Source organism: Vicugna pacos, chromosome 7, assembly GCF_048564905.1.
Source record: "Vicugna pacos chromosome 7, VicPac4, whole genome shotgun sequence".
Lineage (NCBI taxonomy): Eukaryota > Metazoa > Chordata > Mammalia > Artiodactyla > Camelidae > Vicugna > Vicugna pacos.
The window spans coordinates 82676163-82747641 of NC_132993.1; the positions used below are offsets into that span (position 1 = coordinate 82676163).

Consider the following 71479-nt stretch of genomic DNA (forward strand, 5'->3'; position numbering starts at 1 on the left):
AGGGAAGTGTGAGGTTGAGGGGAGGTGGGGACCTATGGACTGGCCATTCCAGACTCTTCTCCAGACTCTACGTCCATTCCAGACTCTTCTACGAGCCTTCCTTCACTGCAGAGGTGAAAAACTAACCATCACATTTCCTGAGCATCCTTGCAAGGAGGGTTGGGCCAGTGATGTGGGTTCCACCGATGAGACACAGCCATACACAGTTTGGAAGGTGGCAGCCAGGCCCCACGAGGGCGGAGTCCCTTTTTTTGCAGAAGCTGAAGCAGGGATCCCAGTGCCACATCCCAGATGCTGGCACCGCTCACATTCGACAATCAGCAGTGTTGGTTTCTTCCTTGCTCCACTCAAAAATGTCTTCTGTTTGCTCCCCAGGCCATGCAGTCCAGGGCGGTGGTTCTCAACCAGGGCGATTCCCCACTCCCCAGGGGACGTTTTCAGGAACAGCCTCCAGCAGGAAGAAGGGGGGGCACCTGGAATGTCACTGCTGTCTAGTGGGTCGAGGCCAGGGATCCTCTGAAACATCCTACAGGGTGGCCCTCCACAGCAAAGAATTATCCTGGTCCAAAATGTTGAGAAACTCCAGAACCGCGCAATGTGCTCAACATCTGCTCGGGGAGGGGCTCTTCCTCTCTGTGAGTTGCATGTGTTGAACCCACGAGGTGAAGAGAGAAAAAGCATGAAATTGGGATTTGGAGAAAAGCATGAGAGCATTATAAGGAGCAGAGAAACATCCTGGGCATCTGTATTTGCTTACTTTTATTGGTCAGTTAGTTGGCCAGTGCTATCTGTTTAATTCAAGGGAGTGATTCTCATTTTTGAATGCTGTTATCTGTATTGGGGGCGGGAGCGGGGAAGTGGTCCTAATTTGTTCTAAGAGAGGAATGACCCAGGAAATTTTGACTCTTTGACTAAGCTGTTGAAAGTTTCCCTAGACTCTCATCATTCAAAGTGTGGTCTACAAATCAACACCACTGGTGCCAGCTGGGAGTCTGCAGAAATGAAGATGCCCCACACTGCACCAACCTGCATTCCCACCAGCAGTGTAGGAGGGTACCCCTTTCTCCACAGCCTCTCCAGCATTTGTCATTTGTGGACTTTTGAATGATGGCCATTCAGACTGGTGTGAGGTGATACCTCACTGTAGTTTTGATTTGCATTTCTCTGATAATTAGCACTACTGAGCATTTTTTCAGGTGCCTGTTGGCCATTTGTATGTCTCCATTGGAGAATTGCTTGGAAAACAGTACGGAGATTCCTCAAAAAAGTCTAAAAATGGACTTACCATATGATCCAGCAATCCCACTTCTGGGCATATATCCAGAGAGAACTCTAATTCGAAAAGACACATGCACCCCAGTGTTCACAGCAGCACTGTATACAATAGCCAAGACGTGGAAGCAACCTAAATGGCCATCGACAGGTGACTGGATAAAGAAGTTGTGGTACATTTACACAATAGAATACTACTCAGCAATAAAAAAGAATAAAATAATGCCACTTGCAGCAACATGGATGGACTTGGAGATCGTCATTCTAAGTGAAGTAAGCCAGAAAGAGAAAGAAAAATACCATATAATATCACATATGTGGACTCAAACAAAAAAATAGGACACCAATGAACTCACCTACAAAACAGAAGCAGACTCACAGATGTGGTGAACAATCTTATGGTTACCAGCGGAAAGGGGGTGGGAAGGGATAAATTTGGGAGTTTGATATTTGCAGATGTTATATATAAAAATAGATTAAAAAATAAACAAATTTCTTCTCTATAGCACAGAGAACTATATTCAATATCTTGTGGTAACCTTTAATGGAATGGAATGTGAAAACAAATACATGTTTATATATGCATGACTGGGACATTGTGCTGTACACCGGATGCATTGTAACTGACTATACTTCACTTTAAAAAAGGATTTGAGACTCAATTAGTGTAAAAAAATTAAAAATAAAAATAAAAGATGCCCCATTCCGTCCCCCGAGCTTTTGAATCAGAATGTGCATTTCAAGGAGATCCCCAGGAGACGGGTGTGAACATTGAAACGCACAGCAGGTGTGTATGGATGGAAGAGACAACTTTGAATTGGCACGTACCTGGAAATTAAGTTGCATGGTTCTATTCTGTATCACCCTGGCCAGGAAAAGGCAAAATTGCAAAATCAGGCACACAAATCAGTGTAACCAGCTCTGCTTTGTTTTTTTATCTGATTGCCACTTAAGCACCAGTGGCCCAGAACACATCAATTAGTTCTTTCTCCCTCTATTAAGTATTTAATGGTCTGCAAATGAGCTCCTAAGAGGATGCCACTTAAAGAGACCCTGTGGTCTTTTTGTGATGTGAGTCATTCTGCCCTTTATTGTTTCAACTTTGCAAGACAGATGTTTATTTAGATACGAATGTTGGGTGTACTGTGTAGTCATGTAAAAGGCAATCCTATAAGAGAAAGGGTATGTCCCCTTCAGCAAAATATTCTGAGCACTATCACCTCCCCACCCCATCCACACATCCACGCATCCACACACACGTGCGTGCACACACACATCCATACACATCCACAGCACTGCTCCTTGCCTACCTGCCTTACAGGGTGTTGTCCGTGGCAGCTGTCAGAGCACTTGGCTCCCTCTGCAGGGATTCAGTGGGGGCATCTCAAGGGGGTAAGACCATGTTGTAGGCAAATGAATAACTTGTAAACTCTTTCACAGAGGACTAGGGTGGCGTGGGAAGTCTCATGGGTTAAAGGAAAGTTAAGGAGTAAATGCATACTATTTACTGCTCCTAAAACAAATTCGAAGGACACTGGAGCAGATAATTGCTAAGATCCAGTCAAGATCCATCACTCTGTAACCTAAAGAAACATAACTAGTTGTTAATTTTTATGGCTGAGTAGTATTCCATTGTATAAATATACCACTTCTTCTTTATCCAGCCATCCATTGATGAACATTTAGGCTGTTTCCATGTCTTGGCTATTGTAAATAGTGCTGCTATGAACATTGGGGTGCAGGTGTCTTTTTGAAGTAGGGTTCCTTCTGGATATATGCCCAGGAGCGGGATTCCTGGGTCATACAGTAAGTCTATTCCTAGTCTTTTGAGGAATCTCCAAACTGTTTTCCACAGTGGCTGCACCAACCTGCATTCCCACCAGCAGTGTAGGAGGGTTCCCTTTTCTCCACAGCCTCTCCAGCATTTGTCATTTGTGGACTTTTGAATGATGGCCATTCAGACTGGTATGAGGCAATACCTCATCGTAGTTTTGATTTGCATTTCTCAGATAATTAGTGATACTGAGCATTTTTTCATGTGCCTTTTGATCATTTGTATTTCTTCCTTGGAAAATTGCTTGTTTAGGTCTTCTGCTCATTTTTGGATTGGGTTGTTTGATTTGTTCTTATTAAGTCATATGAGCTGTTTATATATTCTGGAGATCAAGCCTTTACCTGTTTCATTTGCAAAAATGTTCTCCCATTCCATAGGTTGTTGTTTTGTTTTACTTCTGGTTTCCTTTGCTGTGCAGAAGCTTGTAAGTTTCATTAGGTCCCATTTGTTTATTCTTGCTTTTATTGCTATTGCTTGGGGAGACTGCCCTAGGAGAGCATTTTTGAGATGTAACGCCATTTGCAGCAACATGAATGTTCCTGGAGAATGTCACTCTAAGTGAAGTAAGCCAGAAAGAGAAAGAAAAATACCATATGAGATCATTCATATGTGGGAATCTAAAACAAACAAACAAACAAAGCATAAATACAAAACAGAAACAGACTCATAAACATAGAATACAAACTTGTGGTTGCCGAGGGGGCGGGGGGTGGGAAGGGACAGACTGGAATTTCAAAATGTAGAATAGATAAACAAGTTTATACCGTACAGCACAGGGAAATATATACAATTTCTCGTGGTAGCTCACAGCGAAAAAAAATGTGACAATGACTGTATGTATGTTCATGTATAACTGAGAAATTGTGCTCTACACTGGAATTTAACACAACATTGTAAAATGATTATAACTCAATAAAAAAATGCTGGAAAAAAAGAAAAGAAAAAAAAAAGAAACATAACTAGTAACAAAACGTGACAAAAGACTTACCCTCAACCATAATCTTACACAATCCCATTTTCCCCAAGATATCAGTGTAAAAAGAATTTTTTAAAGATAACACACATCTCACTAAGGTGTGATGAAACAGATATTCGTACATATATGTGTGATGGGGTCACAATATAATATAAAATTTTTATGAGTAATTGGACATTATGTGTCACCATCTGTAACAATATTTGTACCCTTTAATATAGAAATTCCACATCTTTAGCTTTTTCATACAGAAATAATTCCAAATTCATTTAAAAATCATATACACTAACCTATTTATTATGGTGTTATTTATTAATCAGAAAAAATTAACGACCTAAGTTTTCAAAACAGTGCATTTAAATATGATTATAATAACTATGTAACAACATAATGTTTATGACATCACGTCAGGTTAAGGAAAGCACGATATTGAAAACGGTACTTTGTGAGATTTCATTACGTGTAGAAAGAAAGCAAAATGCTCACAGTAGTCATATGGGTGATGAGACGATCATTTATTTTTTGTCATTATTTTCTAAAAGTACTATGCAATTTGAATATGCTATTTTAAGACAAAAGCAAGTCTTTTTGAAGGAATCTTAAACAGATTTCAGTGACCATTAAAGAAATTTCTTCTGCCTTAGGAGCTTAACATTAAGAAAAACAAAGTCCTTGCCCTTAGTCGACTAAACCAAGAATACAGTGTAACATATGTGTACTTACCTCTGTAGTAGTACAGAGGTAAGTACATATATATGTGTGTACATAGCTCTGTAGGGATCCAGTAGAGGAAGCTAATTTTGACTGTTAACAGTGAGCCTCAAAATATATTATCTGCTCATCGATGATGTTACACACAAGAATGCTTCCAACTGCGTTCATTTCATCCTTTGTGATCTTTTTTTTTTCTCAAAACGCATAAGAGTGCTGGTCACAAGCCTGATTTCATACACAGATGGTTACATAAGCAATCGTCTTAGTTCTTCCTCTGGGGATTTCTGTCAATGTGAGGAAAAGGGTCCAAGAACAGGAGCCTGGAAAGTAAGGAATCGCTGCATGGGACTGGTGGAGACTAGAAAGATAAAACAGTTGCGGAAGAGGGTGCCTTCCCAGAGGGGAATAAACATGACCAAACAGGATCAAAGATGGCGCCATGTTGGAGACGCTCAGAAACCCATCGTGTTCTCCGGGGCTTTTTCATCTGGACGTCGCCTTTCCAGCCAAATGCTTATGAAATGGACTCTTGCCTGGTTTCATAAATTGAAGGCTTATTATATGCTTTGCCCCTAATTTGTCAGGAGATGAGAAGTGGAAAGGCATTTACCTTAACCAATTTAAAGACAGAAATTATTTTAGACCTTGATCTAATGGCTAAAACCGGACCAGTGAACAGCTCATCTGTTCCTTGTTTTAACTTCTTCCTCATTATGTGTTTTCACAGCAGCATGACGCTTGATTTAATCCAAAGTCTGGTATCTAATTACTATCAACGGTTAAAACAATCATCCCCCATTTACTGTTTTAGGGTGTGGGGTAATAGTCTATCCAGTTCTGCGCTAGGCTCTTTACAAGTTATCACTAGGTTAGAAAAGATCATCTAGTTTCACCTCCATAAAAATGCATTTGATGAATATCATTGATTCCATTTTACAGATTCAGAGACCGAGGCTCAGTGAGTTTAAATACCTGAACTTGGCTCAGGGCTAGGAAGCGGCTGACTTTTCTGTATGATCTGATCCTAAGCTATTCACATACTTGAGGAAGGGGACACTGTCGCTGTTTTACAGAAGTATTCCAGAGAATGAACAGCAAAAGGATTGGAGTATCCCCATTTTGCAGCTGCTCACTATTAATGAATCTAGGCAATGAATGATCAGACAGATAATTTGCATCTAACCAAGCCTGTAACTCTATAAACTCTCAACAGGCATTGCAGGCGATAGGAAAGCATGTGAAACAATACCACCGGAAGCCAGTAGCAAAATCAAAACTGTGGGAAATCTGGGACGAAAAACCCAGTTTATTCAACAACGACACAACGTGTAAGAGACATGAAAGAAATATCAGTGCATCACAATGTATGGACTATATCTCGATTGTGATTAAAACAAACTACTAAAAAATTTACAAGACAATCAGGAAACCGTGAACACTCACTGTGTATTTGACACCCAGGAATATTAAGGGCTCGATGTTAATTGCTTGGGTGGGATGTTAGTAGCACGATTCTGTGATCTTATAGAGGTACCTAATGAAATAGATCAAATGAGGTTTGGTCTGGATTTTGGTTCACAGTAACACTAAAGAAAGTTTAGTGGAAACAAGGTAATTGCAGGTGCCTATGAAATTCATGTACAAATAAGGATCTGCTTCACTCTAATTTCTCTATATATGTTGGAAATGTTTAATAATATAAAAAAGTTTTAAGAGAGCTCGAGAACGGCTACAAAATAGCGCCTTCTCCCCCTCCCAAACCTGCCGACAAATGACGTTTCCGGATCCTGTAAAACAGAACACATAACGCAGTCTGGAACTTCGGGGCAACTTTAACTTCCTTCACCTTCAAAGAGGACCTGTGACACGCAGGCCACTCTGGCAATGTCTGCATTGTCTTCCTACGTATCTTTAAATTGACACTAACTTTCCCTGTGACGCGGGCCAGGTCTTGTCAGAAGAGGGGTCACCCATTTGGTTAATACCTGGTTCTGGTCCCGGCGCCGCGGCCGCGATTGTGAGAAGGGAGAATAGATACGCAGAAAAGGCCTAAAGCGCCCCCATGTGGCCAGTGTGGGTTAAAACAAGCCGCGCCTTTCTTAATGCCCAAAAGTGGCCGGGGATATGTATGGTCTTAGGCCGTCATCTTCTGCAAATGCCTTAGGTGATTTCCGCTAAACTCTTGGGCATAGAAAAGGGTGTCGACACCTTGTTGTGCTTTGTAGTAACTTATTCCTGCGTCCAAATAGAAAGGGAAAAACCCTTAAAAAATTAAAATGTGAAGAACTGGCTTTCTCTGAGATGGCACCCCAGCCTCAAAGTTAAACGGAGCAGGCTCAGGCGGCAGAGAGAGCGCGGCTTGGGACTAAGAAAGGGCAAGAGGGATGGACGGCTCTTGACTCGATCCCCAGGGCAGCTCCAGGGGGCCAGCGTTTCCATCTTTGTGTAGAGAGGCGGTGACTGGCCCGGGGACACGTGGCCAGCCCGGATTGATCTACCACAGCCATCTCCTTTCTGTTGCTACTGGCTGGTGAGCGGGTTATGACCGCCCTCAGCCTCCATTTCTTTTCCTGCAAAATCAGAGCATTTGGGCTAGATGATCATAAGGTTCAAACGCTAACCCTTTAGCATTTCTCTAATGGATTCACTTAGTAAACACTGACACAGTTAATACCACGATGAGAAGCGCTGGTACTGGGGGTGTGGGTTCCACCCAGGTCTCCCTTAGGGCTGTGGCACTGATTCCCCCGTATACTCAGTGTTGGAGGACGGTGAGTACAAATTTTCTTTGCTTGACCAAACTTTGATCAGACTCCCGAACCTTCTCCTAAGCCCATCTGTGCACTTCCTTGCAAAATCCAGTTTTAGCAAGAATTTCTCACCCTTGATATCCCACCAGGTGCCTCAGCCTCCACCATCTGATCACCCTGGTCTGCCCCCAGCAAAGATCCTGTTCCGTCGGCTTAGCCAGAATCCCCCTCATTCCTGACGCTTCCTCTCAGTCACTGTCCATCCTCTGGCCCCCACTCTGCTCCTCGGCTATAAATCCCCACTTGCCCTCACTGTATACGGAGTTGAGCCTGGTTCTAGCCTGAGGTCTCTTCTCCCCTTTTGCAATAATCGTGAATAAAATCTGCTTTGACACCTTGCTGTCCGGCCCTGACATGAGCATCTCCTCTCAAATTGCTCTGCGCCAAGGGGAGCCTCCAGCCCAAAGTGGTGTCCCTCTTTGGGAGCAGACGACACCAGGGACCCAAAGAAGGGCACAGGGACCCGGCCCCGATGCCCCACGTAGGGCATTTCTGAAGAGCTGCCTCAGTGCCAGGTTCCCCGGCCTCGGCTGTGAGTGCCTCAGATTCTAGCTAGTCGCTCTGCCCAACCCTACTTCCTTCACTCCCCGCAGTGTTGACCCCAAGGCACCACCCCTCCAAGGGACCGCCTCAGGCCCGGAAACTTCCATCTCAGAGGGAACCCATCAAACGCAGCACCGAGGTCACGAAAGCCAGGCTGCTGGGCCCAGGAGCCTGGGGTCTTAGACCTGTGTCTCCCTGGCAGGGTCTGCATCTCCCAAGTGGGAGTAATACTCGGCTGTGAAGTTTCTCGAAAGAATTAAATAGGACCACATTGTAAGGGAGCGAGAACAGAAAAAACAGCTCCATCACTTTTTCGCTCTTACAGTATGAGGATTAGATGTTTGATGATGACAGTGATGATCATGATGATGGTGAGTGGAAGTGAATGGCTGGATGCTCCACCCCATCGAATTAACGATTTCTGTGCTATCAAAGTGAGACCTAACCCAGTGGTTCTCCAGTAGTGACACGTAGCAGGACCCCTGGGGAGATGGAGGGGGCCAGAGGAGTGGGGGGAGCTGCGTGCGGAAATGCAGATAATTCAGACCTACATGTCTCTCCCAGTGGGTGCAGACAGCCAGGGTGATGCAGGGGTCCCTGGACTGCCCTTTGAGAAGATTGTCTCACGCACATGCCCCCTTTCGGCTGAGACCACCTGAGCCCCCCTGCAGACTCAGCTGCCCCGAGGGTCTAATCTTGACCCTAATCTGAAGGCATCACACTGGTGTTTCCATACTGCCAGCCGACAGACAGCCTTGGGTTTCATTCTAGAAAGTGGGCTTCCACGTGATTCCCAGGCTACAGTAAAGAGAAAATGCCCCAGTTGACAACGTAGTTAAGGACCTTAATGGGGTGCGGTCACTCGAGAATTCACCTATGCTCATTCTCTGAGATCCAGAAATCCCACTTCCAGGATGTGCCCCACGGAACTCTCCTGGGTCCATTCTTAAGCACATCAGGATGTTTATCCAACATCCAAGGATGTTTATTGGCAGTCATGGGAAGTTGGAACCGACCTGGGGTCCAGCCCAGGAGAACAGAGAAGTAAATATGATGGATGAATTTAGAAGTGATAACCCAATGTGACCAACAGTATTCTTAAAAGAGCACTGAACGAAAACATTAGGAATGAAAACAAGAGCCTTCACATAGTTTTGGTCATATTTCCTAGAAATTCATACACACAGCAGACAGCATAGCGGAGTTCACCAGGAGTCCCACGGACCACGAGAGGGGTGATGTGGGAGGGCCCGGTCTTATCAATAATGAGCTGCAAGGTTAATATTTCCAATCATTGCCATGGAAAAAAACCCAAAGTTTGTCATTCTGGTCTGTTTCTCTCCTTCCCACCTTGTAACACTGGTTCCCAAACGATCTAGTACATCAAACATCGTCTAGAGAGGTGATGAGGAAAAGGGACGGTGGGGAGAAAAGAAAAATAATTGATTGATTGATTAAAATAAACCAAGAAAAGGGTCCCACAGGGACCAAGATGAGAATGACTTGAGGAGTGTGATCAGAACTTATCTCTGTGTTCGTGGCTGGAAAGAAGAGACGGGAGGAAGGAGGGAAGACACAGTAGGGGTATTCGACCCCAGGATACTTGAATCCCGCCTCCAAGCAATGAGAGTTTACTTAACCTCCCTGATCTGGTTTCTCCAGCAAGAATGGAGAAACACCCGCTGTGCACCGCCCTTGTGGTGGTTCAGGGCGCCGACTCTGGAAAGCATCTGGTACTTGGTAGGGGTCCAGCGTTAGTTGCCATCTTTCTTCTTCTGAGCCTGGGCCACCGCCTCCTGCTTCCGGATGCTGGGTCCCTGTCTGGCCAACCTACCCAGCGAGACTCAGGACAGGCTCCTCCCGGCGTGGTCCACGGCCAGGGAGTAGGTGGGATTCGATGCACGCAAATGACGTCTTCTGCCACCGCTCTGCTGGATGCCCCCGCGCCCCCGGCCATCCCACCGCTCTTTGGAACATAAATGACATGGGTGTCTCTTTCCAAGCTACCATTCAACCTGCATCAGAAGTATCTGAGGTGGTTTTTTAAATGCAGGTTCCTGGGTCTGGAGCCCAGGAATAAACATGTTTAGCCAACTTTCCAGATGATTTTTGATGTACTGTAGAGTTTGGCAACCAGTGTTAGAGATTGAGAAGGAGAAAAATAGACTAGAACTACAAATATTGGGGGTTTTTTTCACCCAAATGTTTGAAAATATTGATTTTGCAGCTCATTTTTTTTTTGCATTCTTTTTTATTGAAGTATAATCGGTTACAATGTGTCAGTTTCTGGTGTAACAGCATAATGTTTCAGTCATACATACACATACATATGTTTGTTTTCATATTCTTTTTCATTATAGGTTACTACAAGATATTGAGTATAGTTCCCCATGCTCTACAGTATAAACTTGCTGTTTATCTATTTTATATACGGTAGTTAGTATCTGCAAATCTCAAACTCCCAGTTTATCCCTTCCTGCCCCCTTTCTCTGCTGGTAACCATAAGTTTGATAAGAAATAATTAAAATATTATATAAAAAGCAACACTGGTCCACAGTCCCTTATCTGAAAGTCTAAGGACCCACAAGCCCTTAAACCACATCAAAACACTCTCATGTGGCAAAAAAAAAAACAAAAACAAGAACAAAAAAAACAAACCTGGACTGAACTGAGAAACTGTATTATATCCTTTACATTCCCGATTTAATGTGACTATTTTATCTTTCACTGCTGAAATATTAATGTGTTTTTTCAATAAGAGCACTGCCCAGATGCCACTGGAGGATACAGAATATGAGCAATTACGCTTTTTCCTAAAATCCAAAATATTCTGGAATCCAAAATACATCAGACAGCCCTGATTGGAGGTGGGGTTGTGGGCTTGTACTAAGAAGATACCACATTGGTGTATAATTTGTCAGCTGGGCTGTATTACACCTTGATTGATCCTGGGTTCTCCCCACGCCTCTGGAAAGATCGGGGGCCCCATTATGGAAACAGTCACCAGGAGCTGTGCTTTGAGAAGCTCCTTCAACCCAGCGACCTTGTAGTGTGTGGATTCCCCGTCTTTGGCTTGCACACCTGGCGGTGACACCTGTTGGCTCACTTTCGTTTTCCGCTGAGTCTCCAAGAGAATGTGGCCCATGAGAGCTTTCATAACATTTTCCCAGAGCTTATCAACTGTCCTCAGCAGAAGTCACTTTCTATAAAACCAACAGGAGAGCAACCCACTGCCCCCCACCTTGGGCTTCTCAGACCCACAAAGCTAGAGTGTCAGGTGGGGACACTGAACACTGCTCTGTCTGCTCTCTGCCCCAAGGACCCTCGCTTTTCCCGGGTGGTAACACTCCTTATGGTCCATCAGTGCCCTGGGTTGGGGATTAGGCATGCTCAGCCCCTGGTCTGAGCACTAACTAGTAAAAACAGTACAGATGAGCCCAAACGTGCCTTTTCAAATGTAGGCCACCTCCCAAGCAGAATGGGGGAGAAAGAAGGCTAAGAAAGGAAGTAAATGACCAAACAGAAAAGAAAGCAGACTCTAGTTAATCTGAAGAAAGACCATGTGAATGGAAGGGATGAAATGGTAGAAAAGCAGGGCAGGGTTCAAGATTTGTCTCCCATTCCCCTCAGGGGAGCGGTGGGAGCAGTTGCAAGTACCCAGGTGCGGAACAGTCAGTCTCTGAATTTAAAAAAAAAGTTTCTTCTGTATAGTACAGGGAACTATGTTCAGTATATTGCAATAACCTTTAATGAAATAAAATATGAAAATGATGTCCATCAACAGATGACTGGATAAAGAAGAGGCGGTATATTTATACAATGGAATACTATTCAGCCATAAAAATGACAACATAATGCCATTTGCGGCAACATGGATGTCCCTGGAGAATCTCATTCTAAGTGAAGTAAGCCAGAAAGAGAAAGAAAAATGCTATATGAGATTGGTCATATGTGAAATCTAAAAATAAAATAAATATGAAAACGAATATATATGTATATGCATGACTGGGACATTGTGTGTGCACCAGAAATTGACACATTGTAACTGACTATACTTCCATTAAAAAAAAAAAGATTAACACATGAGATTCTCTGTCGTTGTCATCTGGTGTGTTTTGATGCTGGTAATTTTGCCCAGGCTCTGGCCCTTGCCACAGAAGTGACGGAATTTATAGATTTATGGTATTGAGACCCAAACCCAAAGAGATGTGACAACTACCCCTGGGGCCAAGCTGCCTTCTTTACTGCATCAGGAACCACCCACCTTGGTTGGATTTTTCTATGCACTCCCCCGGGGGCCTTTCTCGAGGTCTTACTGTTTTATTTTTGTTTTTAAAGCTCTTTAATGGATTTCCCATTACCTTCAGGAGTACAATTCAAATTCCTTAGCATAGCTTGGGAGATCCTTCCAGATTTGCAACCCCCCTGTATTTTTTATTTTTTTATTCACTCATTTACATACAATATGAGCCAATCTTACCAGCCTATGAGTATATGTGTATATACAGTGGGCCAGATATATTATGCAACTCACATACTGAATTTCAATCTTTTTCATTGAAGTATAGTCAGTCTACGATGCCTGTTAACTATGAAATCTTGGTTGAAACAAAGAAAACAAGGGTATTTTCAGGACAGATTGGGATTTTCAAACACAGGATCTCTATTACTATTACAATGTTTTAAAATATGACAAGAATTTAGAAACTGACAGAGCCGTAGGAACCTATAATTAAGAGACTAAAGGAGAGACATCTTTCCAGGGAGTTTCTGTAGTAGGAAAAAAAAAAATCTAGCTAAGTCTTAGAAAAAACAAACCCTCGTCTAGATAGTCATCTCAAGTAAACAGGAGGTGTCACTTGGTGAAATCTTACATTCTTGGTGAATTTCCTGACTTGAAGACACATTTTTAGAATTTGTGAAGTGCCTGTGTGTTTTTTAACTCAAAAATCTCCGGAGCATGTGTTCCCATCCTGCCTGGTTATACCTGTATTCAGCAGAGCTGTCTTAGGAGCAGACAGTGGAGTGAGCAGGAATGATCGAGGAAAGCCCGCCCCTAGTTCCAGCCACCTGGCCAACGACTTTGTTGCTGTGGGTTTGTCACTGACCCGCCCAGGCCCCCAGCTTCCTCCCCTGAAAACTGAGTCGACAATACTGAACCCCTGAGCGCCTTGGCTGTGCGTCCCACACCTGTTCCAGGGAACCGTCTGCACTGGTGACCCGCGGTGTGGCCGTGACTTCTCTGTCCCTCTCCCTGAGAAGTGAACCAGGTCAGGGGGGCGTGGAGAGACCCTGGGGAGCAGACAGGACTCTGAACAAGCTCTGAGAAAATGCTTCAAAAAAAAAAAAAGCACAGAAACAAGAAAAGCCACAGAGGGTAATGATGTCACGTGACACAAGGGAGTCTGACGGATGCAGAAGGAGAGACTGGAGAAAGGAAAAATGTCCTTGGAGGAATGTGTGTTTGGCTGCTTTCCCAAAGCCAAGGGCGGTTGCAGGAATAAAGAGACAGCTTTTCACAAAGCAGTCCCCATCAAGCCCAGCGATGCTCTGGGGCAGGTCATGATGTTCGGGGACAACTGGGGCGGAGCAGTGGCCCGTGAGGCTCCCTGGTGAGGATCTTCAAGAGGCCCACTCAGAATGCCCAGTCCGGCTCCTGCCTCCTCTCCATGACTCCGAGGGACCGCGGGACCTGATGGGTGACTCGGGTTCACGTGTAGGTGAAGACCCGGAGCCCGGTTCCTCAGACGCCCTACTCAGATACTTGGATCAGAAAGTTGCTGGTGGGGAGCTCCGGGATGTAGCGATGTATTTTCCCAGGTGCAGGATGGGATCAGAGCAAAGAGAAACGTGAAACCTTTCCACAGAGCACATTGGGCTGCTCATGGCAGGGACATCTCCAACCAAAGGGTTAAAGGGTTGCTATTATGTCTGCAGGGCAAGACAGGGCCCCCAACAACCCCGGAGACCCCGGAGAGGGATCGGATGCACATCAGAGCCTGGGGACGTCCAATCATCTTTCAAAGGAAAAATAAAGTGCTCATAAACCAAATTCCCTCACTCACATTTCCTGAATATCTAACCCAGATGGTTAATGGGTGAGCCACTTCACAGAGCCTGTCTTCATGGCTTTTGCCTTTCCTTTTGTTTATTTAAAGATGCCTGGAATAATCTTTCTGCGAGCAGTCTTCTCCGCCACAATCAACCGGATCAAGTAACAACTTCACAGGCTGAGGGATGGAAGGACTGGGTTGAATAAATTATTTTTGGTAGAACAATTCTAAATTCATTTGAAATGAATTCTTAGGGGTTTCTTTGAATGTGTGTGACAAAACAAACAGTCTGGGATGTTAGCTCCCTTTCCAGTAAAGTGAAAAATATTTAATAATCACAGAAACACTTATTTCCTAATATTACACATTTTATGGAAAATAGGTTGTTACTTTGAGACGGGCCCACAATATTCCAGCCCTTTTTAATGGTCTAAAATTTCAAGGGAAGAAAGCTAATAAAACTTTCAGAAATGTGCACCCACTGGTCCTTAGGGGGGTGGTGGAGTCTGTTTTCAGGAAAGCCCTTGTTTTATCTTTGGTTCAGCCTCATTATCACAGAGATAAAAGGCAGATACACTCTTGGCATCATCAAAAGGCTGATTCCCTCCAAAATTATTCTGTTCCACAATGTAAAACTTCTTCTCTAAAAAGGAAAAGGTAACTTGCTACAGAAAAAAAAAAAAAACAGGGAAAACGCGTGTCTACAGAAAATAGATTTTCTTTTTTTTTTTTTTTTTCCCTATGGAGAAACTGGCCCTTTGCTCTGGGATGCCTGAAGGCAGGTTTCTGGTGCTGAAATGACTGGTACCCAAGATGCAGGTGTTTTCATGGGCGCTGGGATGCGGGAAGCTGATTCCCAGGCAACGTCTGTGGAGTCTGTCCCTTTTATGATGATGATGTGGCATCTGAGATGAAAGAAAGTATCCAGAGGGATGGATGATCCAGAGGTGGACAGACAGCATCCTTGAGGATGACACGGAGGTTCTTATTTTATGTATTTCTGTAAAGCTTCCCTTTCTGTCCCTTGGATGATGCTTCTTAAAGCCCAGTGTGTCTCTGAGCCTGGACCACTGGGCCCCTTAGGTGAGAGAGGCCACCAGGTCCAACAAGGACCCAGGAAGGGTGCGAAGGGCAGGACACACAGGAGGATGAGCGCGCTGCCCTGGGAGGGCGGCCCAGTTGCTGCCACCGGGAAAATGCTCTGGACGCTGGGAAGGGTCCAGACCCCAGGCGGCCTCAGGGACGTACCCAGGCAGGAGAAACTACGAACTAGACTCAGGAAGAGGAGGGGATGGAGAGTGAGCTCAGAAGTCATGCCCCATCTCCCTCCCTCACACCTCTGCCTCCCCGACACATACTCACAGACAAGACAAATTTGGGTACCCCTGCCCAGCTAAGGAAGGATGGAGGGGAAGGTGGGTGATTAATGAGTGTTGCACTGGCTAAAGTCACAGACGTTATGAAGGCAACACAATATTAATTATCAGTGGCCGGAGCAGGGTAACTCACGGCAGTGGTCCCTCCAGCCCCCAGCTGGTGCCTAGAATGTTTCTAGCTGGGCACCGGAATTGAGATGCTCCCCGATTTGAATTTGAATTTTTTACTTCCTGATCACCATGAACCCTTTAGAGAAGCTGATGTTTTCAGAGCAAATGAATTTATGCTCCAGTCTTTTAAAAAAAAACAAAACGTAATCTTTTATCCTGTAGTTTGCCTTTCGGCAGCCAGACATCTAAGCTTGGATTTTGCTATGACTCTGAAGGAGGCAACTTTTATGTTCTATACTTTTCGACTGATAGAATTTCTTCAATACGACTTTGTTTCCTCTTTAATGAAAATTCTCTTCCTGAATGGAAAATTTATTCTCCACGTTGCTGGTTTGCCTTAAGTCCCATCCCCGGCTAAGCATAGAGCATTTTCGTCACTTAAACCACTGTTTGGATAGATTAGAGCAAAGAAATCAAGGATGGTAAGAGAAATTACTTTGGAAATTTAACTATGTTAAATTATGGGTCGACGATTGTGTATTTCTGTTGATCAGTTACAGGAAAGATTATTTCCCTCCCCGAGATGCATTCAAATACAAGTGCAAATCATGCGGGGAAAGTATGTTTCCCACGTTCAGTACATCATGCAGTTTAAAAAGCTAAAGCTCTAAACATTCTTAGAAACAGTGAACTGTACATATATGTAAATTTTAAAATATGTGCAGTATATCGTGTATACATATTTGCATGCAATATATTGTATATGTGCAGCCAAATTAGAACAATTCTACCTATTAAAACTGAAAAATGAAAAAAAAAAAACAAAAAAGAAAAAGATACATCACACAAAGCAGAAAGAGAAAACGGGCAGAGCTGAGACGCCCAAGCACCCTCTTAAGAGGCAAAACTGAATCTACTTTCTGGTCCCAACTCACACGATGCCCGCTTATTTTTCTTTTGTAGACTAAGATCACAAGAATCCTCAATGGAAGAAATACCAAGAGGACTAGAATCTCACCAGATGGTGGCATTAATAATGAAGCAAACTAGACCTGATGACAAAGACATCACGTCTGAAAAATGGCACAAAGAATATAAATACTGTGAGATGGCTGCCCCCCCTCCACCTCCCAAATTCCGCCTACTGCCAAAAACATTCATTTCTCTCACATTATTCACAGTAGAATACGGAACACAGAATCATGCATCACACCCCAAACTGGTCTGCTGGCGACCCTGTGTGATTCACTCCTTTCTGTCATACGTGCCTTTAAATCATAAATTGATGGTTATTAAAATCACAGAATATTTAGCTGGAGCCTATTTGATGCATATTACTACTTTGATTCAAAAAAGGATTTCAGGTGGTTTAGAAGGAGAGAAGGAAAGAGGGTAAACAAAGGCCAGGACTTGCCTGGAATCAGAACTGGAGTAGATCTTGAGGAATTAATGCCACGTAGCTCTCCTCCTCCCATCTGGGTGGCTCCAGTGTGCGTGGCTGAGGAGGGGCTGAGTCATCGCTCCCACCACCATCCACCCCAAGGGCTCACGTGTGGTTTGAAAGAGGTGAAACTCAGAATAAGCTGACAGGTGGCAAGATGCATAGATGTGGTCAAATGGCCCTGAATCTGGGGACCAAGATCTGCTCGTACATCCTGGAGTCTCTGCTTTTGTTTTTGTTTTATTGGCGTGTAGTCGATTACAATGTTGTGTTAATTTCTCGTGTAGAGCATAGTGTTTCATATATATTCCTTTTCATATTCTTCTCTATCATAGGCTATTACAAGGTATTTTTTATTGAAGTGTAGTCAGTTTAACAATGTTGTGTTAATTTCTGGTGTACAGCATGACAGATCAGTCATACATACACATCCATTTTACATTTTCATATTTTTCATTATAAGTGACTACAAGATATTGAATATAGTTCCCTTTGCTATACAGTAGGACCTTGTTGCTTATATATTTTATATACAGTTGTATCTATAAATTCAGTCTTTGAATTGTTTGTCATCCGTGTTGAGACTTCCTTCCCAGGGGCAATTTGCCTGCCCACAATAGTCCCAACCTCCCCACATCTTCACACCACGCACCCCCTCAAAATACACAGACATATAGGAAAGATATCCCAACCCATGTGCTCCCCATCACAGAAATTGAAAATAGCCCTCATTAAGATCGTTAGGGTACCTAGCACTACCTGTCCTGTTCTGGGAGGCGCGTGGTCACGGAATGTCATTCTCAGGGTCCTCTACTTGCCGAGTCTGACTCATTGCCAGAATCATTACCAGGAGCCAAGGAAAGGGGAGTCATTGTTTCAGGATGCAAACAAAAATCAGAAGGAATTGAAAGTCTCAAAATGAAGCCTAGTTGAGTTCAAAACAATAAGAGCGTCAAGCGATGCAGAAGAAAATGTTCCGGAAATGTGTGCGTGCGTAGCATGCGTAGTATATACAAATGTATAAATTAGTCCAAAAAGAAATTATCAGCATGAAAATGAAAAGAAATCATACGTAAAAGGTGTAGGAAGTATAAGCAGCAAGAACTGATGGTTACTAGGCCTTTATTTTGTTCCCGATTCTGCTTTAAATGCTGTACATACAGCGTCTTATTTCATTTTAATCCTTACTAACAAACGTATAAGATAGATGTCTTATTTTTATAGATAAGGGAACTAAACTTGGAACTAATTGTCATATAAAAATTTCTTTTCGTGAGGAGGGTATAGCTTAAGTGGTAGAGCTCATACTTAGCATGCACAAGGTCCTGGGTTCAATCCCCAATAACTTCTCCAAATATAAATACATAAATAAACCCAATTACCTCTCCCTAAGGAAAAAAAAAATCCTTTTAGAGCTGAATACTGAGAGATATCTAGGTGAACTAGGGTGTCTGTAATTCATTTAAAAATATTTCAGAAAAAAAAACTTAAGTAAATAGTGCAAAATAATAACACTTTCTTTTTAAATCCAGGTGCTGGGTACACAAGTGCTTATCATCTCTTCTGGTTGTTTTTCCTGTACTTTTGAAAATTGTCTTTATTGCTTCTCTCCTATTTTGTCTAGTCTTCCTTTGGGGGACAAATTAACCTAAATGTCCGTCAGAAATATTTTCTGGTACTTGTAATGAAAAGCCAGCTACTGTGGCTTAACTCAATTGGGGTTTTATTTTCTCTCAGCAGGGGGTCCCGAGGGAAGCTCCTGTCAGCGGCGGAGTCTGCGACGTCCCCTTGGCCCTCCTCTCATCCTCAGAGAGTCATTTTATTCGGAGTGACGCAGTGGTGATTCCCCGACTCCACCGTTTCCTTACAGCAGACCTGGCCATCACCCATGTTAAATCAGGAAAATCGATGGAGGACGAGGCAGCATTAATAGACTCCCACCCGTGTCCCATGGGCAAGGACTTCAGCCCCTTCTGGATGAAACCAAGGCTGGGAGAGCAAGGATTTGGGTGTGCCCGCCCCTGTCCTCAGCTGTGACCTTTGTGGACCCCACTATTTGTCCGCCGGGTCTCAGCCCCTCGCATTTTCCATTCATTTTACTTTGAGGAATTCTGGGAAATGTACTAAGTTGTATGTTTCAGTTCAGACGTGTTTCTTTAGTTTTGTCTAATTGACTTTTCAAAAATTATTTTATTTTATTTTACTTTTTTGGGGGGAAACGGTAATTAGGTTTATTTAGAGGGAGGTACCAGGGAGTGAACCCAGGACCTTGTGTGTGCTAAGTAAATACTCCACCACTGAGCTATACACTCCCCCCGACTTTTTAAAAGTTTATTTCTGAACTTTTCATTTTAGTAAGCCATTTTCTATTATTAGAGTCCTAATGGATTGGATTCTCTTTGTGGTTTCCTCACTTTGACCTTCTTTAAACATTTTTTAACCGGGAAGTATTTTCAATAACATGTAATAACCTATAATGAAAAATTATATATATATATATATATATATATATATATATATATACAAAACTGAATCACTATGCTGTATGCCAGAAACTAACACATCATTGCAAGTCAACTAGACTTCAATAAAAAAAATTATTTTTTTAGTTCTTTTATTTATGTGGAGATGGATTTCGGATTTCCATGATGGCGGGAGGCAGGCGGAGGGTGGGGTCCCTCCCCGCAGTTCACTCCCAGCCCTTCTCCCATTCTGGGAACGGAATCATTTACTGGAGCACCCAGGATGCCTGGCTGACCTCTGCCCTTGATCCTCTGGGGAACAAACTTCCCATGAGTGAGCTGTTCTCTGCGCGGGGACAAGCTCTCCCATCACGTGCCCAGCAGTACTTCTGCCTGGGTGGGGAGCATCTGCCTAATTCTGGGCTTCAGCCCCCTTGTCACAGATACAAACCACATTTAAGCTACACGCAATGTTCTGTCCCAAGTGCCTCCGCCTACCTCTTTGATTCAGTCCTTTTTTTTCCCCCTGAACATACACAGAGAACACATCCAAGGCCCCAGTACTTATGACACTATCAGATTATTTGGCTCTTATCTTACAGTTCTTGAGAAACTTTGTGTTGCTGACTCACTCGGGGTTGGAAGGTTTCCTCGTGTTTTCACAGCGTCTCACTGAAAGCTCACCCAAGCACGGCTCCGTTTTCCATCAGACTCCGTGGGGCTCGGGGAACTGAAGTGTCTCCAAACCCCAATGATGCATGCTTGCTTCTGTCAGATGTCTGAGTGGCAGTACATACCCAGGACCCATTTTTAGCCTAATTTCCCACTCCTGGAACAGGCTGGGCTTGGCTTCTCTCAAGCTCGTTTTCTTCCACTCAGAGCATTGCAGTCACATTTCCTTCCTGTCACCCTGGGCGATGTTTACAAGAGCCTCTCTCTCGGGGACCACAGCCATTCTGAGGTTCCGGCTTCACGCAGGGGTCCTGGGTTTACCTCTCTATCTCAAAGCGGGCAGTACGCCTCGGATTCTAGCCAAGGATGGAGGCTCACCCCCAAGTCCCGGATGGATATTCAGGCTGGGGGCCTGATCTCTGCCTTTTGTGCTCTGGGAAAACTGATTCCCACAGGGTGACGTGTTCTCTGCCAGGGACCCATTTCACCCGAGATGTTTGCGTCTCTATCCTTAAACTGAAATTCTGAGGCAGCTTTCTTTTTTTGGGATATCTTGTTTTTAGTATCAGAGTTATGCTTATGCAAGATGAATTTGAAAGCATTCCTAATACAGTAATGATCTGAGACCTCTTCCACAAATTAGGATGCAGCCCTGCGGCTCAAAGCCTTCACCCCACAGCCCTGCCCTCCGACAAGACCAGCTAAGTTCTCATTTTGAGCAGGGGAGGGCGAGTAAATGGAACACCATATCCTACCGCGTTAAATATTTCCACCCTGGTCGTGTGGTGCTTTTTTTTTTTTTTTTTCAATTGAGGTGAAATTCACAAAACATAAAATTGACTGGAAGTGAACAATTCAGTGGCTTTAGTACATTCCTAATGTATAATTATCACTTGGATCTAGTTCCAAATCATTTTCATCACCCCAAGTTGTTCAAGGCAGAACTGACATGATACTTATTCATTCATTTAATAAACATTTAGCAAGTGCCTGTCGTGTGGCAGACACAGCATGTCCATATTATAATTTAGAACAAGGGGACTGATATTTAAAAGTAAGCAAAAACTTGCTTAAGGACGTTAACTGGACCTGGACATTTTTTGGAGGTCATGAATTAACTATTTTAACAATCTTTTCAAAGATTGTCAGTTAAATAGGTTTTCTAGTTCTTTAATTCTAACTCATGTTCCTAAGACAATCATCTGTTTCACTGAGATTTCTAAACTTATCAAAATAGTATACAGCTATTGTATATTTCCCTATAATTAATCAATCTTCTCCAAAGCTGTTTTGATATCCTTTTCTGTCTTACACCTCTCTTGTTATGCTCTGTGTTTTTTTGTTTTGTTTTGTTTTGCAGGGGGGAGGTAATTAGATTTTTATTTATTTATTCTTAATGGAGGGACTGGGGATTGAACCCAGGACCTCGTGCATGCTAAGCACATGCTCTACCACTGAGCTGTACCCTCCTCCCATTCTTTGTGGTTTTTATATTTCCCTTGAGAATTCTTTTAATTAATTAATTAATTAAATTTATTTTTCAATTTAATGGAGGGACGGGGGATTGAATGCAGGACCTCGTGCATGCCAAGCACGTGCTCTACCACTGAGCTATTTCCCTCTTATATGCATCACATTTATTCTCCATCCTTGCCTCTCATTTCGAAGTGATTCAACTTGGCTTAACTTTTAATATCAGTTAAATTTCCTGTTTTGATTCCCCCAAATTATTCTGCTGTTTTTCAGTGCCATGCTGTGTCTGACACATTTCAGGCACTTGATAACCTCTGCCTTGAACGAATGCAGATATGGCCATGACCATGGTTCACCATGATATTCTAGCCCGGGCCATCCTTACAGTCCCATCTTCCCTCCCTTAAATTCTTCCTCCACACGACATGTTCTTGTTTTCCTAAGAGATCTGATCATGACCCATCCTTTCTGAAAAATTACCAATGGCTCTCTATCGTCCAAGTCTTCACTGAACTTGACTCATTTTTCTAGCTTCACCTCCAGTTTTATATCTTCAGTCTGTCCCTTCCCAATCCCGTGCCCCGTGCACATCTTGTAAAACCTCATACCCAAACCCCTGAAGTGTCACCTCCTCTGTGACTTCCTGATCCCACAGCAAGAATCACTCCCTTATGCTGTTCCCACAGTACTTTGAACATAATTCTTCAAGAAAAAACTTAGTACATTAATTATATTTCAATTGTGTACCTCCATTTCAGACTAAGAAATCCTTAGAGTAAAGAGCAATTACTCATCTTTTGTACCAATAACTGTTACAATAATCCTCGATACTTCATAGAACCGAGTACTTTAGTTCCTTAATGGGTGCTTGAGAAGGCTGAAGCCCAATTTCTAACACTAAACGTTTTCTGTTGCAGTGAAGCTAAGTCTACACCTCGAAATTGGAACCCCGAACACAACCTTTTCCCCTAGGAAACGTGTTGAGTTAGTAATAGAATCCCTCGCAAGAGAAACACCCCATATGCTGAATTTCACATTTCATTTCAGTGTTTATGGGTCCCAGTAATCAAACTCACCTTCTCAACTAACATCATGACTGGAAATTGAAGTTTCCTTACTCACGAAATAGGGGCTGGCACAGTAGAAAGGTCAGTGTGTGGGTTCACAAAATCAGGTCCTAATACTGGCTCCTACGCTTTGCACAATCCTTAAGCCTTAAGACTCAATTTCCAATCTTTCCAACGCGGTGAACACATTCTTTATTCTGCGAATGTCTTCGATGCAAATTAAGACAACAGCACAATATGGACATATAAATTCCTTTCTAATTACAACTGTCTCATGCAACAGGCATGGAACCTCCCTGCCACGATTTCACAGGACAGAGGTAATGAGGTAACACGGCTGTTTCTTGTTACTTGCAAAATGAACAGGAAAAGTAGTATTTGCAATCCAAATACTGGCAGTGTGGGGGCTGTTTATCCTTAAAAGAAAAATCTGAATTATTTTTATTTTTCAATATATTCAAATCAATATTTAACCTTTAATGTCTTAGGTTTGTGGGAGCGTGAATGCTGTCTTTTCAAAACGGAGTATCTACAGATTACCGAGGCTCCCACGATCAGATTCACTTTATTTTTTTCTCTAATTAATGTACGTTTTGTAAACATACCTACCAGGCTGCACGTGACACACAGCAATCAAATAAGCTTTTCCTTAGTAATGGCCATGATGTTGGAATCAAAACTTAATGATAATCTATTAGCTCCCAGCCTCAACCCATATCAATTGATAGACCAACAGAATGAAAGACAAGCTTCAGAACTTTTCTCCAGATATTTAATGCAAGATGCAATATCACCAGAGTCCAAGAAAAGCGATTACCATTAGCTGGGCTGTTGCCCTACTGAAATCAAACACAAGTACTGGGAAACAGCTAAAAGCTTTAGACAGTTGTATTTCTGTTCTTAATCACAAGTGTAGACATTCTGATAAACAAGTCTACCACCTTTGCTTTTTCTCATTTCGGTTATGTATTTTGTAGATGATCAACTTTACTGGTTTAAGAGTTCTAAGTATTATTTTTACTCTAGACTTTTTGTTTTTCCCCAGTTAAGATGGGAAGCCCCAGTCTTTGGTATAAATAACTTATTTCCATGACGATACGTAAAGGATATCATGAGTGTTCCTTGTCAGCTGTGCAGTCTTTTGGTAAGGGGGTGGCGAGAGCCTCTTTGCTCTCAGTAAGTGCTCGGGGCTGATGGATGAACACGCTAAACTTAACACCCTGGTTGTTGGCCGCTCTGACAAACCCACTATTGGCAGTCATCGTGATGGCTTTCAAGGTGTCTCCTGTCCCAAAGATCGTTAACGAGCGGCTATTGATTTTTGAACTGGCAACTAGTCTCAAGGCACGCTCAGAAGGCTGGTCGGGGACCACATTAATTCGCTTAATTAGCATCGTGGCCCTCTCTCTCTCCCCAGGTCCTCCTAAAGTATCTAGAATAGACTGGAAATCCTTGACGGCGGATTCACAAGCAAACAACTCCTTGTCCTTCATAAATGCCTCCAACTGCGGGAGAACCTGCTCTCTCCTCTCTTGCTCTGCTTGTTCCGTGAGCACTTTTTCTTTGAAGATAAAGTGGCAGCCTCCGTAGCTGAGGGCGGAGACGTACGTAATTAGAGTCGTAATGTCCAGATTCACTCTCTTGCACACGTCGACCTTGATCTCCGTGGGAAACGCAACGCTGGCTAGGATGTTTTCCCGGTCGACTCTGGTCACCTGCAGGAGTTCGGGGCCCTCGTCATCGGACTCACTGTCACTGGGCTGGAGTTCTTCAGGGTGATCTAACAGAGAGTTCACCGCCACGATGTCCCCTCTCACGGATATGCCCATTTCTCTCAGCTTCTCTGCCACGGGGCTGGAGACACTGTTGTAAAACGCAAAGATGATGTGAGGGTTGCTATACTGCACTGGCTGCTGGTGGCTGGCCTGGAGGAAGTCTTCCGCCTGCTCAATGACACTTTTGTCACCATACTGGCCCCTGCCCAGCCAGATGTTATGCAGAGCTTCGGCCTTTCGGCCGATGGCTTTCACCCAGGTGTGACCACCGTTTGCAACAACATCGACCACAAGGGTCTGCTTTTCTCCCAAGCTGTCTGTGTAACCAAAGACATGGAGAACGCTGACAACTTCCTCCAGGTTTTCTGCCGATTCCACAATGGCTCTTAGGTGTGTTAGGTTAGTGCTCTGTAAGTGGGACTCCTTAATAGCGACTTTCCCAGCTTCTACTTTCTGTAAGAATTTTAATTCTGCCTTCAGTTTGCTGCACAGCTTCGCCCCACCTTCGATGCCACCTTTTCTTGATCTAGAAAGTGATTCTGCTCTCTTGATCAGTTCCTTGGCTATGGCAATTCGCTCACAGAGCATGGAGTGTGCAGACATGCTGACAGCATTATTCCTTTCCTAGGAAAAGAAGAGCAATCAATGGCAATCAGTTCTTCACTCAGGATTCTAAAACTTCAGTCTAACAACAAAGATTATGGAGGCTGGGACTCTGGGATTGTCTATGAACCTGGGATTCTGGAGTGACTCCCTCCTCTCAGAGTTAAGGAAAGGATGACAGCTCTACTTCTGAACTCTTCCTTACGTATGCTGGATTCTGACACACTTTAGACCTTCGTTTCTTCAGCCTGAAGGTCATGGGGCCACAACATATCCCGGGTTAGGATAAAATGCGGGGCTTTGGCAATCTGCTACATAAGAAAGTCCTTTATCAGCAGCCTTACTGTTTGGCTGCAGAGAAATTTTAGTAAAAGGCTCAGAAAGTCAACATAAAATGACGAAAATAAAAATATCCACACAAACTAGCTGGTTAACTAACTGCCCAAAGCAAGAGCACCTCTCTCTTAAATTGAGCATTCCAAACCTTTCAGGAGTCTCCTTCAAACAGCTGCCTCGTGATTTCCCAGGGGCACAAGGCACACACGACAAGGCATCAAGACTGCCTCGCTCCTGTGTTTGACGTCAACACAGAATATTTCGAAAAGACCGAAGGAGCCCACCAACTTGGCGCCCGCTCCCACGCCGGGAGAAAAGCCCGGCGACGAAGTCCACGGGTGCAGCCCCCGGCGGCCTGGAGGTCGGCGGGGCCTCCCGGGCGGGCGGCGGGCGCTGCCCGGCCCCCCCTGCCCCGCCGACCCCGCCAGGCCGGCCCGGGCTCGGGCAGCCCCGCGGCCGGAGGGCGCTCGGAGGCCCGGCGCCCGCCACCCTCCCCGCCCGGCCTGCCCGGCCCGGCCCGGCCCGGCCCGGCCCGGCCTGGGAAGCGGCGACCCGCTCCCTCCTCCCGCGCGCCCCGCCCCCCCGCGGCTCCTCACCGGCAGCGCCCAGGACCGCGAGCGCGAGCGGGCCGCCACGTGCGCGCAAGGCCGGGCCCGGCCGGGAAAGCTCACCGGGCAGCCCCCCACCCAACTCCGGCCTCCGCCGCGGCTCCGCCTGCGCGCGCCCCGCCGCCTCGGGCGCCTCCCGCGTCACGTGGCCCGGCGCCGGGTGACGCCGCGCCCGCGGTTCCCAGGCGGCAGCGCGACCGCCCGAGCGGGGCTGACGCCAGGCCGGCGGCCATGCTTGTTGAGGGCTCCCGGCTTCTCCCAGCCCCGCCCCAGGGCGAGCCGGGGGGCGCGCGGCCGCCTGGGCGCGGGAAAGGGGCGGGGCGGGGCGGGGGCGGGGCTCGCGGGGCCCCGCCTCTGCCACCGGGGCGCCACCGCTGGATCCCCAGGGCGCCGGGCCCTTGGAAACGCGCCCTAGCGCCTAATCACGGTCGGACTTTGCCTGGGGCGCGCGTCGGTGCGTTTTGGCGGAGAAAACCTCCCGGTTGCGCCCCCACTCGCCTGCCTGGGCCAAGTACACCGTTTTGCTATCAAGCTCAAACCTCTGCGGGAGTGCCAGGCGATGGTGGTAGTCTTAGGAAAATTCTGGATCTTTTTAACGGAAGAGAAAACAGGCTGGAGAGGCTTGTCAGAGGTTACACAGCTCGGTGAGTGCTGGTACTGGGATTTCTGACCCCAAGTCAAAGCACTTGCCACTGCACCATCACGGGCTCGCCCTAGAGCGTGGTGGTAGGCTGGGGAATTTGTTAGCCTAGTATAGTGTCCAGAGTCACCCATAAGGCTAATTTTAAAAATCAAAGAGTACTTTAACTTAATATTAATCCTATGTATGCCCGCTCCTTTGCTAAACTTTACTTAAATGACTAATGAAAAAGGAATAAACTCACAGAACTAAAAACAAGAGGTTGACTGCACATGAAATATGTCAATACGTTTTTGGAAAACAAAGAGCAGTAACACTTATTCATTGCTTACTATATGTCAGGCATTATTCTAAGTGCTTTTCACATACTAATTTATTCAATCCTCTTAACCTAAAAGATTTATTTTAAAGGTAAGTCCACCAGAGAGAGGTAATTTGAACCCACGAAGCCTCTCTGCAGATCGAGTAGCATCAAATGATTCACACAGCAGAACCCCAGAAAGGCTTTGGAACTACAGACGCCTGGAAGGGAGGCGAGCAGTGAGGCAGGACTGAAGACGGGCACTGCTTACGAGTTGTATAAGGAATAAACACTCAAGTCCTCACCCTCACAAAACTCTCACGGGTGGCAATCCTGTCCCACCCTTCACCACCTCTCCTCCAAACCCTTGTTTTTCTCTGCAGAAACACAGCACATGAAAAGACCACAGAGAAATGATTTCTAGACGCTAATGTTCAGTGTCCCCCAGTGAGTAGGTCTGGGAGTCACTCACAAACACAGCACTTCCAAACATTTTTCTGTTTGGAATCTGAAGGAAACGGCGGAACAAAATTTTTTGTTTTGTTTTTTGTTTCTTTTTATAGGTATCTTTAACTAGCATCCTCCAATAAAAGATATTTCAGCAATGAATCAAAGGATTTTTTTTTTAAGGAGAGAACAGAGAATAGGAAAGAGTTCTTCAAAATTAAAAATGATATCCCAAATCTTAGAATATCAATAGAAGAGTAGGGAGAGTGGGTAAAATCTACTAGAAAGTAGAATAAAAAGGTGAAAAATGTAGCAGAAACAAAAGGGTCCAGGATGCTATGCAATTAATAGTTTTAGAAACAAAAAGACAATGAAGAGGAAATTTCTCACAGGAATGCTAGAAACTGTTGAGATCTCAATTTCTACAGTCAAGGGCCTACTGAGTGCTCAGTACAACAAACATTAGTAAGAAACCCACAAAAAGGTACGTCATTGTGAGATTTCAGAACGCTGCAGGTAGAAGAAAAGATCCTAAGAGCTGCAGAGGGGAAAAAACGTAAAAATAAAGGATTGGACACCCCATTTGCAACAGCATTAGGTTTCTCATCAGCAAGAGTTGGGTGAGAACTGGTAGATGACCTGCTGTGTGACCATGAGAAAAACAACGTGCAGAGGGTTTTACAGTCCTGTTGCGGGGAACTGGCAAGAATTAGTTGCCAACCACAGAGAAAACAAAGCAAACAAAAAAATGAGCCAAGATCGTCTCCGGGAAAATTATTCAGGAAACGTGATCATAGTATACTTACATACACGTAATAAAAACCTTTCAAACTGAACACTGTGATCTAATTAAACTGAAGCAGAGGGGAAGTGAGGGTGGTGTAAGAGTTCTAAATTCTCATCTTGCTGAATAAAATGTCTACATGATGGCTAACCTTCGGGAATCCAGAGATAACTCTGTAAGCCTACGAACTGAAATACAAGGGGTGAGTACCTGATGGAATGCCTAAAAAAGTAGGGAGTGATGAAACTCGGGGACAAGGCCTTTGATGAAAGGTTAGAATTATCTTTTAAAACAGGCTCATGCTTTGGCAGCCAGGTATTGCTGATGCCATAAGGTCCGTGAGGCAGGGTCAAGGGCTTCGTCTGAACTGAAGTGACTGTGTCAGGCAATGCGACGTTAACACAAAACTACCAGACTGGGTTTCAGGAAATTAGAACTCTAAACCAAGCACGTTACCGACTCTTACACTCTTGGGCAATTTACTGACTGTCAGTTTGTGTTTCTTTACAACAGGCCCTCAGGGCTGGCCTGCGTTAGCCAGGAGACACCTGATGGAGAGATGAGGTTAAGGACAGAGCTGGCAGCTTGGGTCCATGAACGTAACTGAGCAACAGATGAGAACTCCTCTGATCGCCTGTGTCACCCGATCAGTGCCCAGTGAGTCATACCCGTAATTACAAAGATCAACATTAACTTTTCTTCCTTATTCCTCCTTCCTTTTCAACTCCTTCTTGCCCCAACCTTGGTGAATTTTAAACATTTCCATGCTTCACTGCTAGTAACTGTTTTGCAAACTTAAATTCATGATCCAGTGAGGAACCAGAGGACAAAGAACAAGTGTGGGGAAAGGTTTTAAGAGAATATACAAAAACATGAAACCCAAAATGGAGAGGGGAATGCACATTAGGAGCATTGGAAAGAAGCTAGAATCCACAGGCAAGGAAAGACAGGGGTTTGGGAATGTTTAGGGATGCAGCCAACGGGGTGCTAGATCCAAAACTTGAGTTTCCCAAGAACTGGGACAAAGGGGAACAGCTTAATCTTAAGGTCAATGAAAGAACAAACTGAGCACAAAGGGAGAAGTGTTCTGGGCAGCTTCAAATGAACTGGGTTTTGCATTTAATGAGGGAAGAGGCAGAGAACAGACTCTGGATACAGAACTGCTTTGGCTAATTTTTCCTTTTATTCTGTGGGACCTATTCCATTAGCACCCAGTTAAGAACCCTCACGTGCCTTCCTGCTGTCCTAAATATAAATGCCTTTACTCTTCCCTCTGATTTTGTAGACTTTGTGCATTCCTCTGGTTTCCGGATATGGACATTAGAGAGGGTCTCAGCAAATTCAAAGGAGCTAAAGCTTACGGAGCACTTGACCTTTCACCTTGCCAGGCCTTTCCCTTGCATTATCAGATCTAGGCCCTAGAAAGCCCCCTGAGATAGTGACCCTGTGCAGTCACTCAGCCAGTTCAGTCCGAGACCTCACTCCGGAAACCATTCCTTTTATGTCTAAGTTCTGTTTCTAGGTGCTGGATTCACAACATACCAAGAGCCCATAAGGAGAGATGGTTATGATAGATGAGGACTTTGAGACAAGCATCTTGAAAGAAGAGGTCAAGCTGGCCACTCCCATCTCTCGTAATAATGCTTCTGCCACTGTAATGACAGGGTTGTTACAGCGATGGTGGGCAGACCTGGGAATCCTGACAAAAATGCTCCAAGATAAGGCTCTTTCCCCCTAAAGCTGGCTAAGTCCTAATCAGAATCTTTTGAGCTACATTTAAATCTCAGGAATGCTTACTGTTTCTTCTTCGGTAAGAACAGCAACGTTCATACGCTCCACGTTCTGTGAGCAAGACTGATGACATGATTTCTCTTATCCTACTATGCCTTAAAAAAAAAAAAAACCGAAAACGAAGCACCATGCCTTCATATATAATAAAAACAGAGTTGATACCCTGTTATTTGCTTGCTTATATGAGCCTTAATTTGCAGTAAAGGTTCTGATTACACTGAGATACATGAATGAGGGAGACTTAAGCCGTCATTTTGACATTTATGTATTAGCATTTTATTTCCAGCACTTGTGTTCGTTCTGGAGTTAAAAAGATCTAGTAGACTCTAGGGGGCTCTTTTTAGATGCATTTACCTACTTGTGATGGAAAAACCAACAGGAACTAGCACACCATTTTTATTTATTTACATAATATCTCCTATAGGAGACTATTTGGCTTAGACTCTTGGCAGCTCCAGTGCAATCTCACAGGGTCTCACTGCTCCACACCTAACAGTGCCTGAAACACATCTACGCTTCCTGCCTTGTCTCAGAATCCTTGAAAGTCTGCAGATTCTCCCAGCTCTAAAAGCAGTGACATTTACCAAAATCCGCCTTTTGCTTTACTGAAGCACAGACAACATCTGATAGTGAAGAGGTCACAAGATTTGACTTAACCAAAGTTGCATGAAGACCAAAGAGTGGTTTCACCGTTCTGCTTTGCAATGTAGTTCCCAGAAATCAACTGTTGATAAAAAGCAGGAGATAACTATGCTAAGATTTTACTAACCCCTAAAAAAGCTGGAAGTGGAATTGAACAGTTTATTATGATTTATAAGTCTCATTTTAAAAACATCAGTCCATTAAACCATGTAGAAATAAGTATGCAAAAAGTCTGCAAAACAAAACATACTTTAAACATGTTTAAGTTGAGATTATCTGAAATTCCGGGTTTTTCAGTCACTTCATTATTATGCGATGGCAGCCAAGTAGTCCTTAACTTCAGTGGGAGTGAGCCTCCTAAATCCGGCTTCATTGCAGATGCCAACTTCTATGTTATCTTCTGTCATTTGCCCTTCAAAGCTTTCCTAATGGAGAGGGTACGGGAAGAGGTCAATTTTCCCAGCAGTTAAACATAAAATCATTACAAATCCAATTGTTAGATAGTGAACTGACCTTCAGGGTTAATATGGCTGTATGAATGGCATCTTCAAGTTCCAGATCTTCATTATATCTAAAAAAGAGGGTTTTTGTTAAAAAAACAAACAAAACAATGATTTACAGCATTAACATTATTTATGACTTGTAAACACAGTAATAGCAAAAGCATGAGATTTTTTAAAAATCCAAAATACTCTTAAAAACGTTAAGTTTCAGATTAATTCTTTCAGTCCCCTCACTGAGCAAGCTGTCCCCAAATAAGAAAGTGACAATTATTTGGTGCACATCCCCAGCATCATGAAGAGTGTAACCCTAACGTGAACTTATGTGACATATAAATATTTTAATATGATTGGAGTATGGTGGCAATATTATTATCTTTTCTAAAAGTAAGGCAGAGAACTCAGACCTTTGCTAAAATTTCTTTTGTTTGTTCTTATAATGTTTGGAAGACTCACTGATAGCATGTCAAAGGGAAAGGCCAGTGCTTTAAGATCCTAAGATTATTCAAGTTTACCAGGAAACCCCAGGTCTAAGATTTTTAGTAACCTTAACATTATGTGAAAACCTACTGAGAAGGTTCACTTGTTAGTTAAAATCAATCACAAAGTTTTCCCATTCAAAACGCAGGACCATTTGACACAACACTGTAAAATGATTATAAATCAATAAAAAATGTTAAAAAAAAATAAAAATAAATAAATAAAAAAAAACTAAAAAAAAAACACAGGACCTTTTCTGGTGAACTACAATAATGCCGAGTCTAGAACACAGCTGGCAGTGAGCGAGAGCAGTCAGTTGTGCCCGGCGGGAACACATTTTTACCCAGCGCTCCACTTTTTATCAAGCACATGTATCACATCTTTATCTTCATTTTTTTTGTGTGTGTGTAATTATCATAGTGTAAACTGTTTACCACTTCAATCATTCAAAATTTTTCCTCCCAATTTTTTTACTCCAAATCCAGTGGTCTCTTTTTTTGAGATGGTAGGAAAGATGAAGTCAAAAATAAATAAATAAATAAAAACAACATTTAGGAAATGACCTTGAGAATGTGAGGATGTAGAAAGAGAAGTTCTTATGAAATGAATAATATTGCTACTTAGTATAATGAAGGCTGGGGAGCCAGGGTTGAGAAAAGGTTTTCGTTTGCTCCATCAGTAACTAGGGCTTGAATACCCAGTAATACTACAAATTTGTTTAGATTCATGGTATTATTTAAAGAGAGCGGAAGACCGTAAAGCAAGCTTGCTAATGCATCCGGTTTTATGAACCTACCTTTTCTCCAGGAACGTTTTCCCGTTCACGTAGTTCTTTCCCATTGCTGTGGCTTTCCAGGCAAAGTAAGCTCCCTAATCAGGAATGGAAGAGGGGAAAACGCATTGTGAGTTAATCTGATTATACATGGCACTTCCATTTATTTCTTAGTTCTATGATTCGCTTCTAATTTCAAAGGTCCCGGCACATTTATTGGAATGCAATGGAATATGTCACAAAATACGTTAAAAGTTTCGTGGAATAAATAAGAAAAAGGCATGAAGAACCTTTTAGAGGTTATGGAGTTCAGAATCCTGATTGTGGTGGTTTTCTCAGGTATTTATAGACATTAAAACTCCTCAAATTGTACACTTTGAATATGTGCAATGTATTGTACAAAATTTACATAAAAAATAGAAACGGAGGTTAACTTAAAGCAAATAATCAAAAGTAACACTGTAGCTTACTAGGGTTGAACGGCTCTAAAAATCTGTCACATAGATCTGAAAAATGGTACCACCCTTCCCCATCATTGGTGACTAAATTAAAAAGACAGTTTTGCATTAAAAATTTTCAAAAGTGTTGATACTTGGTAATCTAATATTAAACCAAAGCAGCAGCAATTGTCATATATCACATGACCTCATTCATTGACAAAATGCATAGACACAAATAAAAGAAACATATTTTATGACAAATAACTGCCTTTCAGATATAACAGGAGAAAAAAGGACCCAAGATGCAGACTGGACGTCAGTGACGGTGGCTCACTACCCACGGGAAAGGAAGGGAAGAGGACATGTCACTCAGCTTCAGAAGGTCAGATGTGGGGTAACAGACACAGTCAAAGTTCCTCAAATTCTTAATTTTTCTGATTTAAATAACAAACAAAATATTTTTCTTTGGCCTTTTTAGATTACAAAGTTTGATCGTTAAGATTTGAATTTAGTGAACGCGCCATTATCTAATGACCCATCAAGTACTAAAGATCAGTTCCTAGTTAATGACTTTTTTTCTTCCGGGTCTCCTCACAGCAAACATGCGGGAAAGAAGTGAGACACGTGGAGTAGTGGTAGCCTCTGCAGACACCTGCTAACTCGGACACCAATCTTCTGCTATAGAGCAGACAACTCACCCATTTTGCAAAACACTGGTTTCAAGACAGTAATATCGATGTTTGTTCAGGAAGAGTCACACTCAAGTCAGTCCCAAGATTAAATGTACAAATGATTATGTCCTACTTCTAAAGCCCAAATGAAAAACAAAAACAAAAAAACAAAACAAACAAAAATAAAATACTGCTAATTTTAAAACTATTTATGGCTTCCATTTTTATTAGATATTCAAGGAGCACTTGAACAAATCCCTCAGATGCATCTAGGGAAACTTACAGATGGATCTGACTGGAATAAATACGGTCGTCCCTCATTCCAACCACAGATAAGTAGAGAAACTCCAAACGGACGAACGCCACTAAAGAAAGAAAAATGAAAATTACTTGGCATCTTCATGATGTTAAAGTCAACCAAAAGTAAGAAATTTATTAATAGTCTCAAGTCAAGCAAATTAAAAGGCGAACCGAATTAAACTTCTAAGTTCATTAAAAAGTACTGAACACCTTTCTAAACAAACCAATTTAAAATGAATTTTCTTTATGGTACCAAGGAATAAGGGATCATTTTCGGAAAGGGACTGACACAAATATTGGGGTTAAGTGTGGGGTAACACTTTGTTTCCCAAATAATATGACAGATTTCAACAAATGCAGCTTTTCCATTGGTTTTATGTATCAGCAACTGCCTTTGCACCACACCATCCACGTTCACATCCAAACTCAAAAACACTGAAGTTAAGCTGAATATGGATGCCAAAGAGTTACTGCTTCCATCATGTGCTTACAATCATTTCTGGTTAGAAAGAAGTTTGGAAGCAGCAGTGACTGCCCATGAAGAAATGTTTCCATCCCTGGCAAGAGGACTTCATCCAGAAGCTGCTTTCTGCTGTTACATGAACCGCAAGAAAACATTCCCATTTTCTCTTTAAGAAAATGTTCCAGATTCAGGTAAGATCAGAAACATTCGTCATAGTGATTTTCTTAAGGAAATACAGGAATATTAAGTCCTCTTTTTTTTTTTTTTTAATAATACAACTACTCTTATAAAATGAGTTTTTTTTTTTTCTAATTCATGACACATTTCAAGTACTGAAACCAACTCACCCTGACTGGGTGTACTCCTGCATCACAGAAGCTACTCTCTGTACCAGCTGAGCTGTGGGAATGGGTTCTTGGTAAACGAGATAGTACTGTTGGGCCAGTTTTCGAGCTCTGTGCACAAGGACTCTGGCGAAAAAAAAGAAAAAAAAAAAGGATTTAATTAAAATTAAGATGCTCTACTATCTATAGAATCGCTCTCCTTCCATAAGCATGTATCTGTCGCACAAGTCTGACATGCATCTCTTTTGTAGAAGCTGAGCTCGGCTCAAAGCCAGTCTTGTTCTTACACCTGATTCTAGTTAATTTCCAAGCAAATATCAGAGCATCGTGGAGGAGCTAAACCATAGGAGACGGACAAGAATGAGGTAAAAGGAAGGAAATTGTGGACTAAGGGTACCAAACGGCTCAGCAGTGACAGATGTACTGCACACACGAGAGCTTTCTCTCTCACCGTGGCTTCCAGATTGTGTCCGTCCCCCCTTATCCCAAGGGCAGTCACTTTGTCTTTTCAACATCTCACACTGGGCAACACATTAATAGGCACATGTGTGAACACACACACAAATTGAAGCATTTTTTTCTCACTCTGCCTCAATCTTTTCCATAGACTGGACTTCAAAGAGTACCCTTCGGAGATTAAGGAACAGCAGGAAACATCAGTAAGATGAACAGGAGTTACCGTGACCTGCTCATGTACTACTGATCTGAACTACGCACACTTTCCTCTGAACAACACACATGCCGTGTCTCTCAGTTTATCCTGTCAGTGGACACATCCATTGCAGGCTCCCTTCTGTCCAGGGGTAACAGGACCCACTGGAGTGAAGCCTGATCACATTCCAGGGACACTGCTGCTTTTTCTGACCCATGAGAGCGAAATCTTGGCTCTACCTCTCTTGTTCCACAAAATTAAGAATGAGGTAGTAATAATCCTTTTGCTTGTTAAATGACAAACACAGAAAGCTGTCAATCTCTTTCAACTTGCTGGCACCCCGATGAAACAGGATTACTCTCTCTTCCTGTGAAACAGAAAGGGAGGGGTGACATGAGCATCTGGATCCTGACAGGAGGCCACACTCCACAACTTTCAGTGGCCTTTCCAGAATTGTGTCCCTTTGCTACAAACAGAAATAAATAAAATGAGGTTAACCCTGGATGGTGCGCTTTCTTTTGCTGTCTGACAACTTTTTCAAAATACAGTTCATTCCAACATGCATTGCTTTGATTGTTTTCAAAATACATTAGAGAACAGCAAAGCCCTTGAGGCGGAGCCCTTCGAGGGTAGAGAAGGGAAAACCACCGGACAGAGATGGGAGGAGTACGACCCTAACCATCTCCTCCTTTACAGCTGAGTGGCGCTGAGTCCTCCTTCAAGTGGCCCTCAGTCTGTCTCATGTTAGCAAACAAACTGCAGCTGCCAGTGATGCTGCTGTTGGTAAACTAAGAAAAACGGGAAGTTTGAGAGGTTCAAGGGAAAACATCCCCTTGGTTTTTCTGCTCAAAGGACAGATTACAAGCAATCCATGAGATGGTGAGAAAAAGAACAGACAGGACAGGGTACCTGTAGTCTGGGCCCATGCCGCTGTACACCAGACCTATGTGCTTGGTGATCGGCTCCACCTTGTGGACGCTTCGCTCATCATACAGGATGGATTTCTGTTTCTTCTCAGTTGCCAAGACCACACCATTTGCAGCTTATAAATAAAGTTAAAAATATATATATTTTTAAAAAGACCTAAATGTTCAATCATTTAAAGACTCTGCCTCAACAGTTTTCTAATTATGGAAGCGTTTCAGCCAACCTCCTTTGTTTCTTATTTATAAAACCTTTTCTTCTGGACGTCTATATTAAAATCACCCAAGGAACAGTAAATCAACTTTCCCTGCTGGTCATCTGAATGCACTAAGAAATCCCTCAGCTAAAGGTATTACGTAACTTCTCTTAAAGTTTTCTAGGATGCCTGAGAATCCATGTACTTTAAAACAATGGAATTCTGCCTACTTGGCCCACTTACTGTTCTCTTAATTTAAAGTTTAAAAATCAATGATACATTTTGAATCAGGTACCTGTAAGTTTTATAATTAACCTTTTCTAAGTTGCAGAAAATAGAAAAACTGCCAGAGAATAGTGAGCTATATAATCAGTGGAAAAACAAAAGAATACTCAGTTTTCTGGACAGGAAAGACTATTGGTGGGCTATCGCAACTCAAAGATAAAGGTGTTATGTTTATTTGCAAAAAAAATTAATCATCTTTTTTGGCTTACTGACTTATTGGTTTCTTTAAACTTCAAAATACTGTAAAGTAACAAACAGAGCTGTTAAAAGTTATGCTGCCACAACTATTTCTTTTTACATTACTTGCTAATTAATCCCCAAAGAACATTAGGACAGCTAAAACCAGGAATCTGAAATGAATGAGGCAACTAATTACCTTTAATTCCCACTGAAGGGGCTCCTCCAGCTACCGCAGCCAAAGCATATTCGATCTGGACGAGTTTGCCAGACGGGCTTAAAAAGAAACAAAGGTATTTGCTAAATTCACACATTCTCAAATATTTATTAGAGGAACACCTCTGAGAAAGGGCAGATACACAGGCCAAAACCACTAAATCAAGCACCAAGGAATCGCTGGGCTCTGAAAATTTATCATGAAGTTGTACAGAAACGAAGTTCACTGGGTGCTTCGAACACATTCATAGTGGAACACTAATCACTTTCCTTTGGTTGATCTTTCTTGTTTGCCACTTAAAGCAGCATCATTCCTGCTGCCTTCCCCCACTTGCTAGCCTTGTGACTTTGGGTAAGCTACTTAACCTCTCTGGGTCTCGGTTTTCTCATCTGTAAAATGGGAGTAACAGTAGTGCAGTAATTCCCCATTTCAAAGGTTGATGTGAAGATTAAATGAAGCGATGCCTTTTGTTCCTGCCACAAAATTAGCAGTAAGTAAACACCAAACAGTAATGTTATTAAGAACATGTGCGTGTCTATTAAATACTAAATAATGGTATATATTCTATATGGGTGGAGTTAAACATTTTATAAAGTAGTCACGGCCTAAGACATAAGACCTAGATATAAGTCAGAACAAAGTATTTTCTGTATAATGTAAAACTTTCTAGAAGCCATGAGCTGGTTATACTCAACAAACCTGGTTCCATGAGTTTAGTAGCCATATGCTAGGCCCAAACTGGCTTTTTAGGTCATAGTTTATTTCAATCTATTTGTTGAGTTAGAGCAATCACCATGAACATCTCCAGCCTTTCTATTTTTATAGAGAAAAGTCCTTGAATGAGTCATTTGTCCAAAGGGACACACAACTAGGTCCGTATCTCCATGCTACTAATGAAAAGATAATCTTGAGTTTCAGAAGGTCATCTGTTTTATCTTCATGAAATTGTAAGACACTCTGTTTGTCACTCAAGTCTCAACTCCCACCATTCCCCTTGCTCCAGACACACAACTACTCTCAGAATTCAAAAACCCCTTCGACAAGCGAATCCCTCGGTCTGCAATGCATTTCCCCACCGTCTGGTGAACGCTTTCCTGGTCACCCTTCAATCCTTAGCAGAAATGTCACGTCCTCAGGGAAGCTGCCCTGACCACCCAGATTAACTGAATCCCACACACTCAAGCCTACAGTGTCCTGTGCTTCCTCTTTGGCTAAGATAAGACTCATCACACTTGAATTATTTTTACAATATTTACAGAGTGTAAGCTCTGTTCGGTCAGCATTCCAACACATAACCTAGGACCAGGAGACCACAAACATTTCGCTGACATACACACATCTAGACCTACTGAAGGCATGAGCCTAGGGGCAGCAATCTAAAGACTGTTAAATGACAAAATTAACTGACTTGAGTAGAGTACCATCAATAAGCATTTAAATTTTAAAAATTAGGCTGTACTTGTTTTTCTTTAATGGTCACTATTTCAACAGTCTTACCATGCATGACTTTCTGGGTCTACCCAGTTTTCAATCATTCTTCAATACCTAGTTCAAATGCCTCTGTGGGATATTTTAAAGCCTCAGGTTAACTTAAAGTTACCCATTCCTCTGCTGCCATAATCACGTGTACATTTTTTACCATTGCACCTTTCGGTGAGAGAGCTCACTGACCTGTGAGCCCATTGAACTAATCACCAATCTTTGTATTCAATCCTGCCATGACCCAATTCCAAAGTATCAGCATTTCTACCAGCAATAACCAAAAGAGCCTTCTAACTAGTTTTCCCCTTTCTACTCTTACTTCCACACCCCAACCCAGAGTTACCTTTGTACCATGTCACCCCCTCCCCTTAAATCCCATAATAACATCTCCGTTCACTTATAATAAAAACTCCTTCCTAACTCCTTGCTCATTACACTCTAACACATTGGCCTTATACCAAGTCCTCTAAGAGTTCAAGGTCTCTCCCAACTTCACCACTTTCATACAACGCTCCTCCCTGTCTCCAACTCTCTCTACCCCTCAATCTTCAGTTGGCTCCTTTTCAACTTCCAGCCCCCCAAATCACCCCTAAGCGCTGGACTTTACTGGACTACCCAATCTAAAGTTACATTCCTTCTTTTGCCCCCTCTTCATAAAAATTCCCAAGTAAGAGAAAAACCTTCTTCAGAATGCATCAGCAGGCATCAATTTGTTTACCCACTTACTGCCAGTATCCCCAATAAATGTAATCCTCAAGAACACTTTCTCATCCTACAGTATTGTCTCCTGTCACTTCCACCATTAATAGTTTAATTCTGATTACAACAGGCTAGAAACAAATGTTTTTAATCTAAAACAGAACTGCGCCATTATGCTAAAAATTAGTGTATTTTACTAGAAATTTATAATAAAGAGTCAGCGTCTGATAATAATTAGTTGTTTTATGTTTCAGCTCCACTAGGATTACACTTTCTTAAAGATAAAGGGCCAGGTTTGCTTTCTTCACCAATATGAACAGTGACTACGGAGCAAAAATTGTTTTCTATCATTGTATACGACGAGATCTTTAATTAAGGAATGAAATTAATTTCACTCAAAGAGGAAAAATTTATTTTACTTATTATGGAAAACTGCCAAGAGTAAGGAACACATTTTCATATTTAAGAAGCCATCACATGGTAATGGAAAGTGTATTAATTTTGTCCTCAGAAAGCAGTCAGTTTGAATGCTACTCGTTTACGATCATGCACAAGTTATTTCATTTGTCTGAGCTGTGGTTTGCGCATGTGTAAGATGCTGAGACAACATTTATCACACATGGTAGCAGAAAGAGATGGAGTAAGCTGTATCCACACAGAAAGTACTCAACAAGTTGGATCCCGCCCGCCTTTAGCAGCGAGGAAACACACTGTAATTAAATGGGGTATTACCGATCCGTAGGTAAAAGATCAAATTGAATCCTTCCCCGGTTAATTTCTTAAGTCTTTTGGTGATGGTTTTCTTGAAAAATGTACTTACATCCTAGTTCTAAAGTAGTTCAAATCCTACAATCTTTTTTTATTTTAAATAAACATAGCCTCCTTCCAAAGTAACAGCCGAAACACAAATGTAGCCTAAGAGTTCGGCGCCCACAATCACTAGGGGATAGAAAGATCAGCGCTTTCATTTTCAGTCCTTCAGCTTCTAATAGGGCCATCGAGGAAACCGAAAGCGGGAAGAGGTTTCGCAAAACATTCGAAGACCAAATGCAAACTGTAAAGTTGGAGCTTTCCGAGAAAAAAGGGACCCCAGAGATCTGACCGAGATTCCGAGTCCTAGAGGCTCCCCAATCAGGCCTACTTGGGTCAGGAAGGAAATCCTGAGTTCTGAACGGGACACCCGGAGATGGCTAATCCAAAGCTGCTTTCTTCTCTAGTCCCCAAAGCGAAAGCAAGTCCCTGCGTGAGGGCCTCACCCGCCCACAGCTCCAAGGTCGCCCTGGATCCCCCAAATCGCGTTCCCGTGACCCCCGGCACCACTGCTCCCCAGGCCTAGGGAGGGCCCTGCAAATGACTTTGCAAAGTCGCATTTCCACCCTCATTCCCTACTGGCCCCCCGGAGGTACCAAGCCAGAGACCAGGACGGAAAAGCCCGGGTCAGCTGAGCTTCTACAAACTCGGCTAAGCGGAGGACCTCGGGGGCCCCTTCCGTACCTGAATGTAGTCAGCGAAAAGCTGTACCCACGCTCCGCCATCTTTACCCGAAGACCCAACGCACATCCGCACACACGCGCACTGCGGCCTGAGTCGTTTCATTCCCCCTCCCCGCGCCTTCCTTTCTCGCTCTCTGACTGGAGGAGAGGCAGAGACGGTCCTGGGGCATGCTGGGAGTTGTAGTTCCGTGCCCGGCCAGCCCCCGACTCTGCGTTTGTGCGCATGCTCGAGGTAGGGGCGGCCCGGTGGGCGCGGCCTTAGGGCGAGCAACATGGCTGCTTTCATGCTGGTCTTGGTGGTTTCGCCGTGGCCCGCAGCCCGGGGACTACTCCGGAACTTTTGGGAGCAATTGCAGCGGAAACTTCAGCAGAGCCGGCCAGGCCTTCCTCGTCCTCCATGGGGTACGTAAAGGAGGCCTCCGTGGAGAAGGGGTTGGGTGAGGGGCCCCAGGCCGCGTGGTGGACACCGCTCTTAGGCCGCCCTCCTCCCGCGGTCTGATCTTCCGCCGCGCATGGGGGCCGTCGTCCGGGACACTTACTTAGGAACAAGAAGAGACAGCTGTCTCTGCTCCCCAGTCTCCTGCAAAAAAAGAAAAGCCCTCCAGTTGTTCCATTCGTTTACAGAATGTAACCCAAGCGCATTCGCTTAGCCTCAAGGGACGCCACGATCCAGATCCGCTTCTCTTTTCTTTCCAGTCGCCCCACCCCCTAACGCAGTTTGTCCTCTGTGCAGTTGAATCCTGATCCTGTTTCCCCCGGAAACTAAATTTAAATGAAAGCATCCTGTGTGTTAAAACTGTCACGGCTTTGACATTTACATTCTACTCGATTTCGGAGGTATCCCGAACATGATAATGATCATGCCCAGGCTGACTGAACGAACAGAGAGCCCACTGTATGTGGAAACCTACATAGGCTTCCGAGATAAATCTCCGCCACAATCCCATTAGGTGTCTCCCCTTCTCAACTGAAGAAGTAGGCTCCGAAAGGACCCAAGGTCACACAGGCCGTCCAGATCCTGTGCTGTTAACCCCTGGGCTGTGCTTAGCAATTCTTTTAGATACACTGAAAAGGAATGCCAGTTGTTATATGTTAGACACCTTGTATATTTTTAAGAGTTCCTACAATCAAAAGAGATATTGCAAGTCTGAGGAAAAACAGCAAGAAAAAGGAAAAGGAATCTCTTTGAGTTTATAAACAGTTCAGAAAAAACAAAAGGGAAACGGTGGTGGTCACATAAGTAAATTAATTATCCTACCAAGTGTAATGAGCTAGCTCTTTTCCTTAAAGAACTGAGAGGAATCACGATTAAATATTTTGAAGGACCAAGTGATGGATCTACCAGGTTATATGATAGAGGATCCAACTCAGTTTGATTTATAATAAGAAAGACCAATCAACAGTTCTCTCCGTGCCAGCGGGAAATGCCTTTTGGAAATCTCAAGCTTGGATTTAGTTGTAGATGTAAATCTGCGCCCCCAAGTGGAATGTGCATATTTGAGTGATTTTTTTTTTTTTTTGCCTTGATTGTTTTACGTTAGCTGCCTCTCAGACGTTTGTTCGTGTTTACTAGTGAACCCGTGAGTTCTGTATTGTAAGATGAGAACATCTTGGTAGAATTTCACTGATTTTTTTTTGTTTTAAGCAGATGCCTCTAAGAAAAAATTATGTTTTTTAAAATTACTTTATGTATGAGCTTTAGTATATTTGAGTAGCTAGCTACTAAGGTTGCCTGTTAAATGTCTACTGAGGGTAATATTTTAAATTATATATATATATATATATATATATATATATATATATATATATATATATATATGCCTGTTGGTATATCACTGTTGACCATTAAGGGGAGTGGTATCTGTACATAGTCATTTACTAGCTAGGAACCAATTCTGTATCTCCATGTTTTATTTGGTAGGGCCAGCATTAGCGGTCCAAGGTCCAGCTACACTTACAGAATCAGGAGGTGATGCCAATGGCAGTAAGATTTCCAGCCTTTTGGATAGTGTCTTTTGGATGGCAGCTCCCAAAAACAGACGCAGCATTGAAGTTAACCAGTGTAGGAGACGAAACCCGCAGAAGCTTATTAAAGTTAAGGTAATATGATCATTTTTGTGGGTGTGCTTTTTCTCAGCGTCCGCCACTGCGTGTTCTCTTGGTATGTTCATATAGCCTGCGGGTAAGTTATTTTCAGATCTTATGTGTCTACTTTCCTCTGGCCTAAATTAAATACAGTATTCTCATGTATGTATGTGTGTCTACTGTCCTGTAGCCTAAATATTAGGAACACAGTCAGGGAAGGAGTTTTAGAGTCTGGAGAGCAGACTGGGTTGTGAGGAGTCCACGTGACTTTTCTACTGGGAGCTGTGCCAGTCCTGAGCTGTGTGATTTTGAACCATATATGAATAAACATTTTAACTACGACAGAGCCTAAAATTAAAGTCAAAAGCAGTAGATCTCTTGGATATTGAGGTTTTCCCTTACAGATTTATTCTGTTCTTTACTGTGTCCACCAAAATACTGTGAAGGAAAATCCTTAGATAAGTAGTAAAAATAGCTAATTGTGAAGTGCCTCTGATGTAGCTAAGCGCTTTATGAATTATCTCATCCCCACAGCATCCCTCCAGAGTAAATATTGTTTTGCTCAGTTTTGGGAGGAAGAAACTGAGGTGGAAAGAATTTGCCTGTGGTCACAAACAGGTGGCAGAGGCAGGAGCTGAGCCCTGGCCGTCTAATTCTTGAACTCACATTGTTGAAGCTTTTTTTTTTTTGTGCATGTTCCCATCCTCAGATAATTCCAGACCTCAGCGATCCTTCTCCCCCATGGGTACACTTTATTCATTGATTGAGTAGCAAAAAGTAGTGTTTCTTACCTTTGATCTATTAATTTGTGGCTTTAACAGCCATGATTTGAGTTGCTGTGTATTTCACGGCCTCCCCGGCAGCAGGGCAGTGCAGATGGACCTCCAGAGCAAAGAATTGACTTTCATAACCCTCCACAGTCAGGGTTAAACCAAACCCAGCAAAGCTGAAGACTCAAAGTATTACCCAGTCACAGTCGGGCCTAGACTTAAAACGTGGAACTGAGAAATACTTCATTAACTGAGACAAGAATAATTCATACAATTCGGTTGAGAGAATTGCAGATTTTAGGAATAATTACACATGATTCTATTACAGGATTTCCCTGATTTTCTTTCAAGGGGGAAAGAATAGCTTTTATCCTGCGCGTTCATTTTCTTCATTGAATTGTTTTCTGCGACGTACAGTACGTTATGCTGAGCGCTGTGTTAAAGGTATCAGCTGACTGGGCATCTTTCGATGCCACGGCCAACCTCGAGTTGAACGTGCAGACCAATTTTCCACGTATCAGAGTAAAATGAGGGGTTGGGGAGGCAAGTAATTTACAGGGTTCTTTGTTTCTCTCAGATAATGAGATTCTTTTTGTGATCTGCCTTATAAATATTTGTATATTCACCTGAGGACGTGTTTAAAGTTGACTGTTTACTCCTGTTTACTATTTCTCTTCTTATTTCAAATCTACCTTTAGAAGATGGTGAAAGGACTTCTTCAGAGTTTATAGTTGTCTAATTAAAGTTGGCTAGACACACAGTAACTCAGAAAAATACCCTCAAGTTGTAACACATCAAGAGTTTTACGTTAAGGAGTAACCAGTGCTCATTTATAAGAAGAAAAATGATACCATATACCAGCTTACACTTCCTACAGGAATTTGAATTACACAGTGATAATCAGGGAAAGCTAATGAATAGCGTGTTTATCACCTTGTTTTTTCCCAGGAGAGCTTGAAAGAAAAAGTGTCCTTTCTCTTGGTCTCTTATTTAAGATACTGGTTATATGGGTCACCCCAGCCTTGCTGATGGAGTCCTTATCAGAGGTTTAGTTTCTGAAGATGGGGGAGTGGGGTGCCGTTTCACATATTATTAAGTAAAAATGTACGAGGTTCAAAGTCAGTAGAGTCTTGGTCCCGATTTTTCTACTAATTCAAATCAGTGTCGTTTGTCCTCAGTTTCCCTGTGAAAACGAGGTTGATCGTGCCTTGTGCGGCACGAACATTCCCAGAGAGTTCAAATTGAAGCCTCACCGCCATCGGTGAGTATTTGTGCATTATGTTGCCTCTTATTAAAATGTCTTTGTTCGCTTGTTTGTTTTTAAGAACAACATAGACGTTTGCCCTGAATGTGGTCACCTGAAACAGAAGCACGTCCTCTGTGGCTACTGCTATGCGAAGGTGTGCAAGGAGACAGCAGAAATCAGGCGACAGATAGGGAGGCAAGAGGGGGGCCCTCTCAAGGCTCCTGCGGTGGAGACGGTGGTTCTGTACTCCGGGGAGACGCCGTCCCGGCAGGATCAGGGCAAGAGGATCATCGAGCGGGAGCGGAAGCGGCCCTCCTGGTTCACCCAGAACTGACACCAGAGGTGTTCTCTAGAGAGTAGCCTCACATAAGACATTTCCCCTGGAAACGAGGAAGCGTCTTTGTTTTCATGTTGCTTGTGTGCCTTTTAAATCACCAATATAATTTAAAACATTCTCTATAAGCAGTTAGTCTTTTTATGGGTACTATGAAGAGTGTATCAAGAGTAAAATCTGAAAATGTTCAATTATGCAGAGGCTTAATGGATTTATGTGTCTGTTTGCATGAAACTATCAAGTTTTAGTAAACGTAAAATTTCCAGGACATGAAAATGAAACAAATAATTTAAAATTCACAGCCAGAAGTACACATTTGGGCTCTGGTTTTGCCTGTTGGCCGGTGGTTCTTCTACACAAGGATAATTAGGCAAATGCTTTTGCTTAAGTAGCCCCTGGAAATGGGCTATTAGTTAAATCCTGGGTATTGTTTTTTGTGTTGTTTTTGGCACGGTAGCTGTAACAGTAAGAAGTTTGTTCTGTTTGGGTTTTTTTGTTTGTTTGTTTTAGCAAATTAAAATTGCCTTTGCATGGCACTTTATTACGTTAACTTACTTAGAAGTAGTTCCTCCCATTTTACATTAAATCAAAACCACATATAGAATTCATTAGGTGGCTCATGGAATTTGAATTTATAGTTTGGGGAGAGAGGTTTTTTAAAAGGAGACGTGAGTGAATTCAGTAGCACACAGAAAATGTGCTAAGGGGGTTGCCCTGGCATTTGCCTTCTAGGAAATCCTTTCAGTTTATTTTATGTTTTATCATTTTTATCTCCATGGCAATGGCCTTTTCATCTTAACCCAATTCATTTCGTCTTTCCCACTCCCTCCCCGACTCCTATATCTACCCTGAGCCCAATGTTTGCTATTTTCTTTGTTTCCTGCCTCATTCAAAAAAATAATTGAGAAGCATACTGGCCTATAATTTTTATCTTCCGGAAAACCTTTCCTCTTACGCTGTTATCTACAAGTTGATAAAGTATGCCTTTGTTTAAAAAAAAAAAAAAGATAATAGTAAAAGTGAAATAGCTTATTAAAATACAGAAGTAAGGGAATTGTAGTTAAATGGAAAATCAGTAGACAAAATATGATAAAGGCCAGGGATGTATTTAAAACAAAATGCATAAAATAGTCTGACTACTTATAAGAACTAGGCAGTGAATTGAACCCTAAACTCTCTTTTCCTTGGAAGGGACTTCCGTGGATAGGTCTGTACCAGGTGAGTCACGTCATCCAGCGGGCCCTCCTGAGGCTCCTGTGGTGTGGCAATCCATGTCAGCATGCCTAGATGTAAAATTATTAATTTCCTGAAGTATAGTAGAGACCAGTGATACGTGAAAGAGCAACGGAGTAAAAGGAAATCCTTAAAACTTCAAAAGCACTCAAGTCTCAGCGTACAGCTCTTTCGAGGCTTGGCTCGACCCCCAGCATTAAACAAATTGAGATTCTGGAGGAATCGATTATCTGAATATTTTTCTTAAGGCAATGCCCTGCAGATAATTCGTTTTTACTGTCAAGTCAAAGAAGTGCTCCGTGTCATACTTCAGTTAGATAGATTTGAAGCCATGATTCACGAAAGCTAAGGCTGACCAGGTACATACCTGACTCTCCCACCACCTACTCAGCATCTGAGTTGACTTAACAGGTTGCAAAGCACATGTCTGGGTGGACGTTGCAGAGGGCTCTCTATGCAGGTGAACTGAGTGAGAACGTGTGCGCAGGATCACTCTTCTGTCTGCTATTCGTGGACGGATAAACGTTATAAAAGGCCTCCCCGAATTAGCAAAGCCAGATGGCTATTTCATGTCAGAAAAGCCATGTCATAGGGGAAAGTGGTTTATCGCCTGTTTTGGAGAGGTTGTCCCCCAAAGTTATAATACATTTTATTGCTGAATGCTTTCAGTTTTTACTGTCAGAAAAAAAAAAGCATCATGAGTTTGAATTGAATCATTTATATAACCAGCTCATTCATGTTCTGAACATTAGACGTGAACCTCATCCCTGCCTCCCCCCATCAGCATCGGGCTGTTGAGTGAGACCTTCCACTTTTGGAGGTGGGGGTGGGTGAGGGGTGACGTCCCCTCTGAGCTTGGTAGCACTCCCCTCCATCTCCCTGTGCTCTTTAGCCAGGTGCTGGGAGATCACCAGGTTCTGAAAATCTAAATGTCTGACTTCATTGCACCTCCCTGCCAGTATCCTCATTCCGACCCTAACCATTTCTTTCCTGAGCTGTTACAATGCACTTTCCAATGATTAATTTCCAGTCTTCTCATATTTCTTATTAGCTTTCTTGAATAAAATTTAAATTGCAGAAATGATGCATCATTGTAGTTAATGAAGCAATACGAAGTATATAAGCAAAAGATAAAGGGTGATTTTCCCACCACCACACGTGCCACACCATCATGGAGTCTGTTTCTGAGTGCCACCCTGCTATGTGGTGGATCCTGAAACAGTTCTGATCCAGTCACTCCCTGATCAAAGCCAGGCTCCTAATTAAACCTTGTCTGGTGTCCTTATGATCTGTCCAAGTTTGTGGCCACCTCCCTCCAGGGAGCAGTCCACACCCTACTCCTCGGGTAGTTGACATCGTAACCACGTGTAGCAGAGAGTATGACCCCCTTCTCAGTGTACATCTCTCCTCCCACTGCCTGCATTGGTTTCGCTGTTCTCCTACCTCACAGTGTCTCCCTCTCAGATCCCCTTCCTCATTACTCCTCTTCCCCCCAACCTCTTCAGAGGGCCACGGGCTCCATCCTTGGTGATGCGCTCTGTGTTACAGCTTTAAATAGCAACTGTATCTTGATGCCTTCCAAGTTGGTATTTCTGGCATTGGCCTCTCGCGATAACTCCAGGCTCACATTCAGCTGTGTGCTCGGCCTTCCGGTTGAATGGCTAACAGATGTCTTGACTCAGTATCTCCAGCTCTGAGTCTCTTCTCTCCTGGTCCTACAATTCCCCCACTCCCCAGTCTCCCCAGTGTCCCCAGTCTCAGTTGATGGCAACGCTATTCTCCTAGTTGCTCAGTCACCCTTGACTCTGATGTCTCTCTGTCTCTCGCTCACACCCAGTCTGTGAGCACACCTACAAATCCCACGGGTGCTACATTTAAAAGTGACTTACATTCTGACCATTCATCACCGCCTGCACTTCTACCACCCTGATCACAGCCCCATCGGCTTCTCTGGAACACCAGTCCCCTCCATCTGGTCTCCTCTAGTCTGTTCCCAGCACAGCAGCCAGAATCCCTTCAAAACAGGTCACGTCTCTCCTCTGAAAATTCCTTTATTCAAAACCTTAACCCAGATGAAATGTGAGGATACGTACATGAGGACTTTTGCTTTACATGAGATACACATACACACACACACACACACACACACGTGTGTGTGTATAATTTGTGAATAGACTGAGCTTTGATAAATCAAAAAAAATTTAGGTATACTATAGATGACCTCTATTTAAAGAAAGTGTCAGAGACTTTTTTAAATATATGGAAATTTTTTTCCTATTTTGCGTAGTGCGACTTTTAAATTCAAGATTCCTTCTCTTAAGAAGCACAAAGATACATCCCCGTTGTGGGGATCATTTTAACACTCCCGCCAGAGAACTAATCCTTGTTCCTGCCCCCACCCTCCCGCAGGCAGTTGTTATGTTTCAGGGACAGGATTAGTCCCTCCACATTTCTAAATCTGTGCTTTGGAACCCTGCCGTCTATGATTAGCGTTTCTTTTCCTGGCACACGCACCGAAATAGACGCTCCGTCTTTAGCTGCAACTGGGAAGCAGCAGTGTCATCCCGTGGCCTATATCCGCGCACAGCATCTTAATTGGTGGGAGTCGCCGCCAGGGGCTGTCTTCACTCGTCTCGACAGCAGAGGGCAGCCGAGAGCAGGTTCCTGGTGCTCTTAAGGGGCTGCCCTCGCCCACTTTTCAATCAGGCTGCTTTTACCGCGTTGGAAACACTGGCAATGATCCTGCCTTTCTGTCACCTCGCCCCTCCTCCTCTCCTGTCTCACTGGCGTCCTGTGATGTCGCTAGGGAGTGTCAGGGATGCCATTTGGAGCAAGGACGGGAGGAAAGAGGGAAGGCCAACCTGTTCTGGTCTCCCGGCCCCTTGTCGCGCTCAGAGCCAGCTTGACAGTTTCAGCCTGGACACCGAACCCTGGAAGTGCCACAGTTTCCCGGGCATCCCGAGCCGCCTCGCTAGGGGGCAGCAGGTGACCTGTAGTGACTCATTCCAATGCAATAAAACCCCGCCGGGTCCAGCAATGCTGGAAACATTTCATCTGTTTCTACCAAAGTCATCCGCGCGTGGAGAGCAGACAGGATTTCTGCAGGGGAGACAGGGCTGTCTGCAAGGCTGAGCCAAGGTGCTGGCTTCTCGCCTCTGTCCTGGGCTTCAGCGATGCTCTCCCGCGGCGGGGCTCCACTCTCTAATTTCCCTACCCCCACGCCCTTGGGGTGCACGCAGCCTGCTTAATGATCACATTCTTTCCAAGAGTTTTTGCAGGATGGAAGCTCAGAATGCTACCGCTTTGTAGCTATTTCGCCAATATTTTCAAATAGGAACATTTCAGTGGCTAAAAAGAAGTACTGAATTTCTCATGACCGTGAGTCTAATCCTGTAGTTCTCAACCAGGGGCAATTCCTTTCCCAACCTTAGGGGCCTGAAATGTCTAGTGGCAATTTGGTTGTCACACCTAGGGGAGGGGAAGAGGAGTGCTCCTGACTCCTCGTGGGTAGAAGAGAGGGATGACACTGAATAAAATATGTGGAAATAGTTTAGTTTCTTGAAGTTTGAGTTCCACTGTATCTTTTCCATACTTTAAACTCACATCTCTCAGGTCTTGGCCTCTAGGTGTAATTTTCCCATTGATCTCCAGACCCATATATCCAAAAAATAACACCAGAGATTTCCATCAGGATGTCGCCTCACAGCCTAACAACTCTTCCAAATCTTTCCCCCTAAATTTGCTTCTCTGGTAGCCCAGCTTGGTCCCTTATTCATTCAACAAACATTAATCATGTCTAATACTTATTTCCAGCTATAGCACACTCTTGCTTGGCTAATTGACATTTCAGGGTCAGCACATGGAAAACTATTGATCACCCCTGCCACCCATCCCCATCAGCCAAACCTGTACCTGACCCGAACTTTCCCACCTTGATAAAAGTCATTGCCTCGTGCAAAGTTGCTCAAGCAAAACCCTCGTCATTTTTTATTTCTCTCTTTCCTTCTCATCAGACATAAGCAACTCCTCTTGACTTTAGCCCTATGTCATCACTGAGACCTGAGGCAATCGGTTTGGGGCCATACGCAGGGATGCTGCAAAGACAATGATTGGAGAGGGGCAAGAATGCATGCAGGGAGACAGGCCAAGGGTCTCTGGCAGTAATTGAGGCCAAAGATGATACAGCACAGACTAGGGTGGTGGCTGTGGATGAGCAAGAACTAGAGGATGTTGAGATATATTTCAGAAGCAGAATAGGGTGATTTCCAAGTTTCTAGTTTGAGCAACACAGGAGATGTGAATAGGAAGCCCGTGTGAGGTGAGGGCAGGTTGTGGGGGGGACTGAAACTACCCATTTTTTGACAAGTTATATTTGAAAGACTATTGGACATCCCAGCTGTGATGGCAGGGTGGCCAAGAGCCATGCAAGTGTGTAAATTCGGAAATGGTCAGCAGATGGAATGTTTTTTAAAGCCACGGGAATGAATGGAATTGTCCAGAGCAGGTGCTCAAGAGAGAAAGGCGAACCCTAAACCGAGGAGGAAATCAGGAGAGGTTGTCCTGCCACAGATTCCAAGAATAGGGAGCCTCCGTTCTGTCTAATGCGGCTGGAAACAGGATCGATCGAAAAGGACCCAAGGATGGTGGTGGATGGAATTCGTTTGCGACGTGACAAAAGCAATTTCCTTTGAGTGTTGGTGGCAGAAGCCAGATGGGAGTGGGCTGAAGAATCGATGAACTGAGAGGTGGAGGCAGTGTTCCTAGACAGGTCTTTACAAAAGTTTTCCTCTTCAGGGGAGTAGGGAAGTGGGGCCATAGCTAGAGGAGGGTGGGAGATGCTGGGGCCCGGGTGTGTGTGTGTGTGTGCGCGCGCACTCATGCTGCAGACTGAGAGAGCAAACGTGTAAATTTATGTTCATGGGAATTATTCAGTAAAAGAGGAGGCTCTTGGTGAAATGATGGAGAAAAGCCAGCCAGACAGCCAGACAGAGGGAGCTGTCTTGAATGAAGGGAGAGGACAGAGCCCAGGGCTCACTATTTTTAGAAAAAGAAATTGCATCCAAAGCATCCTCCTACCTGAAGGTTACCGAACACCTGAAGGTTAAACCCGGAAGAAGACCTGGAACAAAGCTGCATCAACTATGTGTATCGAACAAATGGTTTTGCCCATTAAAAATAACAAGTAGAGAGTAATGGTGGTACTTAGGGGGAGAGACTAAAAACTGGTTTTAAAAAAGAAATAACCGTTTCAGCCTAATTTATTTTTTTTCAATCCTCAGGCTGGTAGACAGATGTATGATAACTTTGCTTTGGAATTTTTTATTTGTATTTTTTTATGGTTATAAATATATTCCCTGTTTGCCAGGTTAACAAAATAATGTCTTCAGTTTTTCTATGATTTTTTTTTTTACGTGCAAAGTTCTAGTCCCTCTGGGATTAATTTTGATATGTTTTTTAATGGGGGGAGATAATTAGGTTTATATTTGTGTATTTATATTTATTTATTTTAATGGAGGTACTGGGGATTGAACCCAGGACCTCGTGCACGCTAAACATGTGCTCTACCACTGAGCTATTCCCTCCTCCCTGAAATATGATATATGGACAGAATGTAACATGATTTTTTTAAATTGAAGTATAGGTAATTTACAATGTTGTGCTAATTTCTGATGTATAGCATAGTCATTCAGTTACACATATATATTCTTTTTCATATTCTTTTTCATTATAGGTTATTACAAGATATAGTTACCTGTGCTATACAGTAGGACCTTGTTGTTTATCTCTTTTATATATAGTAGTTAGTATCTGCAAATCCCAAACTTATGATATTTACCTGCATTGCCGCTTTCTCTAATACCGTTTAACATTGACACACATTTGCAGGATAAATTCTTACATATGCTAGGGTCTGTCCCAGGCTATTCACTCCCATTTCTGTTCGTGAACCAGGACAATGCCATTTGAATTACTGCAACATTGTAATGCATTTTACTGCATGGTGAAGAAAGTATCTCTTCCCCACTCTTCTTTGTTTCAAAAAAATTAACTCTATACTTATTTTTCAGAATGGACTTTAGAAGCATTGGGTCCAGTTTTATATTCACTGGGATTTTGCTGGGGATAATATTAACTCTTAATTTGAATAAATTTGGCATATTTAGTCTTTCTCCATAGTAACATGGCATTTTTCTATATTTATTTCATCTTATTTCCTACCTTTATTTAAGAAGCTCTAGTTTTCCTCACATGGATCTCATGCATTCATTGCAAGGGTCAGTTCAATGCCCTTGACCCAAACCGTTGGCCATGGAGAGGAGGCTGTGTCCTGTTAGTTAGCCAGCGTGACTTCCTCCTCCATCAGACACGTCCTGTTTACTAAAGTAGCCCCAGAAGCTAAAAGAAACCTGAGAAGCCTGATTCATTTTCGTATTTTTCTGGAATTCGCCTAAAAGAGGTCTCTGAATCTGCCCTCACAACAGCTCAATCTATAATTTTGCTTTTCTCATTTTCCTGCCATTAGACTTAGATGAAGCAAATAGTTTCATTTGGTCCGATGTATTGATGACTTAATGGCCGGTGTTACGTGTCATGTGTCATTCCGGAGGCTTAATGGTTATTTTTGCTGATACAATCTTCGAGAATATGAGGACCAGGGACGTCTAAGTGTATACTTTGAGCTAGCACGGGATGTGGTTTATAGAAGTAAAAACAAGCAGTAGGAAAGACAGATTCTCAAAGCTTTAAAAAAAAATTATTATCTCCAGCTAACTCCATCATTCAAAAACAGAGTCAGTCTTTATATTAAACTCACAACCATCTTTCTTCAACATGATAGGGGGCATTTACTGAACATCTATTATATGTTGTATTGCATATGTTATAAGTAACCTTAAAAATAACATTGTGGAGCAGATATTTATAATCCCAGCTGCTGTGTTTAGTGGATAAGTCAGACAAAGACAAAATATTCTGTGTTATCGTTTATATGTGGAATTTAAAAAATAAAACAAATCAACAAATGTATATCATACAACAGAAGCGGATACGCAGATACAGAGAATGAACTAGAGGTTACCAGCGGGGAGAGGGAAGAGGGGAGGGGCGCTAGGGGCATGGGGCTAAGATACAAACTATTCTGTATAAAACAGAGAAGCAACAAGGATATATTGTACAGAGCAAGGAATATAGCCTTTGTTTCATAATAACATTAAATGGAGTATAATCTATAAAAATATTTAATCATCACACTGTACGCCTATAATTAATATAATACTGTAAATCAACAATACGTCAATAAAAAAGACACTCAAGAAAAAAAAATCACAGCTGCTGTTTGTCGAGTGTGTACAATACATGAGGCCCAATGTTTTCCATAGATGGCTTAATAAAGTTTTGAACGGTATTTACCGCTTTAAAATTTTAACTGACTTTTTTTTTTCTGTGGTATCTCTTTGTGTCTGATTCAGAAAGCCAGAGCATTTTGGTTAATTTCTCAAGGAAGGCAACACGGAGTGAGAGGAAAAAGAAAGCTTTTGAAAATCCTGGCCTTTAAGGGAGAAAGCACAGAACCAAAGCCTTGGGGAAGGCAGCTGGTAGTAAATAGGGGTCCGTGCTCCAAGGACTCATCGCCACCTACATGTCCAGCAACCTTCTCTAAGGTAGTACATCCTGCAGAGAACCTCTGATTCCTTTCCCCGTCTCTCTGATCTTCTATTCCTTCAAGGCTCCTTCTTTCAATGAACAGTAACGTCACTCATCAGCTGTGCATCCTTCATCCTTGGAGTTATCCTTGTCTCCTCTCTCGCCCACCACAGATCCAGTCTTTCAGCAAAGCCTGTTGGCTTCACCTTCAAAGTATAGCATGAGCCTGACCTTGTCTGTCTCCCCTCCACCACCCCCATCCTGGTCCAAGCACCCATCATCCTTCACTGATAACGCATAATTGGTTTCCTGGTTTCTGCTGTTACGCCCAATAGTCCGTCCTCCTCCCAGCTGCAGTGACTGCTTGGAACCAAAGGTCAGATTGTGCCCCATCAGCTCAGAACCCTCCAAAAGCATCCGCACTTCATCAGAATGAACTTTAAGCTGCTATTTTTGGTCCACAAGGCCATGTACGTAAATCTGTCCATCAGCTACCTACTCTCAACCACTTTCCCCATCTTTCCCTGGGCTCCAGATTTTGTGTCCTGTCTGTTCCTCAAACATGCCCACCCTGTTCTGTCTTGGGCTGCTTGACGTGCACTGTTCCCTCTGCCTGGAAGGCTGCCCAGGGCTGCAGCTTTCTCTGCTACTTCATTTGGGTCTCTGCCCCGTGTCATCATTTTCGGTCTTCCTGACTCCTGGGACCTCAATTCCCTTTCCTGCCTCACAAGCTCTTTGCCTAGCGTGATGCCCCTGGATGTACACACAGACTGTTCACTGGTTTGTTATCCTTCCTGCCCCTTGCTTGGTAGCCAACTGTGAGCCAGGATTTTACCCATCATCTCACTGTTGTTGCCCCTGGACCTCAACTGGTATCCAGCACTTAGAGGGTACTCCATGGACCTTGTTTGAATGAATGAATGAATGTCATCCCTCTGTACTGTGAACCACAGTGACTGAAATGATAAAAGAGAATAAAGACTCACAATAGGTCAGCTTAATAGCTCTTCTTTTCATTCCCTGACTGATGCTAGAAAATGAACATTTCTGGCTGGTCAGTGCCTTGCACCACAATTCTGAGCAGAATCAACTCATCAAACTATGGGAGGCGCATGGCACATCTAATTGAGTGGGTGAAAACTAGACACAAATGTGTAGTTTGTGGGTTGGAGTTACTGCAGAAACATGCGGTAAAGAAGTAAAGACGAGGGAGCAGGGACTCATTCTCTGCCCTGGCCGATCTACACGCCGTTACAGGGAATGAGGAATTTCATTTCTGGCGAAAGAGAGAAAAGAATGAGATGGAGAGGGCACGGCTGGCACCACTTACATATGTGCCTTTATGTTTTACCGCCTACTTGTGACCCAAGGTTATAAATGAAGATGATAAAAGCTACTAAATGCATCGCCTTAATCCTCCCCCCAGGGGAGATAAAGGAAGATTGAAAGAAGCATCAAAACAACCCTCTCTGGCAGAGATGTCTCATTAGTTTTTATTTCACTTCCCGGCATCCGGAGACAACGGTGCCTTTTTTAACTTGTCTGAGAGGCTTACAGAGGAGACAGATCCTGGGGTTGGATAATAATCATGGAAGCCACAAAGAGGAAATATCTTTTAGAATGAGAAGTTCAGAGATGATGAAATGAGGATGAAAACCTTGTGCTCAGGCCCTTGGTGCTCAAAACGCAACTATCTGGGGTGCACGGCCGGCTGGTGGACAACAATGAGAGTTCCTAAAGGCTCCATGTTTGGAGGTTTTGATGGAGGGGTCAGAAACTTAACCAAGGTTGGAGGGAGCTAGTCTCCAGTTTAGCAGATTCCTTGCTAAATATCTACCCCCTGATGGAGCCCAAGGGATTTTTTAGGATGATGAAATTATTCTGTACGATACTATAGTGGTGGCTCCATGTCATTATGCATTTGTCAAAGCCCATAGAACGTACAGCGTCAAGAGCGAACCCTAATGTAAAGTATGGACTTTGGCTGATAATAATGTGTCCATGTTGGTTCATTGATTGTACCAGATACGCCACACAGAGGAGGGATGCTGAGGGGAGGGGAGTATGTACGTGTAGGTGGCGAGGGCTATGGGTGAACTCTTTGTATTTTCTGCTCAGTTCTGCTGTAAATCTGAAACTGCTCTAAAAGAATAAAGTCTCTTAAAGAATTTTAAAAATCTACCCCTTGAGGTTCTACAGCCAAAAGGGAGGGCATTCTAGACATTTAGCTTTTCCCTCTTTATTCATTGAAATGATAGAGATATTTTTTAAAATGATACTCATGGGATGTTCTCTACAATAGATGACAACAGGCTTCTAACCCCAGAGATGTACTCATAAGTCATTTTGAATTGTCATTAAATATAGGAGGGAAAGGGGTAATACAGGTGACCTCTTAGACTCCTTCAAAAGAGGAAATTTTAGGCTTTTGTGAAGTCAGAAAGTGACTCCATAAAACTAACTCAAGCAAATCATTTCTATGTGTGAACTTTCTCCCAAGCTTCCAACGAACAGTAAAACCCACACCAGAGTCGTCCTCCCTCGGTCCTGCCTGGGCTTCCCTTGGTGAAGTTCACAGTCAAGATGGAGTAAGATGGTCAAAACTCTGAGAAGAGGCAAATGAAGAAACCAGGGCCCAAATAATGCACGAGCTGGAGCGCCCACTTTGGAGGAAGCTGGAGTCAGCTGTGGCTCACGCATCTCCTCCTTTTTCAAGAACATGAACAGAGAGGACCCCCAAACAGAGACCACTCTCTCACTCATGGTCAGCAGGCTGTTGATGCTGGGAGAAGCAGACCATTGGGAGGGGCGTGGCCTGAGTCCTGGCTCCTCCCCTGCTTGCTGCTCATTAGTTCAGTGACCATGAGCCTCAGTTTCCTCATCTGTCAATTAAATAAACTGTCTAATTAAACAATGCCTAAATGTTCCTCAGCTGGTGCCTATGGCTTAGCGGGCACTCCATAAATGCCTGTTTTCTTCTTTCCTTATTACTTTTCCCAAGATACAGGATGAAGAGCGCTGTGGACTTGGCAAGGTAAATATACCCTCAAAACGTCATAAAGAAACATGACTAGTTGTGCTAGAAAAAGACATAAACAGGGAGATTTGAAGGACGAGACACGCTACAGGAATCAAAGGAAACTTCCAGAAAGTCGTTTTCCAGAAAGCAGCTCGGGGGCCTGGTACCCGATCTCTCATTCACATCCCTTCGCCTTCCAAACTCCAAGTTCAGCTTTTGTCTTGATCTGGGTTCACCTTCACTCCCCGGAGCATTTGATCTTCACAAGGGTCCTTTACGGGCTCTGGCTTTTCCCACTGCCCCATCCTCTGGTTTCTCCCAGCCCCCAACCTGAGAGACCCAACTGCACTCTGGGCACGTGGCCCTGCTACCACCCTCCCTTCAGAGAAAATCGCCTCCCCTAGTGGCTGGATATATACAGACAACTAGAAGAATTGGGTATAACTGAGCAAAAGCTAGGCTTCCGCCACCTCAATCATGAATTTGCTTTTGTGTTTCCTGCCGTGGCCTCATGGGTGTGAGATCTCAAAAGTAAACACCTTATTAGGGATGGGAAGAATGTTTATTTCCATAACTAAGTCTTAAAGATGCGATTTGAAATTGTCAGGGTCCTTTGAGTGCTTCCGATTTCAAAAGGCAGTCTGTTAGAATCTGGTCATGGTGACTGAGGCACGGGGCTTATCTTCAATTAGATGCAGAAGAACCGATATCATTACAGTTCAAACATGCAAAACGTGCAAGTCAGCAACTTTTCAACTGTCTCAATTTAAAAAATTAATTCTATTCTCAGGACCTGTGAGGAAGATAAAGACAGAGAGAGTAACCTTGCTTTGGGAAGAAACTGCTGCTCCACATTAGATGTGGTAATGAGTAGGGGGGAAAAAAGCCTGCCTTGGCAGATAAAAAAAAAGAATGAAAATTTGCTATTTGCAACAGCATGGATGGACTTGGAGAGTATTATGCTCAGGGAAGTAAGTCAGACAGAGAAAGACAAATGCTGTATGTTATCACTTACACGTGGAATCTACAAAATAAAACGAATGAATATAACAAAACAGAAACAGACTCACAGATAAAGAGAACAATCTAGTGGTTACCAGTGGGGAGAGGGAAGGTGGAGGGGCAAGATGGGGTAGGGGATTAAGCGGTACAAATTACCAGGTATAAAATAAATAAACTTCAAGGAGATATTGTGCAACACAAGGAATATAGCCAATGTTTTATAATAACTATAAATTGTGAATTACTATGTAGTACACCTGAAACTTACGTAATATTGTAAATCAACTGTACCTTAATTAAAAAAAGAACTGCCTGGCTGAGCAGGATTAAATAATTTACAACACTGTGCTCATGCAGTGGGAGTCTGTGTGAAACGTGTATTTTTTAAGCCTAAGGAAACTTAGTGATTAACATAAACTCTTAAGAGATTCTCCCTACCCAATATCAGGAAAATAACTCAACTTTCTAAATAAATCTCTATACTGAGAATTAAATGTGCATTGAATTAAAAGCCATGGAGAAGTCTGCCTCCGGCACCGGGCTCTCTCACCTTCCTATACCCTAAGATTCCTGTACCCAAATCTATGTCCTGAATCTCTGGTCCTCTCACCAAAGCGTCCTAACCCAGGTCTGAACCACTGCGGCAGTTCCATCTGCAGACCAATAACCCTCCTGAACTCCTGATCAGCTTTTCCAGCCACTTTTTGAACTTGGACAGCAAAACACACTCAAAGGCTACCATGGGAAATGTCTTCCTAAAACTTCTGTTTCTGCCCGGATGCTGACATCTACCCCCTTGCAAAGCACCAGAGTTGTGACTCTTGGAGCATTTTTGGTAGAAAAGGAGGCACTGTTAGTTTCAGTCCATTTGGGAAATTCTCTGTCCCCTAAACCCACAGATCCTTTGCTCTGACCATTTCTGAGTCACACCACTGGGGGCCCCCAGGGAAAAGCCGTGGCCCAGCCACTCCCCACCCCTGATTATTTCACACCTGCTCTTCTGTTCTCAGAAAATATAAATAAATCCAAGAGACCTCATTTTCCCCTGTGGCTGTATATTACATTCATTGACATTGTCTATTTCAAAATGGTTTATTTTTAGAATTCTGAAATACACACTCTTAGAAATAAAAAGGCCAAGGTATTTGGGTATGTTCCAGTAAAATATTTCCCAATATAAATTTTTGGAAGACTGAGTACTTTTCTCTAAGTATCTTCTTTTCAAAGCTCCTTTTGGTTTCCTAGGATTATTTGTACGTTAAGAAAAGGATCAGTCCCTAAATGTCATAATTGGTATAAAATCTAACACTTAGGGTTTTTTTAATCTCAGAGATTATACATATTTTCATTGTTTTCCAGTTAAAATTTGAACTTTTTTTGCCCTGTCTAGTTGTGAACTGACTAATGTTATATGAGACTACGTACTTAAACTTAAACACTGTAAGCACTGGGCTGAATTCCAGCAAATGAACGCTTAAAACTCAGTAACTCTTAGTAGGAGATGGGAAATAATCAAAAAATACATGAAAGATCAAGAAACCCCAATCTAAATCCGTTTTCTCTTTAACATCTTTAAATACACAGGCTACTGATTGTGAGTGAATTCATTTTCTTTCATCAGTAGTGTTAGTGGGGAATTTTTTTTAATTAAGTCAAGAAGAAAAGAACAATAAACATTGAATAAAAAATAAATGTTACTTTTCTTGCATCAAAGTTAGACGTATTTTGAGGGGCAGGGCGGGTGGCTGGAGCACTGATACTTCAATGATTTTTTTTTTTTTTTTGGCTGTAGAAGTATTTTAAACATCAAAAAAGAAATCCCTAATAAACGTTACTTTGTGTTAACCCACGTTTAATAAGACTGGAGCTACTACTGAAGAAGGACCTGCAAGAAGATGCTGAAATCTGATTTTGATCAGCTGCACACTTCGGCGACGTAACTAAGAGCATCTCTAAGTGAAATAGTCAAGCGCGTGATTGGTATTCCTAACAATTCGCTCACGAGAACACATTTCTACGGGTAAGAAACCTTCTCCCCGCAAAGAAAGTGGAAACTGCCCCATGAATTATGAAGAGACTGTCTCCACGTACCGCTCCTTAATCGTATCTGATGGAATCGGTGCTCTGGAGACCTCCTAATGCACTTGCTCCTGAATTAGTAATAGGTTTCCAACCTCAACGCGCCTCCCCCCAAAGCTCAGCCTTTTATTGTACAGCAGGCTGAGTCGAGATAATATGACCATCCTTTTTCTCTATTTCCTTATTTTTTCAAAGGGTCATCAAAAAAACGCAACGTGAATTTGTCACGAAATGTCTGCTTACCGTGCTGTAGCATGACGGGACACTTTTTTTATTCTCCCCTGAAACCTTACCTTAAATTTATTTGAACCTTAACTAGACAGATAAAACCCCTTTCACTGAACCTTACTGTGTTCGGGTTCCTCTCCTGTCTCAGTTTGCTTTGGAAAAAATATCCAGATGAAAGTTGAGCGGGAAAAGCTGATTCTTTTGTAATTTAGAGGAGGATAAAAGTATCGGCTAAAAACAAAGCAGACTTTCAGAGCCTGAACATCGAGCACGGGCATTAGGTTGTTCGCAGCAGATCCTGATTCCGGAAGGACCAGGGAATCACCTTTGGAGTGAAAAGAATGTAGGAATGCTCTGTCCACCTTGAGATGCTGACTCAGGAAACACCGCATGCGGCTCAGGCATTCAACTGAGGATTTCTATTTTCAAAAAAAGACATACTGGCTATTCTCAGAAGAAATAATTTCTTTTCCTCTCAGAAAGCTACGGGGTGACATTCTGGAGCAAATAACTATTGCTTCTAGGACGGTTTGGCTCAGGGTTCTCTGCTTGTTCAACTATCACTACTTATGTCCAAATTAAAATTCACCTGTATGGTAGGATACAGCATCTTAAACAAACATTTATTTGTCCTTAACCTCCCTCTGTCTTTATTTTTTATTTTTTTGCATTGCTTCTTTTTTTTTTTTATTGAAGTTGAGTCGGTTTACAATTGTTAATTTCTGGTATACCGGGTGTTTCAGTTATACATATACATATACATATACATATACATATACATATACATATACATATATATTCCTTTTCATATTTTTTCATAGCTTTCGTAAAGCTATTACGAAGTGTTGAATATAGTTTGCTGTGCTGCACAGTAGGAGCTTGCTGTTTATTGTCTCTGTCTTTAAATCAATAAACACAAATCACTTTGGTTTTATATTTCTATTTTCCCCTATTATGTACATTTGGCAATATAGATATTGTAACTGGAGTCTATACCAATTTTCTGTTCTGTTTTTTATTTCCTACATTTAAAATATCATTTTTGGCTTCATCTTAGGGATTTGAAATGCCTTTTTTTCTAGTTTTTCTAATCAAGCTCCTGAACCTTCTGGGATTCTCTGTGGTGTACTGGAAAAGTTTTACAGAAAAGAAAAATTTTTATAAAGTTGGGGAAGGGAGCATCACCACTCCGTGCTGAGGGTTCAGCCTCCATCACCTTTCTGATTTCTCCGAGGAAACTAGAGGAAGAACAGATCACCCCTCACGGTGGTAAATGTCATTATCTTCCAGGACTTTCTGTTCTAGTCCTGGGTATGATATTGCAGCAAAGTTGTGAACTTAAGCAGCTGCCCAAGACAAGAGGGGATTAATGAGCCCCACGCCACCAGAATCTGCAGGGTAAATGTCTCCCAGGCCAATTCAACCTCGATTGCAAAGAAAGGTGAGAAAGGAAAGTCATTTCTCAGGAACACTGGCTCTCTCTCTTTCTATTCAATTTATTTGCAGCATGGGAAATGATACGAAAAAAATGCAAGGAAGTCTGGAACTCTGAGGCCCTACAATATTTCCCTTTGATGCTCAGCAGATTACTCAAAGGACATATGTATTTGAAGCCCAGGTTTCTGAAAATGAGTGGCAGCCAGCCTGCTAGATGCATGCTCGATCCCATGAAAAGAAGAACTTGATTGCTTTACCTTCCTGTTATTTTATATTTCTATTTCACTTCATTGAAACAGCTTACTCGGCTCGCGCCCCAATGACTCTTGCGCATCTGTTTACGAAGTTAACAAGGACCAAACTCAGATTAATATTTTGAAGCATCACCTGACTAATGCAAGCTCCATTCTCAAAGCCTTCACTTCCTCCCTATTACCTCTGAATGGGATTCTTCAGAGTGCGCGCCACGCTGTTTGTAAAGTGGCTCTACGGGAATTCCTTTTCCTTCCCGTTACTCCAAGCACTTTTTTTTTTTTCTTCCCCCTGCAGGCCTCCTTTAGACTTTGCTCATATTTTGTTTCCCTGGGATCTCCTCTCTCTTAGATCCATGAATCTAAAGTACAAACGTAAAATTCCTGATTAAAATAATGCCCATGAGAGAGAGAAAAAAAAAATCTTTAATGGGAATTTTTGGAAAATACATAAAAATCCAGAATCAGTTAATGCAAGTTATTTTTTTTCTTTACTTTAGTTCTGATTTTTAAAATTGAAGCTCTGTTGATGTTTTATGTACCAGTTTAAGCCACCTTAAATAAATTTTGGCAGGAGGCAAGAAAAAACATGTACAGTATATAATTGTAAGAGAAAACATTTACATAATATTCAATACATGCCAGTCGCCAATTCTTTATACATTAACTCACCTAGCTTGCTACTGTCTTATAAACTAGGTGCAATCATTGTCTGTTTTACAGATTACTCAGAGTTCAGAACCATGAGCGTATCACACTGCTAGTAACTGGCAGAGCCAGGATGTGGACCTGAGCCATGCACCTGCCTTTCCAGTACTGCTGCTGTTAAACACTGTGCAATTCTGACCCCTAATCCTTTATATAAGCCCGTTTTGTTTGTTTTTGTTTCCAGGAAATTTTATCATCTTTTCTTCACCTCTCGTGTTCTGAAATTTCAAGAAATAAAACTCGGTGGTATTTTACAGGAGCCCTTGTGATCTACAAAACCGTGTTCTCCCATTCTGGAAAACTGTTTTATTGTTTCTTTGCTAATATGTTCCCATCCACTTTGTCTCTTTTCTAGTTCTGAAACTACTAACCGTTTAATGCACACCTTCAAGGCTGAACCCCTATCTTTATTTTGTTTTCTCTTTCTTTGCCTTTCCAAGAAATATACTGGCCATTTCCTTGTCTTCTTTACAGTTTTCAGTCTTTACAGCATTCTATTGTATAAACATGTTACAATGCATGAATCCTTTTCACTGTTGGTGGATATGTACGTTAAACATATATGGAGAAGTGCAATTTCTGGGTCGTAGGGTCAGCCTAACCTCACTTTAGTAAAGAATATCAAAGTGTTTGCCGATTTGTTGGCCCAATTCCCACCTCACCCAACACCGTGAGACTTCCCAGGTCTCCTCACCCTCTCTTAGACTTGTCCGTCTTTCTAATTTTAGCCATTCTAGGAGTGTGAAATGGTAATTTATTGTGGCTTTAATGTATATTTTCTTGATGACAAATGATGTAAACCATTGTTTTCTGTTCACATTGGAGATAAAACTCACTAGAAATTGATACTGTAGATGGTATGAAGGCAAGATCGAGCTGTTTTTTTAAATGAGGATATGGAATTGCCCCAGAGTTATTCACTGAAATCTGTCTTTGTTTCCCACCTCGCAGCGTTACTTTCATTATAAATCAAGTGTTCATGCACACGTGCTTCTGATTCTGGGCTTTTCGTCCTTCTGCACTGGTCTGTGTGTCTTTCCATGCGACAATTCCACTCTGTCTTAATCACCACATCTTTATTACGTCTTCATATTCAGTAAAGTATTCCCAGATTCTTCCTGCACTTTCATAATAATTTTGCAGTCTGCTTGTCAAGTTTCACTCATGCATACACACACAGAAACAATTCCGTGGGGTTTGCATTGAATCATAAATCAGTTTGGGTGAAGTATTTGTCATGTTGAGTCTTCCATTTCATGAACACAATTTGTATCTCTGTTTAGGTTTCTTATTCTTTCTCAGCGAGGTATTATTAAATTTTTGCTTAGAAACCGTAAAAACTATTTAAAAATTAATTCCTAATAATTGCTTAATTTTGATGCTGTTGTAAACAATGGCTTATTAAAATTTAATTTTTCTATGAGATGCTGCTAGCATATGGTGTGGTTATATATAGTTTCCACATGGGCTGCTAGTATAAGGAGATACAATTAGTTTTTTTTTATATTGGCCTTCCATTCAACAATCTTTCTAAATTCATTATTGTTTCTAATAATTGATCTAGAGATGATTTCTGAATTTTCTACTTATCTGATCATGTCATTAAGTATGATACAAGCTCTAGGAATTTTTGTATATTCTTTATCAAACTTAGGACATTCTCTTCAACTTTTAGTGTGCTAAGCGTTTTTATTATAACAAAATGTTGGATTGTACCAAATCCTTTTCATGCGTTGCATCAGTCAGCCTTTGTCATCAGGTGCCATGACAAAACTCAGTGGCTTGTGGCAACTGAACAGCTGATCTAGACTGGGCTTTGCTGGGTTTGGTTAGTCTCAGAACTGGCCGTGGGCTGGGCTCAAGTCTGTTCCTCATGTTTCTCATTCTGGGAATAGCAAGCTTCCTGAGAGCGTAGTCTTATCATGCTGATAACAGAAGTGATGGAGGACAAGTCCACCTGCTCAAGCAGTTTTCTTGTATCACATCTACTAATATCATCTTGGTTAAAGTAAGTCACAAGGCCAGGCCCACAGTGTGGCAATGGCAAGACTGTAGCTGTAACTAATCATTAGAGATGAGTAAAGAATTGAGATCAATAACTCAATCTACAATATTCATTTATTGAGATTATTACGTGATTTTGTTAATGTGGCAAATTACACTGATTGATTTTTCTAACGTTCAGCTATCTTTGTATTCTTGGAAAAATAAAGTTAATGTTACTGTGTTATATTTTTTATATTTCACTGAATTTGGCTTGCTAATACTGTATTTAGGATCTTTGCATTGATGAACATGAGTGACATTAGCTTTTTCTTTTTTAATTTTTAATTCTTTTTTACTGAAGTACAGTCAATTACAATGTGTCCATTTCTGGTGTTCAGCACAATGTCCCAGTCATAGATATACATACATATATTCATTTTCATATTCTTTTTCATATTTTTTTAAGAGATCATCACTCTAAGTGAAGTAAGCCAGAAAGAGAGAGAAAAATACCATATAATTTTCCTTTCTCATAATGTCCTCATCAACTTTTGGTAAGATAGTTAAGTTTGCTTCATAAAATGAATTGGAGACTATTTCTTCCTTCCCTGTATTCTGAAAGAGCTTACGTAAGATTGGAATTATTCCATCCATAAATGTTTGAAGAATTCCCTTTGAAGTCATATGTGCCTTGTGATTTGTTATGAAAGTTTTAAATTTCATGTTCAATTTCGTTAATAGTTACAGAATCATTCCTATTTCTATTCCTTCTTGTTTCTGTTTTTTTTTTTAAGATGAAACTTAAAAAAATAATTTCTCATTACATTTAAGATTTGAACAACATTCACTCATTACCTTTATTTTCTGTGATTTATGGTGATGTTGCCTTTCCCTTGACTTTGACATTTCTTGTATTTGTTCTCTTTTTTAATTTGATAAGCATCCCCTAGGGATCTATCAATTTTATTCATCTTGAAATGAATTGCTGTCCATTAATACAAATTAAAAACAGAGTAAATTAATCTACGGTGTCAGAGGTCAGCCTAGTGGTTTCTCTAGAGGAAGTAGATGCTGGGGAGCATGATGGGGCATCAAAGATCCTGGTGGTTTTTCTAGAACTGGGTGTCGCTTACAAGAATGGTCACTTTGTGAAAATTCATTGCGCTAAATATGTAATAACTTTTCTGTATGCACAACGCACTTCAATAAAAATCAACTTCATGTGTGTGAAACGTTTGAAAACTGGAAAGCACTAGAGAATTTAAAGAATCTTTCCTTTAATAAAAAAAAGTTAAATCAACTTGAAAAACAACTTGGTTTTGTTGAATCTATTTGCATATTTATTTTCCATTTTGTTAATTTTTGCTCTTGTCTTCTTTTTATTGAAGTACAGTCCATTTACAATGTTGTGTTAATTTCTGGTGTAGAGCATAGTGATTCAGTTATATATATAAATATCTCCTTTTCATGTTCTTTTTCATTATAGACTATTACAAAATATTGAATGTAGTTCCCTATGTTATACAGTAGGACCTTGCTTTTTATCTATTTTATATATTGCTCTTGTCTTTATTACTAACTTTTCCCAATTTCTTATGTGTATTTTGCTGTTATTTTTCTGATTTCTTGATGCAGTTGCTTAATCTTTTCTAAATTAAGAGCTAGAAGCTTTCTTTGATACACAGTTTTTCTTCTCACAAGTTTTGAGATGGTATATTCATTAACAATTAGCTTGAAATATTTTCTGATTTTTATTATTTTTCTCTCTTCAATTTCAGTTTGATTTCAATTCCTGACTGCATTTCTTTTTTTAACCCAGAGATGATTTATAAACTTTCTCTTAATTCCAAAATCTGATGTTTTGCTAACTATATTTAAGACTTTATTTTTATCTTAATTGCTTTGTGGTCAGAGAAGATCCTTTTGCTTTTAAACTTTTGTAATCTGTAGAGGCTCATTGCTTTATGACGCAATATGTGATCAATGTCTGTAAGTGGTCCATTTGCCTTTGAAAACAGTGCTCATTCTGCAGCTGGAGGCAGCACACTACGGATGTTCCTTACGTCTAATTTGCTGATTGTATATTCAAATCTAAATCTTCACTGATATTTTGTCTTTGTTTTATCATTTATCACTAATTGGCCATTTATCTTTACAATTCTCCCACTTTTCCTTGTATGTATTGTAATGCTATGTTATTAGATGTTATCAGACACATACATGCTTAGAATTGTTATACATGCTGGATGAATCAGATATTTTACCATTCTGAAGTTCCTCTACTCCTATCTAGTAATATGTTTTAACCTTGAAGTCTACTTTGATATTAATACTGCTATTTCATTTTATTTTGATTTGTGTTTGATTATGAAATATTTTTATATTCATTTATTTTCAATCTCTCTGTATCCTTGTGTTTTAGATGTGTCTCCCCTAAATTACATACAGGCTTTTTATCGGTCTTATAATTTTTATCTTTTATTTGAGATATTATTCTTTTATATTGAATATAATATACAAATATACTTGTATTTGAATATAAATCTATGACCCATAGAATGTCTATTTTTCTTACTTATTCCATATGTCTCTCTCTTCTTAACCTTTTTTGGGTTAAAAATTATTTCATTTTTTGGCAGTTTGGAAGATACATACTTTTATGATTCTTTTAGCAAATCAGAGATCACAGCATGCATTCTGACTCATCAGCGTCAAACATTACTCTGCACTTTTACCTCCTTCCTGGGCAACGCAAGGACATTAGAACACTTTAATTCAGTTATTCTCTTCTCATGCAATTTTAATTCTGCCTACAGTATAAACTTTATGAAAATAACAACACCCAGCCACGATTTGTTTTGGTTAGGCTATGTTTTCATTATTTTCATTTCTTTCTGCATCTTACACTTTCTATTAGGAATAAGTCTTCCTCCACCTGAAGAACACCCTTTAGTTTTCTCTGTAGGTCCGGTCTGCTAGCAATAAATTATTTTCAGATTTTATTTGTCTGAAAATATATTTAATTCACCTTTTTCTTGAAGGACATTTTTTTTTGCTACAAAATAGGATTGAGAACATTGAAGAGATTGTCCCATTAACATTAGGCTTCATTGTTCTTTTGAAAGTAATTTTTTTCTACTTCTATGATTTTTTTTTTTTTTTGGCTTGTATTCTTTCTCCCTTCTCTCTCTTCCTCCCATTCCCCACCGCCTCCAGTGTTACTCTGGCATTTTTAGGTGTGGATTTCTTTTATTTTTCTGGCTTGAGTTTTCTTTGGAATTTTTGAATCTGCAAATTGCTCCTTTTCATTCGTCTGAGTTCAAAGCCATTATATATGTTAGAAGTTGTAACTGTATCTCCTGTGTTTCTTACTCTCTCTGTTGTGTTTTCTATCCTTTCATTTTATGCTTTCTTATGGATATTTTTCTTCTGATCTTTTGTCCAACTCACTAATTCTTTTCTTCAAATTTTTCTGATCTTCTGTAAACTTCAACATTGAATCTTAATTTTAGTTGCTGTATTTTTAAATGTTTTTGTATAACTACATGTTTTTTTCAAAGACGTATTATTTTTTTGTTTGTTTGTTTTCTAGTTCCATGCAGAAATAGTCAATCCTGTGGTTTAGCTCCTAGACGGTGATAAGAACAGTTATTTTGAAGTCTGTGTCTAATCATTGCAGTGTCTGGAGCTACAGTCCGTTGCTTCTGCTGATTCTCCTTCATGTAGTATTGACTCCTATTGTGGTGTATTTCTTTCTTTTTTTGTTTTCTTTTGTTTTTTGGGTTTTTTTTTTTTTTGGAGACAGAGGGGGTGTCCCAAGAATTTCAAAATTTGTAGAGGTAACTTGCAGCCTGGAGTCATATCAGTTTCCTCCAAAGACAGTTTTCATTTGCTCTTGCCATGGCCACGTAGGGTCCTCGCCATCCAGATGATGGCATCTAATTTTTAGAGTCTGACATTTCCTGGACCACTCAGACGTTTTGAGGCTAGGATGCAGTGTGAATGAGCACTAGCTGTCTTCCAATTCTCCCTCATTCCTAGGTTCAGCCTTGTAGGACCAAAACCCAGACTATGTGGAGTTTACCAGGGACCTCAGCTTTATGATCTTCAACTCTTACTTCCTCTTGAGCTCTTTCTTCTCTCAGACTCTACAAGGCTGTGGAAAATGCTGATTGGACTGTCAGCTACCTTTTCAAGACTGGCAGTTGTCCCTGGGCAGAAAGATATACCAAATGACAGGCTTATGTTTCCTGTTTCTGGTTTTAGTTTTTTGTTTGTTTGGTTTGGGCTCCCTTCTCTGAGACTTGACCTAGTAATCTGTGTCTTCTGGTCAGGCATCTGATAACCTCAAGCAGATTTATTTAACTCTGGTAAAATATGCATATCATAAAACGTACCATTTAACCATTTTAAGTGTCCAACTCAGTGGGATTAAGCTCATTCACACTGTTGTGCAACCATCACCACTGTCCCTTTCCAGAGATTTTTTCATCATCCCAAACTGAAACTCTGAACCCATTTAACAGTAAGTTCCCACTCCCTCCTTCCCTCCAGCCTTTGGTAACCACTGTTTTACTTTCTGTCTCTATGAATGTGACTATTCTTGGTATCTCATATGAGGGGAGCCATTTCATATTTTTCCTTTCATGTCTGACTTATTTCACTCAGCCTATATCTTCAAGGTTCACCCATGTTGTAGCATGTATCAGAATTTCATTCCTTTTTAAGACTGAATAATGTTCCGTTGCATGTATATCTTATTTTGTTTATCCATTCATCCATCAATGGACATTTGGGCTGCTTCCTCTGTAGATATTATAAATAATGCCTCTACGAACACGAGTGTGTAAATATCTCTTTGAGACCCCATTTCCAATTTTGGGGGGAATATACCTGAAATTGGAATTGCTGGATCATGTAGTAGTTTTATGTTAGTTTTTGAGAAACTCCCATATTGTGTTCCACAGTGGCTGCACCATCTTACATCCCCATCAGCTGCATGAAAGTTTCAATTTCTTCACATCTTCCCAACACTTATTTTCTGTTTTAGCTTTTTTTTTTTTTAAAGAATAGCTATTCTAATGGATGTGAAATGGTCATTATGGTTTGCACTTGCATTTCTCTAATGATTCATGATGCTAAGTATCTTTTCATGTGCTTTTTGGCTATTTGTATATCTTTGGAGAAATGTCTATTCAAGTCTTTTGCCCTGTTTTGAATGAGTACATTTTTTGTTGTTGCTGAATTTCAGAAGTTCTTTATATATTCTTGTTATTAATTCTTTATTATATATGTGACTGGCAAATATTCACTCCCATTTTGTGGGCTGCCTTTTTATTCTGTTAATAGTGTTCTTTGATACACAAAACTTTTTTTAATTTGACAAAGTCCAATCTATCTATTTTTTTTCTTTTGTTCTCTGGGCTTTTGGTGTAATAAACAAGAAGTTATTGCCAGGTCCAATGTCATGACGTTTTTCTTCTCTTCCTTTTCTTCTCTAAGAGTTTTACAGTTTTAGTTCTTACTTTAGATCTTTGATCCATTTTGAATATGGTGTAAGGTAAGGGCCCAGCTTCATTCTTTTGCATGTGGATATCCAATTTTCCCAGCACCTCTTGTTGAAAGACAAGATCATTCACCATTGAATGATATTGGCATCCTTTTCAGAAACTATGTGTATGAGGATTTATTTGGCTGATCTCCATTATATCCCAGTGGTATCTATCTTTATGCCAATACCACACTGTTTTGATTACTGTAGCTTTATAGTAAATTTTGAAATCAGAAATGTGAACCCTCCAATTTTTCCCTGTGTTTTCAAGATTGCTTTTGCTACATGGAATCTCTTGAGATTCCATTTGAATTTTAGGATGAACTTTTCCATTTCTGGAAAAAAAATGTCATTGAGATGTTAATAGGAATTGGATTGAACCTGTGGACCACTTTGGGTAGTTTTGACATATTAACAGTATTAAGTCTTCCAACCCATGAATATGGAATGCCTTTCCATTTATTTAGTCTTTTTAAATTTCTTTCAGCAATGTTTTGTAGCTTTCAGTGTATAAGTCTTTCATCTTCTTGGTTCAGTCAAGCAGATTTTATATATTTCTATTCCAGCATTCTTTTTTCTTAAACATTTTTTATTGATTTATAATCATTTTACAATGTTGTGTCAAATTCCAGCATAGAGCACAGTTTTTCAGTTATACACGAACATATATATATTCATTGTCACATTTTTTTCTCTGTGAGCTACCATAAGATCTTGTATGTATTTCCCTGTGCTATATAGTATAATCTTGTTTATCTAATTTTAGTTAGTGTAAGAGTTTGAATGACCTCTAACTTTGCATTTTTTATATAGCAACTTATTGGTATCCCATGATACTTTATTAAATCTCTGTTTGGAACACACACACACATTTGCATTCACACACATGTATGTACACACATGCTTATGACTTTCTCATGTTCTTTGTGTTGTCATTATTTCTTTTTTTCTGTTTCATTTTGTCTTTGTTTTTAATTAGAGGATTATTTCCTCATATGACTAATTCTCCTGGTCTGTGTATTGTTTTTTAAGAGTGAAGCATGTAAAAACTGATTACAGTCTCTTTATGGGGTCATATAT

The 71479-nt window shown here is 41.8% G+C and overlaps 3 protein-coding genes and 1 long non-coding RNA gene across 7 annotated transcripts; 2 read left to right on the plus strand and 2 right to left on the minus strand.

The window, feature by feature from the left end:
* Nucleotides 1–23558: 23558 nt before the first annotated feature.
* Nucleotides 23559–26356, minus strand: C7H7orf25 (chromosome 7 C7orf25 homolog). 4 transcript variants are annotated; one of them, XM_072965250.1, is made up of 2 exons: nt 26190–26356; nt 23559–25203 (listed from the first exon to the last, which is right to left on the minus strand). In XM_072965250.1, the coding sequence occupies exon 2, from the start codon at nt 25180–25182 to the stop codon at nt 23914–23916; it is 1269 nt and encodes a 422-aa protein (XP_072821351.1). In that variant the 5' UTR covers nt 25183–25203; nt 26190–26356; the 3' UTR covers nt 23559–23913. The 4 variants fall into 4 exon arrangements, with proteins under 4 accessions (XP_072821351.1, XP_072821349.1, XP_006198595.1 ...); XM_072965248.1 differs by having other exon boundaries at nt 26115–26354; XM_006198533.4 differs by lacking the exon at nt 26190–26356 and adding an exon at nt 25667–26022.
* Nucleotides 26357–26495: 139 nt separating this feature from the next.
* Nucleotides 26496–35855, plus strand: LOC140697465 (uncharacterized). Its single transcript, XR_012074603.1, has 7 exons — nt 26496–26770; nt 28812–28955; nt 33199–33305; nt 33826–34017; nt 34402–34548; nt 35001–35066; nt 35309–35855. It is a non-coding gene; the product is annotated as an uncharacterized lncRNA (long non-coding RNA).
* Nucleotides 30877–40951, minus strand: PSMA2 (proteasome 20S subunit alpha 2). The gene is made up of 8 exons (XM_006198534.4): nt 40828–40951; nt 37135–37211; nt 36263–36395; nt 34705–34827; nt 33878–33959; nt 32508–32581; nt 31245–31302; nt 30877–31156 (listed from the first exon to the last, which is right to left on the minus strand). The coding sequence occupies exons 1-8, from the start codon at nt 40866–40868 to the stop codon at nt 31040–31042; spliced, it is 705 nt and encodes a 234-aa protein (XP_006198596.1). The 5' UTR covers nt 40869–40951; the 3' UTR covers nt 30877–31039.
* Nucleotides 40952–41067: 116 nt separating this feature from the next.
* On the plus strand, nt 41068–45455 carry MRPL32 (mitochondrial ribosomal protein L32). Its single transcript, XM_072965251.1, has 3 exons — nt 41068–41228; nt 42748–42926; nt 45007–45455. The coding sequence occupies exons 1-3, from the start codon at nt 41099–41101 to the stop codon at nt 45259–45261; spliced, it is 564 nt and encodes a 187-aa protein (XP_072821352.1). The 5' UTR covers nt 41068–41098; the 3' UTR covers nt 45262–45455.
* Nucleotides 45456–71479: the final 26024 nt, after the last annotated feature.

Coding starts and splice junctions, on each gene's coding strand:
- PSMA2 (XM_006198534.4), bottom strand. CDS start 40,868: ATGGCGGAGCGTGGGTACAGCTTTTCGCTGACTACATTCAG. Junction 33,960..34,704: donor CAGGAGTACACCCAGTCAGG/GTGAGTTGGTTT, acceptor TTCTTTCTTTAG/TGGCGTTCGTCCGTTTGGAG. Junction 31,157..31,244: donor CAGCCATATTAACCCTGAAG/GTCAGTTCACTA, acceptor CCTCTCCATTAG/GAAAGCTTTGAAGGGCAAAT.
- MRPL32 (XM_072965251.1), top strand. CDS start 41,099: ATGGCTGCTTTCATGCTGGTCTTGGTGGTTTCGCCGTGGCCCGCAGCC. Junction 41,229..42,747: donor CCTTCCTCGTCCTCCATGGG/GTACGTAAAGGA, acceptor TTTATTTGGTAG/GGCCAGCATTAGCGGTCCAA. Junction 42,927..45,006: donor AGAAGCTTATTAAAGTTAAG/GTAATATGATCA, acceptor TTTGTTTTTAAG/AACAACATAGACGTTTGCCC.
- C7H7orf25 (XM_072965250.1), bottom strand. CDS start 25,182: ATGTCTGCACACTCCATGCTCTGTGAGCGAATTGCCATAGCCAAGGAA.